Source organism: Coffea arabica, chromosome 6e, assembly GCF_036785885.1.
Source record: "Coffea arabica cultivar ET-39 chromosome 6e, Coffea Arabica ET-39 HiFi, whole genome shotgun sequence".
Lineage (NCBI taxonomy): Eukaryota > Viridiplantae > Streptophyta > Magnoliopsida > Gentianales > Rubiaceae > Coffea > Coffea arabica.
The window spans coordinates 35,325,896-35,397,984 of NC_092321.1; the positions used below are offsets into that span (position 1 = coordinate 35,325,896).

The 72,089-nt window shown below is 38.2% G+C and overlaps 1 pseudogene; it reads left to right on the top strand.

The window, feature by feature from the left end:
* Positions 1 to 27,596: 27,596 nt before the first annotated feature.
* Positions 27,597 to 33,091, top strand: LOC113697463 (large ribosomal subunit protein uL4-like; annotated as a pseudogene).
* The last annotated feature ends 38,998 nt before the right edge of the window (positions 33,092 to 72,089 follow it).

Below are 72,089 nucleotides of genomic sequence, written 5' to 3' on the forward strand. Positions count from 1 at the left end.
CCCTAATTACACCAACCCGCCTAGAGCCCCTTTTCAAATATCTCAACCTAACTTCCAACAAGTTCGACCCCGACCTCCCTACAATCAACAATTTCCTCCACCAAATAGACCCACCTATAATTACCCTCAATCCATTGAATCCCAAAATCAAAATCGTTATCGCACATTTACTAATCTTGGCAGGCCTCTGGACCAATTGTATGAACAATTAAAAGCCGCTGGTAAAATCGGCGTAATTCCCCCTCCAGCTTACCCTCATGGCGTCCCTGGCGGATACAACCCACAGTACACTTGCGCTTATCATTCGGAAGCACCTGGCCACTCAACCGCCGATTGCAAAGCACTCAAACACAAAGTCCAAGACATGATCGAGGCAGGGGAAATAGTGCTAAGGAAAAAGGGTGAACAAGGGCCGAGCATAAGTACAAATCATTTTCCTGAACACAAGGACACCTTTGAGGCATCCACCTCCAACGAAGAAATTTGAAAATCTTGAAGGAGCTTTGCACAATTGGATTGCCGAGTATTTTCCCTCTCGAAGGGAATTTTGATAAATCTGGGGATTGTCATTTGTTAAAATTCCTGAAAATCGTCACTGTTTGCTTTTGTGTAAATTGTTTTATCATGTTCAATCAAGTTTTGGCTAAAACAATTTTAACATTATCAAGTTCCTATGTTGTTTTTTGAATCTTTCAAAAACATGCATAGTCACATCTTTTCATTATTTTGTTAATACCATTTTGTTTATATTAATTGTTTATTGGTTTTAATTTTACTCTAAGCTCTTTCAGATGGCCAAAACAAAAAAAGTAAAATTATTTGACCTTTGGATGTCACTGTTCTGGAATCCGATGATGGCAATCTCGATATCACTCAAGACTTTGAGATTATGGAATCCGAAATTCAAAACGAAAGTGGTAATGAGGAAGTATATGGTTCTTTTTTCAAAAGGTCTTGAACAATATGAAGAGAAATCCAAACCGAACCTAGAAGAGACAGAGATTGTTAACAATGGCACCGAGACTGAAGCCAAAGAAATAAAGATCAGTAGACGTTTGAATGAAAAGCAGGAAAAGGGAAGCTGTGTTGCTTGCCGAGATTGAAGTCCCTTCATTGCGTACTTTAATGGAAGCCAAGTTGGAAGAAGCTGATTGATCAAAGCAACATCATGAACAATTGGTTCTGATTGGTAAAAAATGTCTGAATGCTATGTCACGCCGAAACTACCAAAAACACATGACTCAAAGTCCACCGGCGATCTTTGAAGAAGGGAACAAAGTGCTAAAGTGAATTTGCTAATGCGAGATGAAGTCGAAGGCGAATTTGTTCTAAACTGGCAAGGCCCATTTGTCATTCAAAAGATGCTACTGGGCGGAGCACTTTTCCTAACAGAGATGGATGGACAGACATTCCCTCAACTTGTCAACTCAGACATATGTAATAAGTTCTTTATTTGATTATGCAAATTTCTTTTAGGAAGTCATGCAAGGGACGAGACAAAAGTCATGCCATCTTCCTTTCCAATCAAAACATTTCACCTCTAGTCATCCTCTTTGAGCTATCAGAACAATCATTTTCGTTTGGCAACCCCTGAGAATTGCAAACTCCACACTGGGGCAAATTTATTTTGAAAAGAGATGATCAGAAAGAAAAGAAAAACCCCACACTGGGGCAAATTTAGTTTTTAGAAAAATGTAAAAGTGAGGAAACTGTAATGAAGAAAATGCAAAAAGAGAAGAATTCAATCAAGCTGGGGCAAATTCTCCTCAGTTTCGCTCAAAAATTGGAGATGATCTCAAAATGATGCAATCTCAGGTTATTTCACACCTCTCATCAAAAATTTGTTTTCAAGCCTCAACTTTTCTTGAAAACACCCCACCTGACCTCATTAGAAAAACCCAAAGTCCTGGCTTTCGTCACTTGCTGTATTTCTATTAAGAAATTCGCTAATCAACTGGCAAGTGATGTCCATAATGCCTTAAACTTATAAGGGAAGCGCATTTTACTGATGCCAGCAATCTTCAACTCACATTCTTGAGTCAATTATGGCCGAGTTTTTCCATCGTTCTTTAAGTGAAAACCCGAAAGGGCACTTCAAAAAAATAAAAATAAAAAATAAAATGAGGAAAAGAAAAGAAAAACAAAACAAAAGAGGTGGGGGCAACCTTGGTGAAAACCCGAAAGGGCGTCAAGGTAGGTTTTGCAGTAAGCACGCATGAGGAGGAATAGTTGGTGACTTGGTTCATTTGGATTTCTCTTCGTTTTGTAATACTTCCGTCAATGTTGAATTCCAGAACAAAGATATCCGGAGATTCGAATATGACATCCGTTGGCCAAAAGCTGTGTTACTTTGTAAAAATATTCTTTTGCAAATACCTTTTTTTTATGGAACTCAATTTTCCTCGATTGCTTGTATTCATGGCATTTTGTAGATTTAAGCACAGTTGTTTGTGTTTGTGTGACGCCCCGAAAAGTATAAGTGTGAGAACCCGTACTTTTCCCATTTTCTAGGGTTTTATTTATTTAATGGCTTGTTTTCTGCGTTTTCTTTAGTAGGGAAATTTTCTAGATATTTTTAAGGAGCAGATATAGTTTTTGGATGATTTTTCTAGTATCAAATAGGTTTTGAGAAATTAAGAGTGTATACCGGATGTGGGACCCACTAGGGCGAAAAGTTCGGAAAAATTCGACCAATTAGGATAAGTTCCGGATACTGGGTGAAATTTATCAGGTGTTAACAGATAATTAGAGGAGGTGAAGTGATTGATGTGAGAGGGAAAAAGAAGGATAGGAATGCATTAATGAAGTGACAAGTGTCACCTTAAGAGTGGTGGTCACTTATTTGACTTTTTGACCTTTCTTTCCAATTGATTAGATATCTCAAAATTACCACAAAAATCACTTTTTTCTTCACCATTGTGGCCGGCCCTCTCTAGCTAAGAAGAAAGAAAAACTCTCCAAGATTCTTGCTTCCATCTTGCTTGAGTGTAATCATCCAACCATTTGATCTTGTTTCTACTCCATAAAATCTCTCCATTTGGTACTAGAAAGTGATTTGGTGAAGTGTTTAAGGAAGCTAAGGTGTCCAACAACTCTCCCTCTCTTGTTTACTAGGTGAGTGGTGATTGAACTTCCTCCTACACTTAATGAAGCTTAAGTTGTGCTTAATGGTAGCTAAAGTGATGAATTTGTGGTTTATTTCTTGGTTTGAGAGGAATTGGTGAAGTTTTCAATTTATTGATGAATTTTCTGGTTTAATTGTGATCATGATGTTGTGGTTATCTATGATGGTTGGAATTGATGGCTAATGACTATAGTAGGTGTACATGATTGGTAATTGTAACCAATTTTGGGTTTGGAAGGAATTTGAGAAAGTTAGGGTTTCATAACCCCCTTTCTGTCCGGTTTTGTATCATATGGTTATAGGCCGAATTGGCCTTGGCTCAAAACATGAAAGTTGTAGGTATTGATGTTTTAAGGGTGCCTGTAAAATTTCAGGTCAATTGGAGTAGTGTAGAATGAGATAAGACGAAATTACTATTGCTGTTCTGGGTTCATCAGGATGTTAGAACTGTGTCTGAAATGGGTTGTTTTAACTGGAATTTTTTTGGATTTGGGTGTTGAGGTCTTCTCATTAAATGTATCTTGATGTCCTAGCTACCATATGCCTTTGGAATTTCTTCATTTGGACCTGTTTAGACTGAGTTGTACTGATTACAGCATAGTGTACTTTGTAAACCTGCAAGTACGGTTCTGGTTTGTTATTTGGCATATTTGACTTAGTTGTGCTGGGATTTGGACTGAGTGACCTTCTACATTGTTGTAGCCCTGGTTCTTAGCTTCGAAACGGTGGGTCTTGGACCTCCATCCGATACTCGTAGTACCTTTGGTGCCATTACCGCAAAAGGGCGTCAAAACTGTTTTTCTGGTTTTGAGCTTAACTTTCATTTCCGGACTTTTCCCTAGTTTGACTTGTACTAGTACTACTTGGAACTTGCTGAATGACTATTGGATGAACTTGTTGTTGTGTGTGTACCTTTGGGGTTGGAATGAGGAAATAATGAAGCCAGGATGGCTGGAAAAGTTAGCAAATTCAGGGGAAGTGCTGTCCGAACTTTGAAGGGACTTGTTTGCATTGAGTTTGTGATCTAAGACTTGGATTTGAGCAAGGCAATGTTATATGATGGATGGTTTCTGAGCCATGGAGGTGAGTGACCCTAAACTATTTCCAAAGTACTTGTGAAATGTTTCTTACATTATTTACTTTTGAACTGTTTCCAAAGCTACTTTTGAACTGTTTTCTTGCATATCATGCGTGCTTATATGAAAGTGTTCCTTGTTTGATATATTTCCTTGACTTCATGACTTGTATTATTGATTGATAACGTGTTACGTGCTTTGAATGATTTCCAAAATGAGCTTTCTAGGTGAGTGTGTATTTTATCGCACTCGACCTAAATCAATGTGAAATTTTCATGATAAATGATTAAATGCTACTTGCGCATGAATGTAAGCCTTTTGGGCTGAACTGGCCATTGCCCCTTGTTACCGGTCGTCTCGAGTCAGAAACGGACTCGGTCGGGCGATTAGGGACCTGGGTGAACGTTTGGTATACTCGAGTATTACCTTTGTAGGTTGGTGGAGGTTGGTGGAAAATGATGCAATTTCAAATGAAAAAAAAAGAAATGACAGGAGAACGAACGTATCTTTTCATGAATGTTACTATCGCTTTCCATTGTACATGTTTCTTGAATTATTGATACTCCATATTTAATGTTTTGTAAATGTTGTAATTGTTTCTGGACTTATCATTTGATTTATGACATCATTGAAAAGAAATATTGTTAAACCGATTTGATTACTTATTTTCTGGTTACTCACTGAGCTTCTAGCTCACCCCAAAAATATTTTATTCCCCTCCACAGGGCTCAAAGCGAAGGAAGGCTTGTAGTACTTGTGCGCGTGATTGGATGGCCTTTATGTTGTACAGTTTGGATTTGGAATCATTTTATGTATAGTTGGGAATTGTTTCCGCTTCGCTTTTGACATGTAATTATTGGAGAATGTGATGTAATATTTGAGATTTATCTTGTAATCTGTTTGAGGAATGTAGTGAACGACTGAGTCCCGGCGAGAGCTGGGCAGGCGGCCCGCCGAACCCTCTGGTTCGCCTTAGGGGGAGGTGGGGCTGTCACAGTTTGCATTCTTTTGCCTATTCATTTCTACATGACATGTGAAATTACTTTTTCTTAATCATCGAATTTTGGTGAATAACAACCCCCATGGTTTATGCAAAGCATACTTGGGTTCAGTCATCTTTCGGAAATGGTTGAGATTCAGCAAAGCCGGCTACGCAAGTTTCACAATATCGTAAAGTGCATACCGGGTCAGTTTGGGAAAAATGTCACAGCAAAAAGTTGACGAAGGTCGCACAAAAACTCATGTTTACACGATTTCCGAAGGCGAGCGGATACAATGATGGTGGCAATTTCTTTATTTTTCTCTTTTGCAGGAAAATTTCGAATGAAAATAACAACACAACACACTGGCGCAAATCTTTGGATAAATTTTCAAGTAAGTCTTATACAGTTTCTTCATACAAACCAGCATTTCATTTGGCACTGCCACTAGCCGTGGGTCAGTCCCACTAGTGAGCATTTTGTTTCCATTGCCACTGAACGTGGGTTAGTCCCACCAGTGAGCATTTTATTTTCTTTGCCACTAAACATGGGTTAGTCCCACTAGTGTACATTTTGTTTTCATTGTCGCTAGACATGGATCAGTCCGACTAGCGTGTATTTTGTTTTCTTTGCCACTAAACATGGGTCAGTCCCACTAGCGTGCATTTCATTTACACTGCCACTAGCCGTTGGGTCAGTCCCACTAGTGAGCACTTCATTTGCATTGCCACTAAACATAGGTTAGTCCCACTAGTGCGCATTTCATTTTTCACTGCCACTGAACATGGGTTAGTCCCACCAGTGAACATTTCATTTTGCACGGCCACTAAACATGGGTTAGTCCCACTAGTGAGCATTTCATTTGCATTACCGCTAAACATGGGTCAGTCCCACTAGCGTGCATTTCATTTTCATTGCCGCTAAACATGGGTCAGTCCCACTAGCGTGCATTTCATTTTCTTTGCCGTTAAACATGGGTTAGTCCCACTAGCGTGCATTTCATTTTCATTGCCGCTAAACATGGGTCAGTCCCGCTAGCGTGCATTTCATTTTCATTGCCGCTAAACATGGGTCAGTCCCACTAGCGTGCATTTCATTTTCTTTGCCGTTAAACATGGGTTAGTCCCATTAGCGTGCATTTCATTTTCATTGCCGCTAAACATGGGTCAGTCCCACTAGCGTGCATTTCATTTTCATTGCCGCTAAACATGGGTCAGTCCCACTAGCGTGCATTTCATTTTCTTTGCCGTTAAACATGGGTTAGTCCCACTAGCGTGCATTTCATTTTTTACCGCCACTGAACATGGGTCAGTCCCAGCAGTAAGAATTTCATTTTCACCGCCACTAAATGTGGGTCAGTCCCACTAGTTAGCACTTTATTTACATTGTAATTAGACATGGGTCAGTCCCACTAACACTTCATTTCACTTCACTTCATCCCATTTTAAATTTCTTGTACGGGTCAGCCCCGTTTAAATTTTCTTGTTCGGGTCAGTCCCGTTTAAATTTCTTGTCCGGATCAGTCCCATTTTAAAATTTTTGTTCAAGGGGTCAATCCTCATTTCAAAAGTGTCAGTCGTTCGAGTCGTTCGCAGCCGAATAACACAGGTAAGCATTTGGTGTCTACTTCTTTGTCTCAAGTTTTTCCAAAACTCAGACAAAAAGGGGCAAACTGTAGACACTAAATTTTTTAATTTAGTTTATTTGCTATTATTTTTTTTGTTATGTTAGTTATTATTTATTTTAGTCTCTTTTATTTTTAAGACATTTTTAGCATGGAATTTATCGAAAAAAAGAGAAAATCATTCACAAAAATATGCTTTGTTTCTTTTTCAAATTTACTGTTTATTAATTGAAAAAAAAACAAAAATCTTAGCATTTTGTCTTTATCTTTTATTCCTACTTGTGTTCATTTTTGTTTACTTAAATTGTTATTTCGGTTATTTTTGTTTATTGTTTAATTAAATGATTCATTGAAAAAAAAAGGAAAAAAAAAAGAAGAAAAAGCAAGCTCACGCACCCCGGGCTACACACGATCCAAGCTTTTTCTCCATCAGAAACAAGGAACATGCGTGAGAGTACATAACTCAACGCAGCTCAATTCTAATCTGATTTCCATCATTTTTTCCGTCATTTTTTCTCCACCTTTGGATCATGCTAACCTGGCTTTCATCAAAGAAGCAAGAGGAATCTAGAACAAAGGAAACCATCGGATGGCTGAGGTAAGGAACGAGGAGCTGAGATTGAAAAGGACCATTGATATCAGGGTTTTGGGTTTTGGTCATTGGGTATAAAAAGAAAAGAAAGGAGTTCGGGTAAGGGGGAATCTGGTGTGACGGCTAGGTTTTAGAAAAAGAAAGCAAGGGGTAGGAGTTGACGGCGGAGAGAGGTTGTAGAAGAGAAACTGAGATTGAGAATAGGCTTCGGGTGGAGGAGAAAACTTTTGAGAGAAAAAGGCTAAAAAGAAAACTGAGAAAAAAAAACCGAAGGGAGCTTCGGAGGCCAACTCCGAAAACCAAGAGAGAGTGAGGAGAGTTTGAGGGAGAGAAAATCTGGAGTCAAGAGAGTTACGGGTTGAGAAAGAAAGTGAGAAGCCGAGAACAAGAAAGGAACTAGGGAAGAAAGGTCGCTGCTGAGAAGGGAGTTTAAAGGAAAAAGATCCTGCCTTTGCAATTCTCCATCAGAGTAGGCAATTCCCTTTTGGGTGGTCCTGCAGCGTTGTTCATCCAAGGGTGCTCACGGTGATTCGACTCCCAAGGCGTCAACAGAGGTAAGACTGAGTTCTCCTCTTGTACATTTCTCTCCCTGAGGTTCTTGTTTGTCTGCTGGGTTTGTAATCGTGATTATGCAGGCTGCGTTCTTTCTTAGCTTGATCAGGGTTGCACCCTAATAAGTCTAGATTTGGTCCGTTCTTTGTTGTTACAGAGTAAGGAGAGACAAAACACGCAAATAATTTGATTAGGGCTGCATTTCCTTTAGCTTTACATGGCGGCTGTCTCTGGTTTTTTTCCTCCCCCTTCGCCTGTTCCATTCTGTCCAAAGATTTGTTTTTTTTATCCGTGAGTGGAGAGCCCAGATGATGCTTGGAAATCTTGTTAGCAGACTGTATAGTTTTTGGGTTCTGTGCGTTTGCAAAAGTTTTAATCAAAAACTAAGAAGGAACTTGAGGTTTTGATGTTTTCCTTATTTTTCTACCCTTATATTCTGCTATACTTTCGGGTTGGGGTTCATTTTGATTCAAGTTGAAGATGCATGCCTTTGGTTTGTGATTTTGGATTTAGTGCTTAAATTACTTTGCTTCTAACAAAATAGATAACGCTGATTTTTCTGTGTTTGATTAAGAAACCGAGAAAGTTGCAGAAATTTTATTTCCAGTTTTGCATGCTTTCCCTTTCTGAATTTTGTGTTTCAGCTTAAGAATTTTATGTTGAAAACTAGGAAGAATGTTTGAGGAGCCTGTTTACCTGATCTTACCTGATCTTAGAATACTTTCGCGCTTAGAGTTGCCCATAAAAATCTGCTGCAACAAGTTTAAAGATCTCGGCTTGTTACAGCAGCGTGAACAAATGGATTCTGTTCCTTCTTTGGCTCGCTCAAGTGTGGGCTTGTTTGAAGCTTATAATTTTTAGGTTTTTGGTTGGTATGTCGTGTGCATGTTCATCTCTTCGTGCCTCTGCTGTGTTCTTACATCTCTTTGCATCGTAGAGCTGCTGGTGCTTGTAGTGTCTTCTTGATACATGAAACCTCTTGTGTTTCTTGCTGCATTGCTCCCCTTTCTCTTGCTTTGGGTCAACTCAAATGCTTTGCCTCAATCTTGCAACGAAAGTTCATGTTTCATTTTGTTGATAATTGATAGTTGAAACCTTGGTATTTGTTGAACTCGCTTGGCATGATGAAATGGGAAGAAGATTGCGGCTGAATTGGTGCAGAAAAGGAAGGCTCTTCTACATAGTTTGCATGCATGTTAAAAAGAAAAGTCGCACTTTAACCCTTTAAGTTTTGTCTAATTTCGCTATGGCCTAAAAATTGGAAAAGTTAATCAATTTTGTCCCTTCAAAAATGTTAATTTGCTTTGGTATGTCTTAACATGAACCTTGGACAGATTATTTGTGATTTTAGGATGAAATAGGGATAGTTGTGAAGAATTTATAGTTTTGATTTCCATTTGATTAATATTTTCGCTAATTTAGTAGTTTTGTCCTAATAAATAAGTTTCCATTCTTCTTTTGTGAAGTTTTAGTACTTGAATATGATAGATTCCATTTTTAAGCCATTGAATTTTAGTATTTCATTTTAAACTTTTAAAACTTTTTTACTTAGGATCTCGCTCGTCTCAATTTCTTACACATGGATGGTTTATTTCGTGTTTAATTCTCATGTTTTTGTTTCATGTGATTAATTGTTAATTAAAGTGATGCCTTGACCCTTTTTATTACTTTGGAGGGTAAATAAGTAAATTCGTGTCACTAGGGTCCCGACTCAAGGGAGGTACACTCTATCCCTTATTTTCGCTTTATTTGACCCTATGTGTATTATATGACTTTATGTGTTTAATTGCATGCCTTTTGAATGTTTTCATTTTATTTATTTATTAATTCGCTTTACTCGTCTTAATTTCGTATATTTATTTTAGTTCATTTTGATTATTTAAAAGGCATTTAAATGCCAAGTTGTAATAGTTAAGGTTTATTTTATTTATTTTCATTTCCCCCATTAGATTGTAGTAGGCTCCCCCCCAATGTAATAGTTAGGGCTTTATTTCTTTATTTGCCTTGCGTGATTTGCATGCTTATGTGCTATGTGTTACCGCTTTCTTAGGGCCTTGCATCTAGATATCATGATTATGTGTTATGTGTTTATGTGATATTATGTGTTTATATGCTTTTATTAAGCTTTATATGATTAATTTAGTTACAATTGATGTGTGACGTTACCACACTAGTCCAACGCTAGTTGTGGTTTCTTTGTTCGATTTCTGACTAGTCCAACGCTAGTGAGAAAGTAGAAATATGGGTTAGTCCAACGCTAGACCCTTAGGAGCCTTTCGAGCGTTAGATCATGATTGTGTGATAAAATCACTTCATCTCATGCATATTTTTCACTTTGTAGGGTCTTTTATCATTTTGTATGATATTCCCCTTATACGTATATCCCTTATCCCTAATTTCCCTATATATATACCCCTATGTATGATACATAACATTAGAATTGCATTTCATTTTAGAATTAGGATTAGGGTAGTGCATTTGCTTGATTAGATTAGGGATAACCCTTTTGGATATGGGATATGGACGAGTTTGGCTTTTCTAGCCTTAGCACGCTTGTATTCCCTCTATTAAAGGGAAAATTGAGTCACGAACATTAGTCCCCCGTACCCGACATGATGCACTCCTTTAAGACATGTATATTTGTATAATTATTTTATTCCTTTTCTTTTCTTAGAGTCTCATATTTTTGCATTATTCGTGACTTCTTCGAAGAGTCTTCATTGGGCGTCACAATTAATGTGATTGGTACCAAGTAAGCTTTGAAGATACATTTCGACCCCCCGACACCCTCCTAGGTCTAGGGTTCGCATTCATATAGTACGTCCAAATGTGATAAATTTTTAGGTTAAAATAAGAAAATCTTTGACTAAATCACGCAACTAGCCTTGGCTAGGTCGAAAGGGTGCCTCGAATTTTTATCCTTGCCTTCCCTTTCTTCAAATGTGACTCCCGAACCTTTTTCTTTGATTTACGTAGACTAGGAGTCGTTTAAAAGGGGTTTTTCTACTTTTTCTTTTTAAAAATTCATTTTTAGGTGACTTGGTACACCTCAACTCTATACCAAGTGGCGACTCCATTTTTCATTCAAAAACCCTTTTTAAACTATATTTTGGGTCAAATCGTCATATTTTCAAGTCACATTTAGACCCATATTTTTCTTCATTTTCTTTGTAAATCAAAATTCATTTTCCAAATAAAAATTGAATCAAAAGCCATTTTTCCTAAACTCGTCTTTTATTTTTCTTATAAAAAAATGGGGCGCGACAGCACTCTAACTTTTGCAATTTAGCCCTATATGTAATACACAAATTTCATTATTTGTACTATGGCACCCTATGGTGTTGCAATTTAGCGCTATTTTTTATTAGCAAACTATATAAGGTATCTTAATAAACTATATATGTATACATATTTTATAATTTTCCCAAATTTAGGTAATAATTTGTTATAAATGTAAAAAAATTCATACATTCCCCATTTATCCAAATGACAACATGGTGGAAAATTAATAATTTGGATAATCTAAAAATAGAGGTAGTCAATAATAGAATTTAACAGTAAAACTTAACACGAAATTAAGTCTAATCCTAACATTTGTGTGACAGCCCCACTTTCCCCTAAGGCGAACCAAAGGGGTTAGCGGACCGCCTGCCCAGCTCTCGCCGGGACTCAGTCGTTCACTACAATCCTCAATTGAATTTCAAGATAAAACTTCAAATATTACATCAAATTCTCCAAAAATTACATGTCACAAATGCAGCGGAAACAATTCCTAACTATACATAAAATGATTCCAAATCAAAACTGTACAAAACATAGGCCATCCAATCACGTGCACAAGTACTATAAGTCCTTCCTTCGCCTTGAGCCCTGTGGAGGGGAATAAAATATTTTTGGGGTGAGCTAGAAGCTCAGCGAGTAACCAGCAAAATCATTAAGCAAATATATTTCACAATGTTGCATTTCGATGATTTCGATGATGTCATGATTCAGAGATCAAATGTCCGTTTAGTGCTCTCGTGAGCCAGTGAAATCATTGCACTAGAACACCCAACGCTCAAATAGATCATAACACACGAACAGAGAGAGGAAGCCCCTTTTTGAGCTCCAGATAACCATGAACATGAACCACAAACAGAATGGAGACGTTGGTGTCCAGCACAAGACTTTCCCAGAACTCATTGAAGCCAAAATCATATCATGAATTCACATGCAAGCACGCATGAGATGCAATCGAATAAATAATGCAAGAAACATTTCACAAATAACTTTGGAAATAGTTTAGGGTCACTCACCTCCACGGCTCCGAAACCATCCATCATGTATCATTGCCTTGCTCAAATCCAAGTCTTAAATCACAAACTCAATGCAAACAAATCCCTTCAAAGTTCGGACAGCACTTCCCCTAAATTTCTTTACTTTTCCAGCCATCAAGGCTTCATTATTTCCTCAGCCAGTCCCAAAGGTACACACACAACAACAAGTTCATCTAATAGTCATTCAGCAAGCTCCAAGAAGTACAAAGACAAGTCAAGCTAGGGAAAAGTCCGGAAATGAAAGTTAAGCTCAAAACCAGAAAAACAGTTTTGACGTCATTTTGCTGTAATGGTATCAAAGGCGCTACGATTGTCGGATGGAGGTCCAAGACCTACCGTTTCGAAGCTAAGAACCAGGGCTACAACAATGTAGAAGGTCACTCAGTCCAAATCCCAGCACAACTAAGTCAAATATGCCAAATAACAAACCAGAACCGTAATTGCAGGTTTACAAATTACACTATGCTGTAATCAGTACAACTCAGTCTAAACAGGTCCAAATGCAGAATTTCCAAAGGCATATGGTAGCTAGGACATCAAGCTACATTTCATCAGAAGACCTCAACACCCAAATCCAAAAAAATTCCAGTCAAAACAACCCATTACAGGCACAGTTCTTACATCCTGATGAACCCAGAACAGCAACAGTAAATTCGGCTTATCTCATTCTACACTACTCCAATTGACCTGAAATTTTACAGGCACACTTAAAACATCAATACCTACAACTTTCATGTTTTGAGCCAAGGCCAATTCGGCCTCTATCTATGACCTAAAAATTCGGACAGAATGTTCATCACAAAACCCTCACTTTTTCAATTTTTGGTCCAAAACAGAAATTGGTTGCAATTAATCACTTTTTCCACCTCCTAGAGTCATTAAACATCATTTCCAATCATCATACATGACCCCATAATCATATTCATATGAAAACAGAAAAATCCCCAATAATTATAAAACTTCACCAATTCAACCAAAATCAAGATTTAATCCATAAAAGTGCATCTTATACCACCACCAATCATGAATTGAACATCATTAGAGGAAGGAGAGTGGTTCTTCACAACTCACCTTGAACACAAGAGAGAGAGAGCTATTGGTCACCTTAACTTTCCAAACAACTCCACCAAACAACTCACAAACACTAAGTGAAGAGGTTTTATGGAGTAAAACTAAAATTAAACGGTTAAAAGTGAAGATTAAGCAAGCTTGGAGCAAAGAAATTGGAGAGCTTTTCTTCCCTTATTGCTTTAAGGTGGTCGGCCATATGAAGCTTAGAAATGAAGATATTTTGGGTCATTTTTGGTTATTTAAGTCAATGGTAAGAAAGGTCTTAAGGTAAGCCCAATCAAATGGTGACACTTGTCACCTTTAGGTTTAAAACTTATCTTTTTGTCTCTCCAATACAAATATCTTAACACTTTGTAAAATAAAATCACTTAATACAAAAATCCAACAAGTTGTCAAAAATATAATGCATTTACCGCACTTGCGGGTCCCACGTCCAAAATACGCTTTTAATTTCTCAAAAACTAACCGATACTAGAAAAATCATTTAAAAACTATTTTTGCTCATAAACTTTATCTGGGGAATTTTTCTAATCAAGAAAATGTAGAAAAGGCGGGCGTTTAAAAAAATAAACCCTAGAAAATTAGAAAATTTCCGGGTTCTCAAACTCATTTTTTTTTCGGGGCGTCACAATCTCCCCTCCTTAAAAGAATGTCGTCCTCGACATTCCATCTTGTACCAAATCAAGTCGAGACATCCCTCAAAAATCACTAATATTTCAGACCAAACCCACAGTCCGGCATCCTAAACTTCAAGCCTAGGATACACTACAGAGATCTGAAGCCTAAGCTCTGATACCAACTGTGACAGCCCCACTTTACCCTAAGGCGAACCAAAGGGGTTAGCGGACCGCCTGCCCAACTCTCGCCGGGACTCAGTCGTTCACTACAATCCTCAATTGAATTTCAAGATAAAACTTCAAATATTACATCAAATTCTCCAAAAATTACATGTCACAAATGCAGCGGAAACAATTCCTAACTATACATAAAATGATTCCAAATCAAAACTGTACAAAACATAGGCCATCCAATCACGTGCACAAGTACTATAAGTCCTTCCTTCGCCTTGAGCCCTGTGGAGGGGAATAAAATATTTTTGGGGTGAGCTAGAAGCTCAGCGAGTAACTAGCAAAATCATTAAGCAAATATATTTCACAATGTTGCATTTCGATGATTTCGATGATGTCATGATTCAGAGATCAAATGTCCGTTTAGTGCTCTCGTGAGCCAGTGAAATCATTGCACTAGAACACCCAACGCTCAAATAGATCATAACACACGAACAGAGAGAGGAAGCCCCTTTTTGAGCTCCAGATAACCATGAACATGAACCACAAACAGAATGGAGACGTTGGTGTCCAGCACAAGACTTTCCCAGAACTCATTGAAGCCAAAATCATATCATGAATTCACATGCAAGCACGCATGAGATGCAATCGAATAAATAATGCAAGAAACATTTCACAAATAACTTTGGAAATAGTTTAGGGTCACTCACCTCCACGGCTCCGAAACCATCCATCATGTATCATTGCCTTGCTCAAATCCAAGTCTTGAATCACAAACTCAATGCAAACAAATCCCTTCAAAGTTCGGACAGCACTTCCCCTAAATTTCTTTACTTTTCCAGCCATCAAGGCTTCATTATTTCCTCAGCCAGTCCCAAAGGTACACACACAACAACAAGTTCATCTAATAGTCATTCAGCAAGCTCCAAGAAGTACAAAGACAAGTCAAGCTAGGGAAAAGTCCGGAAATGAAAGTTAAGCTCAAAACCAGAAAAACAGTTTTGACGTCATTTTGCGGTAATGGTATCAAAGGCGCTATGATTGTCGGATGGAGGTCCAAGACCTACCGTTTCGAAGCTAAGAACCAGGGCTACAACAATGTAGAAGGTCACTCAGTCCAAATCCCAGCACAACAAAGTCAAATATGCCAAATAACAAACCAGAACCGTAATTGCAGGTTTACAAATTACACTATGCTGTAATCAGTACAACTCAGTCTAAACAGGTCCAAATGCAGAAATTCCAAAGGCATATGGTAGCTAGGACATCAATCTACATTTCATCAGAAGACCTCAACACCCAAATCCAAAACAATTCCAGTCAAAACAACCCATTACAGGCGCAGTTCTTACATCCTGATGAACCCAGAACAGCAACAGTAAATTCGGCTTATCTCATTCTACACTACTCCAATTGACCTGAAATTTTACAGGCACCCTTAAAACATTAATACCTACAACTTTCATGTTTTGAGCCAAGGCCAATTCGGCCTCTATCTATGACCTAAAAATTCGGACAGAATGTTCATCACAAAACCCTCACTTTTTCAATTTTTGGTCCAAAACAGAAATTGGTTGCAATTAATCACTTTTTCCACCTCCTAGAGTCATTAAACATCATTTCCAATCATCATACATGACCCCATAATCATATTCATATGAAAACAGAAAAATCCCCAATAATTATAAAACTTCACCAATTCAACCAAAATCAAGATTTAATCCATAAAAGTGCATCTTATACCACCACCAATCATGAATTGAACATCATTAGAGGAAGGAGAGTGGTTCTTCACAACTCAGCTTGAACACAAGAGAGAGAGAGCTATTGGTCACCTTAACTTTCCAAACAACTCCACCAAACAACTCACAAACACTAAGTGAAGAGGTTTTATGGAGTAAAACTAAAATTAAACGGTTAAAAGTGAAGATTAAGCAAGCTTGGAGCAAAGAAATTGGAGAGCTTTTCTTCCCTTATTGCTTGAAGGTGGTCGGCCATATGAAGCTTAGAAATGAAGATATTTTGGGTCATTTTTGGTTATTTAAGTCAATGGTAAGAAAGGTCTTAAGGTAAGCCCAATCAAATGGTGACACTTGTCACCTTTAGGTTTAAAACTTATCTTTTTGTCTCTCCAATACAAATATCTTAACACTTTGTAAAATAAAATCACTTAATACGAAAATCCAACAAGTTGTCAAAAATATAATGCATTTACCGCACTTGCGGGTCCCACGTCCAAAATACGCTTTTAATTTCTCAAAAACTAACCGATACTAGAAAAATCATTTAAAAACTATTTTTGCTCATAAACTTTATCTGGGGAATTTTTCTAATCAAGAAAATGTAGAAAAGGCGGGCGTTTAAAAAAATAAACCCTAGAAAATTAGAAAATTTCCGGGTTCTCAAACTCATTTTTTTTTCGGGGCGTCACAATCTCCCCTCCTTAAAAGAATGTCGTCCTCAACATTCCATCTTGTACCAAATCAAGTCGAGACATCCCTAAAAAATCACTAATATTTCAGACCAGACCCACAGTCCGGCATCCTAAACTTCAAGCCTAGGACACACTACAGAGATCTGAAGCCTAAGCTCTGATACCAACTGTGACAGCCCCACTTTCCCCTAAGGCGAACCAAAGGGGTTAGCGGACCGCCTGCCCAGCTCTCGCCGGGACTCAGTCGTTCACTACAATCCTCAATTGAATTTCAAGATAAAACTTCAAATATTACATCAAATTCTCCAAAAATTACATGTCACAAATGCAGCGGAAACAATTCCTAACTATACATAAAATGATCCCAAATCAAAACTGTACAAAACATAGGCCATCCAATCACGTGCACAAGTACTATAAGTCCTTCCTTCGCCTTGAGCCCTGTGGAGGGGAATAAAATATTTTTGGGGTGAGCTAGAAGCTCAGCGAGTAACCAGCAAAATCATTAAGCAAATATATTTCACAATGTTGCATTTCGATGATTTCGATGATGTCATGATTCAGAGATCAAATGTCCGTTTAGTGCTCTCGTGAGCCAGTGAAATCATTGCACTAGAACACCCAACGCTCAAATAGATCATAACACACGAACAGAGAGAGGAAGCCCCTTTTTGAGCTCCAGATAACCATGAACATGAACCTCAAACAGAATGGAGACGTTGGTGTCCAGCACAAGACTTTCCCAGAACTCATTGAAGCCAAAATCATATCATGAATTCACATGCAAGCACGCATGAGATGCAATCGAATAAATAATGCAAGAAACATTTCACAAATAACTTTGGAAATAGTTTAGGGTCACTCACCTCCACGGCTCCGAAACCATCCATCATGTATCATTGCCTTGCTCAAATCCAAGTCTTAAATCACAAACTCAATGCAAACAAATCCCTTCAAAGTTCGGACAGCACTTCCCCTAAATTTCTTTACTTTTCCAGCCATCAAGGCTTCATTATTTCCTCAGCCAGTCCCAAAGGTACACACACAACAACAAGTTCATCTAATAGTCATTCAGCAAGCTCCAAGAAGTACAAAGACAAGTCAAGCTAGGGAAAAGTCCGGAAATGAAAGTTAAGCTCAAAACCAGAAAAATAGTTTTGACGTCATTTTGCGGTAATGGTTTCAAAGGCGCTACGATTGTCGGATGGAGGTCCAAGACCTACCGTTTCGAAGCTAAGAACCAGGGCTACAACAATGTAGAAGGTCACTCAGTCCAAATCCCAGCACAACTAAGTCAAATATGCCAAATAACAAACCAGAACCGTAATTGCAGGTTTACAAATTACACTATGCTGTAATCAGTACAACTCAGTCTAAACAGGTCCAAATGCAGAAATTCCAAAGGCATATGGTACCTAGGACATCAAGCTACATTTCATCAGAAGACCTCAACACCCAAATCCAAAACAATTCCAGTCAAAACAACCCATTACAGGCGCAGTTCTTACATCCTGATGAACCCAGAACAGCAACAGTAAATTCGGCTTATCTCATTCTACACTACTCCAATTGACCTGAAATTTTACAGGCACCCTTAAAACATCAATACCTACAACTTTCATGTTTTGAGTCAAGGCCAATTCGGCCTCTATCTATAACCTAAAAATTCGGACAGAATGTTCATCACAAAACCCTCACTTTTTCAATTTTTGGTCCAAAACAGAAATTGGTTGCAATTAATCACTTTTTCCACTTCCTAGAGTCATTAAACATCATTTCCAATCATCATACATGACCCCATAATCATATTCATGTGAAAACAGAAAAATCCCCAATAATTATAAAACTTCACCAATTCAACCAAAATCAAGATTTAATCCATAAAAGTGCATCTTATACCACCACCAATCATGAATTGAACATCATTAGAGGAAGGAGAGTGGTTCTTCACAACTCAGCTTGAACACAAGAGAGAGAGAGCTATTGGTCACCTTAACTTTCCAAACAACTCCACCAAACAACTCACAAACACTAAGTGAAGAGGTTTTATGGAGTAAAACTAAAATTAAACGGTTAAAAGTGAAGATTAAGCAAGCTTGGAGCAAAGAAATTGGAGAGCTTTTCTTCCCTTATTGCTTGAAGGTGGTCGGCCATATGAAGCTTAGAAATGAAGATATTTTGGGTCATTTTTGGTTATTTAAGTCAATGGTAAGAAAGGTCTTAAGGTAAGCCCAATCAAATGGTGACACTTGTCACCTTTAGGTTTAAAACTTATCTTTTTGTCTCTCCAATACAAATATCTTAACACTTTGTAAAATAAAATCACTTAATACAAAAATCCAACAAGTTGTCAAAAATATAATGCATTTACCGCACTTGCGGGTCCCACGTCCAAAATACGCTTTTAATTTCTCAAAAACTAACCGATACTAGAAAAATCATTTAAAAACTATTTTTGCTCATAAACTTTATCTGGGGAATTTTTCTAATCAAGAAAATGTAGAAAAGGCGGGTGTTTAAAAAAATAAACCCTAGAAAATTAGAAAATTTCCGGGTTCTCAAACTCATTTTTTTTTCGGGGCGTCACAATCTCCCCTCCTTAAAAGAATGTCGTCCTCGACATTCCATCTTGTACCAAATCAAGTCGAGACATCCCTCAAAAATCACTAATATTTCAGACCAGACCCACAGTCCGGCATCCTAAACTTCAAGCCTAGGAGACACTACAGAGATCTGAAGCCTAAGCTCTGATACCAACTGTGACAGCCCCACTTTCCCCTAAGGCGAACCAAAGGGGTTAGCGGACCGCCTGCCCAGCTCTCGCCGGGACTCAGTCGTTCACTACAATCCTCAATTGAATTTCAAGATAAAACTTCAAATATTACATCAAATTCTCCAAAAATTACATGTCACAAATGCAGCGGAAACAATTCCTAACTATACATAAAATGATTCCAAATCAAAACTGTACAAAACATAGGCCATCCAATCACGTGCACAAGTACTATAAGTCCTTCCTTCGCCTTGAGCCCTGTGGAGGGGAATAAAATATTTTTGGGGTGAGCTAGAAGCTCAGCGAGTAACCAGCAAAATTATTAAGCAAATATATTTCACAATGTTGCATTTCGATGATTTCGATGATGTCATGATTCTGAGATCAAATGTCCGTTTAGTGCTCTCGTGAGCCAGTGAAATCATTGCACTAGAACACCCAACGCTCAAATAGATCATAACACACGAACAGAGAGAGGAAGCCCCTTTTTGAGCTCCAGATAACCATGAACATGAACCACAAACAGAATGGAGACGTTGGTGTCCAGCACAAGACTTTCCCAGAACTCATTGAAGCCAAAATCATATCATGAATTCACATGCAAGCACGCATGAGATGCAATCGAATAAATAATGCAAGAAACATTTCACAAATAACTTTGGAAATAGTTTAGGGTCACTCACCTCCACGGCTCCGAAACCATCCATCATGTATCATTGCCTTGCTCAAATCCAAGTCTTAAATCACAAACTCAATGCAAACAAATCCCTTCAAAGTTCGGACAGCACTTCCCCTAAATTTCTTTACTTTTCCAGCCATCAAGGCTTCATTATTTCCTCAGCCAGTCCCAAAGGTACACACACAACAACAAGTTCATCTAATAGTCATTCAGCAAGCTCCAAGAAGTACAAAGACAAGTCAAGCTAGGGAAAAGTCCGGAAATGAAAGTTAAGCTCAAAACCAGAAAAACAGTTTTGACGTCATTTTGCGGTAATGGTATCAAAGGCGCTACGATTGTCGGATGGAGGTCCAAGACCTACCGTTTCGAAGCTAGGAACCAGGGCTACAACAATGTAGAAGGTCACTCAGTCCAAATCCCAGCACAACTAAGTCAAACAAGCCAAATAACAAACCAGAACCGTAATTGCAGGTTTACAAATTACACTATGCTGTAATCAGTACAACTCAGTCTAAACAGGTCCAAATGCAGAAATTCCAAAGGCATATGGTACCTAGGACATCAAGCTACATTTCATCAGAAGACCTCAACACCCAAATCCAAAACAATTCCAGTCAAAACAACCCATTACAGGCGCAGTTCTTACATCCTGATGAACCCAGAACAGCAACAGTAAATTCGGCTTATCTCATTCTACACTACTCCAATTGACCTGAAATGTTACAGGCACCCTTAAAACATCAATACCTACAACTTTCATGTTTTGAGCCAAGGCCAATTCGGCCTCTATCTGTGACCTAAAAATTCGGACATAATGTTCATCACAAAACCCTCACTTTTTCAATTTTTGGTCCAAAACAGAAATTGGTTGCAATTAATCACTTTTTCCACTTCCTAGAGTCATTAAACATCATTTCCAATCATCATACATGACCCCATAATCATATTCATATGAAAACAGAAAAATCCCCAATAATTATAAAACTTCACCAATTCAACCAAAATCAAGATTTAATCCATAAAAGTGCATCTTATACCACCACCAATCATGAATTGAACATCATTAGAGGAAGGAGAGTGGTTCTTCACAACTCAGCTTGAACACAAGAGAGAGAGAGCTATTGGTCACCTTAACTTTCCAAACAACTCCACCAAACAACTCACAAACACTAAGTGAAGAGGTTTTATGGAGTAAAACTAAAATTAAACGGTTAAAAGTGAAGATTAAGCAAGCTTGGAGCAAAGAAATTGGAGAGCTTTTCTTCCCTTATTGCTTGAAGGTGGTCGGCCATATGAAGCTTAGAAATGAAGATATTTTGGGTCATTTTTGGTTATTTAAGTCAATGGTAAGAAAGGTCTTAAGGTAAGCCCAATCAAATGGTGACACTTGTCACCTTTAGGTTTAAAACTTATCTTTTTGTCTCTCCAATACAAATATCTTAACACTTTGTAAAATAAAATCACTTAATACAAAAATCCAACAAGTTGTCAAAAATATAATGCATTTACCGCACTTGCGGGTCCCACGTCCAAAATACGCTTTTAATTTCTCAAAAACTAACCGATACTAGAAAAATCATTTAAAAACTATTTTTGCTCATAAACTTTATCTGGGGAATTTTTCTAATCAAGAAAATGTAGAAAAGGCGGGCGTTTAAAAAAATAAACCCTAGAAAATTAGAAAATTTCCGGGTTCTCAAACTCATTTTTTTTTCGGGGCGTCACAATCTCCCCTCCTTAAAAGAATGTCGTCCTCGACATTCCATCTTGTACCAAATCAAGTCGAGACATCCCTCAAAAATCACTAATATTTCAGACCAAACCCACAGTCTGGCATCCTAAACTTCAAGCCTAGGATACACTACAGAGATCTGAAGCCTAAGCTCTGATACCAATTGTGACAGCCCCACTTTACCCTAAGGCGAACCAAAGGGGTTAGCGGACCGCCTGCCCAGCTCTCGCCGGGACTCAGTCGTTCACTACAATCCTCAATTGAATTTCAAGATAAAACTTCAAATATTACATCAAATTCTCCAAAAATTACATGTCACAAATGCAGCGGAAACAATTCCTAACTATACATAAAATGATTCCAAATCAAAACTGTACAAAACATAGGCCATCCAATCACGTGCACAAGTACTATAAGTCCTTCCTTCGCCTTGAGCCCTGTGGAGGGGAATAAAATATTTTTGGGGTGAGCTAGAAGCTCAGCGAGTAACCAGCAAAATCATTAAGCAAATATATTTCACAATGTTGCATTTCGATGATTTCGATGATGTCATGATTTAGAGATCAAATGTCCGTTTAGTGCTCTCGTGAGCCAGTGAAATCATTGCACTAGAACACCCAACGCTCAAATAGATCATAACACACGAACAGAGAGAGGAAGCCCCTTTTTGAGCTCCAGATAACCATGAACATGAACCACAAACAGAATGGAGACGTTGGTGTCCAGCACAAGACTTTCCCAGAACTCATTGAAGCCAAAATCATATCATGAATTCACATGCAGGCACGCATGAGATGCAATCGAATAAATAATGCAAGAAACATTTCACAAATAACTTTGGAAATAGTTTAGGGTCACTCACCTCCACGGCTCCGAAACCATCCATCATGTATCATTGCCTTGCTCAAATCCAAGTCTTGAATCACAAACTCAATGCAAACAAATCCCTTCAAAGTTCGGACAGCACTTCCCCTAAATTTCTTTACTTTTCCAGCCATCAAGGCTTCATTATTTCCTCAGCCAGTCCCAAAGGTACACACACAACAACAAGTTCATCTAATAGTCATTCAGCAAGCTCCAAGAAGTACAAAGACAAGTCAAGCTAGGGAAAAGTCCGGAAATGAAAGTTAAGCTCAAAACCAGAAAAACAGTTTTGACGTCATTTTGCGGTAATGGTATCAAAGGCGCTACGATTGTCGGATGGAGGTCCAAGACCTACCGTTTCGAAGCTAAGAACCAGGGCTACAACAATGTAGAAGGTCACTCAGTCCAAATCCCAGCACAACTAAGTCAAATATGCCAAATAACAAACCAGAACCGTAATTGCAGGTTTACAAATTACACTATGCTGTAATCAGTACAACTCAGTCTAAACAGGTCCAAATGCAGAAATTCCAAAGGCATATGGTACCTAGGACATCAAGCTACATTTCATCAGAAGACCTCAACACCCAAATCCAAAACAATTCCAGTCAAAACAACCCATTACAGGCGCAGTTCTTACATCCTGATGAACCCAGAACAGCAACAGTAAATTCGGCTTATCTCATTCTACACTACTCCAATTGACCTGAAATTTTACAGGCACCCTTAAAACATCAATACCTACAACTTTCATGTTTTGAGCCAAGGCCAATTAGGCCTCTATCTATGACCTAAAAATTCGGACAGAATGTTCATCACAAAACCCTCACTTTTTCAATTTTTGGTCCAAAACAGAAATTGGTTGCAATTAATCACTTTTTCCACCTCCTAGAGTCATTAAACATCATTTCCAATCATCATACATGACCCCATAATCATATTCATATGAAAACAGAAAAATCCCCAATAATTATAAAACTTCACCAATTCAACCAAAATCAAGATTTAATCCATAAAAGTGCATCTTATACCACCACCAATCATGAATTGAACATCATTAGAGGAAGGAGAGTGGTTCTTCACAACTCAGCTTGAACACAAGAGAGAGAGAGCTATTGGTCACCTTAACTTTCCAAACAACTCCACCAAACAACTCACAAACACTAAGTGAAGAGGTTTTATGGAGTAAAACTAAAATTAAACGGTTAAAAGTGAAGATTAAGCAAGCTTGGAGCAAAGAAATTGGAGAGCTTTTCTTCCCTTATTGCTTGAAGGTGGTCGGCCATATGAAGCTTAGAAATGAAGATATTTTGGGTCATTTTTGGTTATTTAAGTCAATGGTAAGAAAGGTCTTAAGGTAAGCCCAATCAAATGGTGACACTTGTCACCTTTAGGTTTAAAACTTATCTTTTTGTCTCTCCAATACAAATATCTTAACACTTTGTAAAATAAAATCACTTAATACGAAAATCCAACAAGTTGTCAAAAATATAATGCATTTACCGCACTTGCGGGTCCCACGTCCAAAATACGCTTTTAATTTCTCAAAAACTAACCGATACTAGAAAAATCATTTAAAAACTATTTTTGCTCATAAACTTTATCTGGGGAATTTTTCTAATCAAGAAAATGTAGAAAAGGCGGGCGTTTAAAAAAATAAACCCTAGAAAATTAGAAAATTTCCGGGTTCTCAAACTCATTTTTTTTTCGGGGCGTCACAATCTCCCCTCCTTAAAAGAATGTCGTCCTCGACATTCCATCTTGTACCAAATCAAGTCGAGACATCCCTCAAAAATCACTAATATTTCAGACCAAACCCACAGTCTGGCATCCTAAACTTCAAGCCTAGGATACACTACAGAGATCTGAAGCCTAAGCTCTGATACCAACTGTGACAGCCCCACTTTACCCTAAGGCGAACCAAAGGGGTTAGCGGACCGCCTGCCCAGCTCTCGCCGGGACTCAGTCGTTCACTACAATCCTCAATTGAATTTCAAGATAAAACTTCAAATATTACATCAAATTCTCCAAAAATTACATGTCACAAATGCAGCGGAAACAATTCCTAACTATACATAAAATGATTCCAAATCAAAACTGTACAAAACATAGGCCATCCAATCACGTGCACAAGTACTATAAGTCCTTCCTTCGCCTTGAGCCCTGTGGAGGGGAATAAAATATTTTTGGGGTGAGCTAGAATCTCAGCGAGTAACCAGCAAAATCATTAAGCAAATATATTTCACAATGTTGCATTTCGATGATTTCGATGATGTCATGATTCAGAGATCAAATGTCCGTTTAGTGCTCTCGTGAGCCAGTGAAATCATTGCACTAGAACACCCAACGCTCAAATAGATCATAACACACGAACAGAGAGAGGAAGCCCCTTTTTGAGCTCCAGATAACCATGAACATGAACCACAAACAGAATGGAGACGTTGGTGTCCAGCACAAGACTTTCCCAGAACTCATTGAAGCCAAAATCATATCATGAATTCACATGCAAGCACGCATGAGATGCAATCGAATAAATAATGCAAGAAACATTTCACAAATAACTTTGGAAATAGTTTAGGGTCACTCACCTCCACGGCTCCGAAACCATCCATCATGTATCATTGCCTTGCTCAAATCCAAGTCTTGAATCACAAACTCAATGCAAACAAATCCCTTCAAAGTTCGGACAGCACTTCCCCTAAATTTCTTTACTTTTCCAGCCATCAAGGCTTCATTATTTCCTCAGCCAGTCCCAAAGGTACACACACAATAACAAGTTCATCTAATAGTCATTCAGCAAGCTCCAAGAAGTACAAAGACAAGTCAAGCTAGGGAAAAGTCCGGAAATGAAAGTTAAGCTCAAAACCAGAAAAACAGTTTTGACGTCATTTTGCGGTAATGGTATCAAAGGCGCTACGATTGTCGGATGGAGGTCCAAGACCTACCGTTTCGAAGCTAAGAACCAGGGCTACAACAATGTAGAAGGTCACTCAGTCCAAATCCCAGCACAACTAAGTCAAATATGCCAAATAACAAACCAGAACCGTAATTGCAGGTTTACAAATTACACTATGCTGTAATCAGTACAACTCAGTCTAAACAGGTCCAAATGCAGAAATTCCAAAGGCATATGGTACCTAGGACATCAAGCTACATTTCATCAGAAGACCTCAACACCCAAATCCAAAACAATTCCAGTCAAAACAACCCATTACAGGCGCAGTTCTTACATCCTGATGAACCCAGAACAGCAACAGTAAATTCGGCTTATCTCATTCTACACTACTCCAATTGACCTGAAATTTTACAGGCACCCTTAAAACATCAATACCTACAACTTTCATGTTTTGAGCCAAGGCCAATTAGGCCTCTATCTATGACCTAAAAATTCGGACAGAATGTTCATCACAAAACCCTCACTTTTTCAATTTTTGGTCCAAAACAGAAATTGGTTGCAATTAATCACTTTTTCCACCTCCTAGAGTCATTAAACATCATTTCCAATCATCATACATGACCCCATAATCATATTCATATGAAAACAGAAAAATCCCCAATAATTATAAAACTTCACCAATTCAACCAAAATCAAGATTTAATCCATAAAAGTGCATCTTATACCACCACCAATCATGAATTGAACATCATTAGAGGAAGGAGAGTGGTTCTTCACAACTCAGCTTGAACACAAGAGAGAGAGAGCTATTGGTCACCTTAACTTTCCAAACAACTCCACCAAACAACTCACAAACACTAAGTGAAGAGGTTTTATGGAGTAAAACTAAAATTAAACGGTTAAAAGTGAAGATTAAGCAAGCTTGGAGCAAAGAAATTGGAGAGCTTTTCTTCCCTTATTGCTTGAAGGTGGTCGGCCATATGAAGCTTAGAAATGAAGATATTTTGGGTCATTTTTGGTTATTTAAGTCAATGGTAAGAAAGGTCTTAAGGTAAGCCCAATCAAATGGTGACACTTGTCACCTTTAGGTTTAAAACTTATCTTTTTGTCTCTCCAATACAAATATCTTAACACTTTGTAAAATAAAATCACTTAATACAAAAATCCAACAAGTTGTCAAAAATATAATGCATTTACCGCACTTGCGGGTCCCACGTCCAAAATACGCTTTTAATTTCTCAAAAACTAACCGATACTAGAAAAATCATTTAAAAACTATTTTTGCTCATAAACTTTATCTGGGGAATTTTTCTAATCAAGAAAATGTAGAAAAGGCGGGCGTTTAAAAAAATAAACTCTAGAAAATTAGAAAATTTCCGGGTTCTCAAACTCATTTTTTTTTCGGGGCGTCACAATTTGCATGATCAAAAGGTTGTTATTAATTATAGAAGCCATATTTATCATTTATGAATTGGTACATATACCAAATAAATAGATTTAGCATTTCGTACATGTATTTGCAAACTATTTTGATTGTTCAATCAACTAATTCAATTGTCAGGTCTTTGAGACTGCAAGTCATACATAATTGATAACACCACAAACTGAGTACCAAAAAGATTTTAATTAAAAAGTGTTTTTTTTTTTAATCGTAAACATATTTCTAACAACATTTTTATTTTTTGAACTATTTTATTGTATAATAAATTAGAAAAGTCCTATATTAGTTAAAATTGGTAAAAAAAAAAATCTACCCAAATACACTAAATTGTCATATTCTATTATTTTAACACAACCTGAGAGTAAAAAAAATAATAAAACTCAAAACAATAGAAAAACTTAATTACATAATGATGAGAAAAAGAAAAAGAGAGAGATAGGTGAAAGGACAAAGAAAGCGTGCACTTCTAGGAAAAGGCGTGCTTTTTATATATACGGAACTAAGAGCGGCAAACTAAAAATTTAAGTGGCGTGGCGGGCTGAAGGGACTTTAGGGAAACGACACCATTTGATTCTATATCCTAATAACTTAGCCAAAATTTAAGATATCTAAAACGCAGTATACCAATTCACAAACTGCTCACCCCCATCAGAAATGGCTTCCGCCGCTGCTCTCCCTGTAGTTACCGTTATCCCTCTTGAGAATGAAATGGAGGCCGATACCAACTCCCTCCCTCTGCCTGACGTCATGAAAGCCCCAATCCGGCCCGACATCCTCCAAGATGTTCATCGTGACATCTCCAAGAACTCTCGCCAACCCTACACTGTCTCTAGGTCCGCCGGCCACCAGACCTCCGCCGAGTCCTGGGGTACTGGTCGCGCTGTTTCCCGTATCTCTCGTGTTCCTGACAGTGGCACTCACCGTGCCGGCCAGGGTGCCCATGGCAACATGTGCCGCAGTGGCCACATGTTTGCTCCGACCAAGATCTGGCACCGTTGGCACCGCAAGTCCCAGTCAACAAGAAATGATATGTCGTGGTTCTGCCATCGTCGCCTCTGCAGTACCTTCCCTTGTCATGGCCCGTGGCCACCGCATCGAGTCTATCCTGCAAATCCCCTGTGTGATCTCCGATTCTACTGAGGCCATGGAGAAAACCTCCAACGCTATCAGTCTTCTCAAGAAAATTGGGGCTTACCCTGATGCTGAGAAGGCTAAGGACAGCCAGGATATCTGCCCAGGAAAGGGTAAGATGTGTAACCGCCGCTACATCTGCAGGAAAGTCCTCTAGTTGTGTACGGTACTGAGGGGCTAAGCTCGTGAAGGCCTTTCGCAACATTCCTGGAGTCGATGTGGCCTACGTGGACCGTTTGAATTTGTTGAAACTTTCCCCGGGAGGCCACGTTGGGAGGTTTATTGTTTGGACGAAATCAGCATTTGAGAAATTGGATAAGATTTATTGGTCATTTGATAGAGGATTAAAGCAGTCATCTGGTAAACTTGAGATATTAAAGCATTTCTATAATCTTAAGATATTAATTGTATTTGTCTGGCTGCTATTTGAGCTACAATTTTCTTTTGCATCTGTTACATAGAAACTTTCTTCAAGTGAAGAACATTTAACTATTGAACTTTGATAAAGATATGAGTAGGGTAAGGGCGAATATATGCATCAACACTTTAAGGTAACTGGTGCAGTTCTTTGAGCATGGTGCCTGAGGGATCTTGAAAAACATTTTGACCATTTAAGGAGCTCCATGATATTAATTATGATGTATTAGATTATAGAGCTGTCCTATCCTTCTACAGTCCTTCATTTTGTTACTGATATTACGCAGGAGAAATTCTAATAACAAAAGAGTTACTATCATACCCATCTTCGTTTCCTGACAAGCAATGCTGCTAAGAAACTAGATTCGTTTGGACCTTCCCTTAGTTGAGAAGTTAAAAGAAAGGCATGGGCAGAATTGGTATTTCCACTACTTTTGAAGGCAAAGAAGATTTTTCGAAGTGTTACTGTACTTCCTTCCACTCTTTTTGCCCCCATTTGAGGGCTTTTAGTTGAAATTGTTGTGGCTCAATATGCTTAGTTGTATGGTAATCTTTCTATGTGAAAGTAGAAGACCAACTACTAGTTAATTGACTTAAATGCTCTTATTTTCACAAAAGGTGAAAGCAATGATGGAATCAACAATAATATAACTCAGAGAGTATCCAGATATTGCTGCTAATGGTTATCTGGGTGTCTTTGTTCTTAAGCAAGTGGTGAATTCGATGTCCTTGTTTGGTATTGATTATTGACCTGCAAATTTATGTTGAAGTGCATGTGCATTCTTCTACTTGTTTATCTTACCAAAATATGATGTGCCTGTGTGTTTCCATGGGAGGAAATAGTTTTGATTGCAGGCTTTGGAGTTGAACTTATTATATGCTGTGTTTTCTCAGCATTCTATTCATAGAATAAGTAAGAAAATGGTCTTCTTGCTTTCGTTTGCTCCTACCTAACAACTAACCTGTTGAAATTGGAAATTTACACTAAGCTCTAAGTTCCCCTGCCTTGCTTTGTTAGTGTTCATAAGTTCCCTTACGACGTCGATGCTGCAATATTTGATCGCTAAGTTCCCCTGCCTTGCTTTTTTGATGTCTATAAGTCCCCTTACGATGTCGATGCTGCAATATTTGATGAAGTTTGATATTGCAGATCATGCGAGAAACCTTGATAACTTATCGCATCTGGATCATGAAGACACTGAAAAGCAGGTATTCATTGCATGCAGTCATCTGGAATCTTAATTTCCATGCCTTGATTGTTAAAATAGTTTGGTTTTACTCTTCCTGCGTTGTTATTAAGATAATTTGGTTTTACTCTTCTTGTGTTGTTGTTAAGTGGTTAAGTTTATGGCAATCTAGAGATTTTTCTGTTATATCTATTACAAATTGTGAGAACCCGAAATTTTCTTATTTTCTAGGCTTTATTTTATTTATTTGCATGCCTATTCTCTATTTTCTTTATTAGGAAAATTTTCTAGATGATTTTTATGAGTGAATGTAGTTTTTAAATCATTTTTCTAGTATAAGTTAGTTCATGAGATTTTAGGAGTATACATTGGACGTGGGACCCGCTAGTGCGTTAAGTGCGAATTATTCGGCCAATTAGGTTAAGTTTTGTATAAATGGATTAAATTACTAGGTGTTAGGAGATAATTAGAGGTTACCTAGATGGATTAATTTTGGAGAGACAAAAAGAATAGGTTTAAACCCAAAATGTGACATGTGTCACCTTCTTACTCAAGGTTCGACTTTGACCACTATTCACTAACTTTACTAAATGCCAAAAATCATCTTCATCTTCATCCTTTTGGCCGAGCGTCATAGAGAGAAAAGAAAGGAAAGCCTTCAACTTATTTCTTCCAAATCTTGCTCAATCTTGTGATCCAACCATAGAACTTCAAATTTACTCCATAAAAATCTTTTGTTAAAGAAGGTGGTGGAGTAGTTTGGAAAAAGGAGGTGCTAAGTTGCTATTTTTCTTGAGTTTACAAGGTGAGTTGCTAAGAAATCTTCCTTTGTTCTTGATAATGTTAAATTAGTGCCTTGTAGTGGCTAAAAATGTTATTTTGTGGAACACTTTATGGTTTTAAGTGGAGTTTGTGAAATTTCTGGTTTTATTCATGATTTTTCTGATTTGATATGATAAGTGCTGATTGGCCATGGATGATGTCTTGATATGGTCTAAAGTGGATCTTTGGTGTGTTAATTGTAGTTATTTACGGAAAATTTCAGCTTTGTGCGGAAATTTCAGATTTAGGGTTTCAATTTGGGGCTTTTCTAGGGTTGTTGTGGAACACTTGATTTGGCTTTGTTTAAAGGGCATTGTAACCCTAATAAGATGTATTGAATGGCTTATGACTTGTAATTGTAATTGTGGTTGTGTTGGAGGAATATAAATGATTGTTTGTAGGATGGAAAATCTGAAATTTTAGGGGAAATGCTGTCCAAATTTTAAGTCCATATGATTTCTTGGAATTGGGTTGCTTTGAGTGTTAATGAGTGACTTTGGGGTTGTCTAAACCTTTAGCACCAAGTGTTCCTTATTTTTACTTTCAAGTTCTTTTGGCTTTGCATTAGTAGCATGTGGATTAGGTTTATGACTCGTGTTCGAGTCTCATTGTGTTTTCTTGAATGTTTTAGGGTGTGCCGGTGACCCAAGGCACTCGTTGGGCGGAAATTTGTGAAATCTCTTTGTTTGATTGGTGAGTGTACTACTCACATGATTGTTACTTCATGGCTTTGTTACACTTGAAATCTATGATTGGAATGCTTGTGATTACTGATGATATTGGTGGAGACGAGGATGTACTTTATCACTCTCGTACTCTATGGCTTATTTGACTGTTTACTGTAGCACTTGAAATTCTCTTGATTATACTTGAATTGGTGTCGTTTGGACGTGTATCCAACGACTTTTACTGTGGACTCTGAGCTCAACTCCATTGGTGGTCAATTGAATCGAGCCAGCAAAGGCATGGTCGAGGAAATTGACAAGCCATGGGGACTATTTCTGTGGAATCATTGGGTATGAGACTCTTGATTCTGGTATACTCGAGTATTACCATCTTTGATCTGGTTGGAGTTCGGTCCCGGTAAGGGGTATGTGAGGTGGACGGAAATTGGAGAAAAGTAGAGTCTACGGTATTGGTTACTCTTTAAGCGTTGACGGAGAGTCAACGATGTGAGATCAAGTTTGGCTAAAGAGAAAAAGGGCTCTTGAGAGCCGTCCGTATCCTTTTAATCTTTGTTGAAATGTGGTGTTAGTTCGGCTCACTTGTTGAACGTATTTGGATTGAGTAACTTTGTGCTTATGTGAACTTTGTTTACTTGCGTGATAGTACCTCATTGGGCGAAAGCTCACTCCGTTGCCTTTGTTTTCCTTTTGGAGACTATGATGTTTTGAAGTACGAGTTGAGCTAGTTTTAATATTCTTTTGTATAGCTCCTCGATGGTTGGAGAAACCTTAAATGTATCTTGATCCAACATTTCCTTTTGAGTTGTAAATTTGCAACCCTACGTATATAAAAGTGGGTACTCATGTTCATGTGTTATATTTGATTTGTAAATGTCTATTTTCAAGGACTATATGCAGTTAATTGTATTCGGTTGGGTTTCGATTTTTGTTTTCCATTTCGCTATTTTTGAATCGTTTAAGCGCGCTAATATCCTCCAGAACGTTTTAGATTGTATATAACTGTCTTAGTAGTCCTGGCGAGAGTTTGGCAGGTAGTCCGCTAACCCTTTTGGTACGCCTTAGGGGAAGGTGGGACTGTCACACAAATCCCCGTGTTGACCACTCTTTGCAGAAAAGATAGTTTCCATGAAAGTACAAGTTGTGTGCTTCGACTCTTTAGAGGATTGATTGGGACTTGAAATTAATGGACATGATGTGTATTAGCGTTCTGCATATGCAACAGTGCTCCTAAGCTATTTTATTACTTTGAATATGATACAATTGGCTGCCAATTATGCTCCTAAATGGCATTCTGTTAGCTCGTATCCATTATGTGTAACATTCTTCTGCAATTTGTGGTGGCTGCCTATGGTTCTCATCAATTTTGTTGGCCTGGGTTATAAATGAATGATGGGGCTCAAATCTTTCCTTGTCGAAACCGCTATAGTTATTATGATTTTCTTCTATATTTGTTGAAGGAGTTAACATGTAAAATTTTAAAAAAAAGGGTGTTGACATGTATGAAGAATCTTGTTAACAGATGCTGAGGAAGTTAAGTAAGCAGCTGAATGGTGAGGATTGGACGTGGAACAACCTAAATACCTTGTGCTAGGCAATAGGATCTATATCAGGATCAATGATGGAGGAATAGGTGTATTGCTTTATGCTGTATATTTTTCCTGTTTTTTAGTCTTTCTTCGCTGAGTGACTATTTTCTGGCTTCTTTCTACTCAGAATGAGACCTAGTGTTTGGATTACTTTCAGTTTTGTGGTTCTTTTTCTTTTTCACCATTTTCTTACTTTTATTTTTTTGCATCAATTGTGACAGGAAAACAGATTTCTTGTGATGGTGATACGTGATTTGTTAAACCTTTGTGAGATTACAAAAGGCAAAGACAACAAAGTAGTTATTGCAAGTAATATAATGTGAGATGTTAAACTGCATTTTCATTCTGATAGAGTAGGTAGCATTAACTAGGTATTCTTATGTGATAACTTTATCTCAGTTTTTAACTATTTACAAATGAAATTTATTCAAGGCAAATGACCGTGAACTCCAGTTTTCCATGGTTGTGGTGATTTCAAGAAGTTTGAAAGAAATAGTCTGCCAAATCTGGTAAAAGGTAAATTCTGGTGTAACATATTTTGCATCTCCTTCCTGGTGATGTGTGTTTCTGAGGATGATTAAAGACTCAAGTATATGAATGAAAGTGAAACTGATGCCTTGATATGATTGTTAGAAGATGAAAAAAAAAGAGCTCTATCCAGGCAACCAGTTTTACTCCAAGCTGATTAAGAACTTGCAGAAGCAGCAACTTGAAACAAGAGGGCTATATGAGAATTTGATTGCCCAAATGAAACAGTTACTTAAGACAGTTTGTGATACCCCAACTTTTAGGATACTATTGTTGTTTAGTTTCAAAAGAAAAAAATATATTATGCTTCCTTTAGTTTATTTTTATTTTAAGATATTGTTTTGTTTTAAAGACTAGAAACCCTACAGTCTAATCAAAACCCTAGTTTTTACTTGTGACTAACCCTTTTCTCAAATTTCTCATATTTTAACCGAAACCCTAAATTCAATTTACGGAATTGTAAAACCCCTCACGTTTTCTTAAAAATGCCCTTTTTATTGGAAATTATGATTTTATAATATCCCTACCACCCAATCACCACACAATAAGTGCAAATGAACATGAAAGTAAAGGTTTTCACTTTTCGTTTTCAAGTTGGAGCAAGTTAGGGTTTTCACATTATTCCGTAGGGTGATTCTTCGGTTTGAAGTAAGGATCAAATTTGGTACTTAAGAGTGACTTTTAGGTGAGAAATAATATGTGATTAGAAGCAATGATAAAAAGTTAGTGAATAGGAAGTAAAAACCCTAGTACGTGTGATTTAAGGAAAAACGGTGCGAACCGACGTGTACCGTGCACTACCGATTGAACACCCCACTTGACTACCATTTCCTTACCAGCACATAACCTTGATATTGGTGGAAAATATCCCCCCCTCATAGCTATCCTCTTGGCCGAAATATTGGACTCAAAATGCAAGGAAATAAAAAAAAAATTTGGATGGTTTTGGTAGTGCCAAGTGTTGGCAATTTGTGGCTTTGACTAAACTTAAATTTCTTACCTTCTTATCTTGCAAATTAGCTCATTCTTCCTCATTTTTTTCTGGTTTGGCTGAGACAAGGGAGAGAGAAAGAGAGAGCAAGAGAAACAACCTTCTTTCATCTTGATTTGCACCATTTGAGTGAAAGAAACAAGATTCTAAACCGATTAACTTGTGAGTTGTGAACTTGGGAAGCTAAGGGAACCAAAAATTTCAAGAGGAGGTGAAGTATTACTCTTGCAAGCCCTTTTGTTGAGGTATAAGGTCTGACCCATGGCTTTGGTTCTTTTATTTTTGTTTAAGTTGTTATATAACTCATGTTTTGGTTAGATTAGTAGCTATACAAGTTGTTGTGATGATTTTGGGGTGATGTATGTAAGCTAGGGTGTGACTGATTTCCTTCTTATACTTGTTGTAGGAGTGGTATATGACGTATATAGGCTTGTATAAGAGGTTGTGGTAGTGATTGAATCAAGAAAATGAAGAGATTGCCCTTGAAATCCCAAAATTCCAGATTTCTGGAATTATATGCTTAAGTTCTGTCCGGTTTCAGTGCCCTATGTTAGAGACCTAATTAGGCTTGGCACAAAACATGAAATTTTTATAGAATGATATTTTATATATCCCTACAAAATTTCAGGCCAATCGGAGTAACGTAGCCTGTGAAAAGGCCAAAATACCCTCACTGCCCTAGGATGCATCCAGTGATCCGTTTTAGACAGTTGATCCAGTTGACCGTGTCTATTCACTATGATCCGTGCTGATTTAGCCATTTTCCAAAACATGAAAGTTTTATTGCTCTGTCTTAGCTTTCCAACACCTTCAAGAACGCCTTAAACGGACTTTGGTAGCCTGAGATATGGCCATTTAAATGTAGTACGGTTAACTAGCCGGTTAGTTGGAAGTTGGTTCTGTAAATTGGGAATTTGACTGGGTTACATTGGAAATTTGACTAAGTGATCTTCATGAAAGCTGTAGAACCTCATCTTAGCTTCGAAACGGTATAAGTTTCACCCCAATCCGATAAGCCTAGCTTTGGTTGTGTCCGTTACGCAAAACTCTATCAAATCTGTCTCTTGTTAAACTTCATTTCCGCACTTGTTGTTAGCTTGATTTTGTTCTTATATTGTCTTGAGCCTATTGAACGGCTATTGAAATTAGATTGTTGTGTGTGTACCTTTGGGTTTGAATGAGGAAAATAATGAAGCCATAAATGGCTGGAAAATTAGGTAAATACAAAGGGCATGCTGCCCAAATTTACGCTCGAGGACTAGAGAAATATACTTGCAACTTGAGTAAGGGTTAAGAGTCATTACCACTTGAACTATCTAGGATATTTGTGTCTTCTTTTACCGAGATATATAAGTAAGGATTGGGCCGAACTTGTTCCCTTGAGAAATACAACTATGACTACTAGGAATACGTTTTCCTTATACTTTCGACTCAAATGGCATTTCCAAGTATAAATGTTATAAAGTTATATTGTTTGAAAAGCGAGCGAGTGTTTCACGAATATTCTCTAAGTGAATTTCCATGTCTTGATTCTTATTGAACGAAACGTCTACGTTTCAAACCTTAGTTGATTTTTAAAGTTCTGAAACAAAGTTTTATCGCAGATTTGGACTCCGACCCCGGAGTATAAACCCGACGTGATTACTAGGGGCATTTCATTTTGGTGAGTGCTTCCAAATACCTGATTGAACTGGACACTTGTTTCCAATACTTGATCAATATGATTAAATGATATATGATTGACTTGATCGGGCAGGAGTGTACTTTATCGCACTTGCCCTTATTTGATATATACTTGTTTATTATTGAAATTGAATTGATATACTTGTTTATGTTGTGCGCACTTCCTGGAATTCCAGAAACCCTGCGGCAAGTTACTCGGGTCAAGCCGGCAAGGGCTTGGTCGATTGGGTAACGAACCCTGGGTCTCTTGATTGTCGAGTGGAGTGATATCTCCTCGACTAATCGGTATACTCCAGTATTACCACCCGTGTTTATTGAGGATTTTGGGCCCAGTAGGGGGTTTGAATGGTGGACGGAGAGTAGTGTAAGTGGTGCTCTACTGCATTGGTTCCTTTACTTGAAAGTTGACGGAGTGTCAACTATTACGTGATCAAGCTCCTGATGATGAAATGGGAAGTTGGCTCCTGAGAGCCATCCATATCCTTATGCTTTGGAATGATTATTGCTTATTGGATTATTGTTTATTCTGAAAAACTTTTACACTCGCTCATTTTGAGATTGCTACTTGACGTGTTATTGCTCACTTTTATGAACTCTTCATGCTCGTTACTTTGCTATATCAAAAACTTGTACTTATAAATAATGGTCAATTTGCTATTTGGAACCTCACTGGGCTTTTAGCTCATTCCACTCCATTTGTTTTCCTTACAGGGGTACGAGCGAGGCGTGAGATATGTAAAGACTAGCGTAGACTAGTTGTTTTTGACTTTTGACTTGTACTCGCGCCATCACTTGATTAGGATGATTGCACTTGGATTGTATACACTTTGAACCCGTTTGGGTATATAGAGGCTTTGTATTTTGAATATGCATCGATGTAAATTGTAAGTGTGAATTGCGATGTTATTTATTGTCGACGGTTGTGTGCACGTGATACGAGTGAGTGAGTCCTGGCGAGAGCTGAGCAGGCGGTCCGCTAAACCCTAGGGTAGGCCCAGGGGGAGGTGGGGCCGTCACAAATGGTATCAGAGCTCCTATTGAGCTCGTGTCGGGAGAGGGTTCTTGGACTGTGGGGATTGACTTGTTAAATGTGGAACAATTGTCTATTGTTGGGGACCTTAGATATGTATGTTGGGTAGGAATCTCTAATACGGGTGATTTGCTCTTGAGCCTGGCCAGCTTGAGTGGTGAATTATTATATTTTCGGATTCTTGTCCCCGAGTACCAAAGAGTGATACCTTTACGATAAGTTGAGATCTCGCGTAATATTATGATAAGTTTGGATGGCGAAAGCAAAGAGTGATACCTTTACGATAAGTTGAGATCTCGCGTAATATTATGATAAGTTTGGATGGCGAAAGCAAAGGCACGGGGGATGCAAATAGTCTGGACTTGAAATATATTGAAGAGACTCGTGGGATTTAGGATCCTTATGATTCACGTGCTTCGAGTTTTGATTAAGTGTAGTGCCTGAGCAATACCTAGGGTTAATGTCCTATAGGTTATGTGACTTGTTTGCTATGTATATAAAGAACCTGTTTATTATACGTTTTATTGCCTCTGTTTATCCTTTTGAAATGTGCTACATGAGCCATAGATTACCTTGTTTACATGTTTATAGTTGGTTAAACCCAAAACATGGAGGGTAGAAGAAGTCAAGCCAGGGGAACTAACCGAGGACGCGGTCCTAGTCGTGGCCGTAGGGGTAGACAAGCACAGGAACCGGTGCAAGAACCGAGACAGGAGAGAGAGGCAACGATTGAGCCACAACCTGGACCCCAGGCTGTAGGGAGAGATCAAGTGGCAACTGCAATCCAACGAATGACTAATATTCTGGCCCGTTTAGTGGAACAACAGGGTCAAGCCCCTGTAAATCAACCTAGGGACCCCGATATGGGGCAGGATAGGGCTCTTGAGAGATTCCAGAAGTTCTCTCCACCTAAGTTCTTGGGAGGACCAGACCCGGAGGGAGTCGAGAGATGGCTAGAGGCCATGATCAATATCTTTGCCGCTTTGAACTATGCGGAGGATAGACAAGTGCACTTTGCCATTTTTCAATTTGAAGGTCCGACCAGGGCTTGGTGGAATGTGGTTCAAGCTAAGTGGGAGAGAGAGGGGACCGCATGGACGTGGGTGAATTTCATGCGAGAGTTTAACGAAAAATACCTCCCACCTATTGTCCAGGAGAAAAGAGAAGATGATTTTACTAAGCTTCGGCAGGGAACTTTGAGTATAGCTGAGTATGAAGCCCAATTTACGAAGTTGTCTAAATTTGCTCCTGAACTGATAGCTACGGAGCAAAGAAGAGACAGGAGGTTTGTGCAAGGGCTCAATGTGGAGATACAAGAGGCCTTAGCGGCGGCCCAGATTAATACATTTACAGAGGTCTTGGAGAAGGCCCAATGAATAGAAATTGCTGGGCACAAGTGAGAGCTTTTCATGCAAAAAGGACAGGTGCGCCTGGTGGAAGTCAAAGGCAAGGACAAGGTGATTTAGACATGCCACCCTCTAAGATGGGTCGAGGAGATGGTGGTGAGAAAATTTCAGGGACATCTAAGGAAATTACTCCAGGAGGAGCCTCGCGTGGCCGGGAGCAAGCAAGAGGTGCCTCACAAGGAGGTCAAACTCGAGTATCTTGTGAGTACTGTGGGAAGGCCAATCATACGGAGAATGATTGTTGGCGAAAGGCAGGAAAATGTTTATGGTGTGGTAGTGCCGAGCACCAGCTTGCAACTTGTCCCCGTAGGTCACACCTAAACCCTGAACAAGCAAATGTAGGAGGGACTAAGCCAAGAGTGCCAGCTAGAGTGTACGCCTTGGACCAACAGGCATTACCTGAACCATCGGAGATAGTAGAAGGTACGATTCGTGATTTATATTGTTTAACTAAGTTTTGGCTATAGTGAGACCTGAGAGCTAGAAATGGATATACAAGAAAATACCCTACGCTATTTAGGAGTGCATAGATGAATTTCGAGGACGAAATTCTTTTAAGAAGGGGAGATTGTGACACCCCAACTTTTTGGATACTATTGTTGTTTAGTTTCAAAAGAAAAAAAAATATTATGCTTCCTTTAGTTTATTTTTATTTTAAGATATTGTTTTGTTTTAAAGACTAGAAACCCTAAAGTCTAATCAAAACCCTAGTTTTTACTTGTGACTAACCCTTTTCTCAAATTTTTCATATTTTAACCGAAACCCTAAATTCAATTTATGGAATTGTAAAACCCCTCACATTTTCTTAAAAATGCCCTTTTTATTGGAAATTATGATTTTATAATAGCCCTACCACCCAATCACCCCACAATAAGTGCAAATGAACATGAAAGTAAAGGTTTTCACTTTTCGTTTTCAAGTTGGAGCAAGTTAGGGTTTTCACGTTTTTTCGTAGGGTGATTCTTCAGTATGGAGTAAGGATCAAATTTGGTACTTAAGAGTGACTTTTAGGTGAGAAATAATATGTGATTAGAAGCAATGATAAAAAGTTAGTGAATAGGAAGTAAAAACCCTAGTACGTGTGATTTAAGGAAAAACGGTGCGAACCGACGTGTACCATGCACTACCGATTGAACACCCCACTTGACTACCATTTCCTTACCAGCACATAACCTTGATATTGGTGGAAAATATCCCCCCCTCATAGCTATCCTCTTGGCCGAAATATTGGACTCAAAATGCAAGGAAATAAAAAAAAAATTTGGATGGTTTTGGTAGTGCCAAGTGTTGGCAATTTGTGGCTTTGACTAAACTTAAATTTCTTACCTTCTTATCTTGCAAATTAGCTCATTCTTCCTCATTTTTTTCTGGTTTGGCTGAGACAAGGGAGAGAGAAAGAGAGAGCAAGAGAAACAACCTTCTTTCATCTTGATTTGCACCATTTGAGTGAAAGAAACAAGATTCTAAACCGATTAACTTGTGAGTTGTGAACTTGGGAAGCTAAGGGAACCAAAAATTTCAAGAGGAGGTGAAGTATTACTCTTGCAAGCCCTTTTGTTGAGGTATAAGGTCTGACCCATGGCTTTGGTTCTTTTATTTTTGTTTAAGTTGTTATATAACTCATGTTTTGGTTAGATTAGTAGCTATACAAGTTGTTGTGATGATTTTGGGGTGATGTATGTAAGCTAGGGTGTGACTGATTTCCTTCTTATACTTGTTGTAGGAGTGGTATATGACGTATATAGGCTTGTATAAGAGGTTGTGGTAGTGATTGAATCAAGAAAATGAAGAGATTGCCCTTGAAATCCCAAAATTCCAGATTTCTGGAATTATATGCTTAAGTTCTGTCCGGTTTCAGTGCCCTATGTTAGAGACCTAATTAGGCTTGGCACAAAACATGAAATTTTTATAGAATGATATTTTATATATCCCTACAAAATTTCAGGCCAATCGGAGTAACGTAGCCTGTGAAAAGGCCAAAATACCCTCACTGCCCTAGGATGCATCCAGTGATCCGTTTTAGACAGTTGATCCAGTTGACCGTGTCTATTCACTATGATCCGTGCTGATTTAGCCATTTTCCAAAACATAAAAGTTTTAGTAATCTTTCTTAGCTTTCCAACACCTCCAAGAACGCCTTAAACGGACTTTGGTAGCCTGAGATATGGCCATTTAAATGTAGTACAGTTAACTAGCCGGTTAGTTCGAAGTTGGTTCTGTGAATTGGGAATTTGACTGGGTTACACTGAAAATTTGACTAAGTGATCTTCATGAAAGTTGTAGACCCTCATCTTAGCTTCGTAAAGGTATAATTTTTACTCCAATCCGATAAGCGTAGCTTCGGTTGTGTCCGTTACGTAAAACTCTATCAAATCTGTCTCTTGTTAAACTTCATTCCCGCACTTGTTGTTAGCTTGATTTTGTTCTTATATTGTCTTGAGCCTATTGAACGGCTATTGAAATTAGATTGTTTTGTGTGTACCTTTGGGTTTGAATGAGGAAAATAATGAAGCCATAAACGGGTGAAAAATTAGGTAAATACAAAGGGCATGCTGCCCAAATTTACGCTCGAGGACTAGAGAAATATACTTGCAACTTGAGTAAGGGTTAAAAGTGATTACCACTTGAACTATCTAGGATATTTGTGTCTTCTTTTACCGAGGTATATAAGTAAGGATTGGGCCGAACTTGTACCCTTGAGAAATACAACTATGACTACTAGGAATACGTTTTCCTTATACTTTCGACTCAAATGGCATTTTCAAGTATAAATGTTATAAAGTTGTATTGTTTGAAAAGCGAGCGAGTGTTTCACGAATATTCTCTAAGTGAATTTCCATGTCTTGATTCTTATTGAACGAAACGTCTACGTTTCGAACCTTAGTTGATTTTTAAAGTTCTGAAACAGAGTTTTATCGCAGATTTGGACTCCGAACCCGGAGTATAAACCAGACGTGATTACTAGGGGCACTTCATTTTGGTGAGTGCTTCCAAATACCTGGTTGAACTGGACACTTGTTTCCAATACTTGATCAATATGATTGAATGATATATGATTGACTTGATCGGGCAGGAGTGTACTTTATCGCACTTGCCCTTATTTGATATATACTTGTTTATTGTTGAAATTGAATTGATATACTTGTTTATGTTGTGCGCACTTCCTAGAATTCCAGAAACCTTGCGGCAAGTTACTCAGGTTGAGCCGACAAGGGCTTGGTCGATTGGGTAACGAACCCTGGGTCTCTTGATTGTCGAGTGGAGTGATATCTCCTCGACTAATCGGTATACTCGAGTATTACCACCCGTGTTTATTGAGGATTTTGGGTCCAGTAGGGGGTTTTAATGGTGGACGGAGAGTAGTGTAAGTGGTGCTCTACTGGATTGGTTCCTTTGCTTGAAAGTTGACGGAGTGTCAACTATTACGTGATCAAGCTCCTGATGATGAAATGGGAAGTTGGCTCCTGAGAGCCATCCGTATCCTTATGCTTTGGAATGATTATTGCTTATTGGATTATTATTTATTCTGAAAAACTTTTACACTCGCTCATTTTGAGATTGCTACTTGACGTGTTATTACTCACTTTTATGAACTCTTCATGCTCGTTACTTTGCTATATCAAAAACTTGTACTTATAAATAATGGTCAATTTGCTATTTGGAACCTCACTGGGCTTTTAGATCATTCCACTCCATTTGTTTTCCTTACAGGGGTACGAGCGAGGCGTGAGATATGTAAAGATTAGCGTAGACTAGTTGTTTTTGACTTTTGACTTGTACTCGCGCCACCACTTGATTAGGATGATTGTACTTGGATTGTATACACTTTGAACCCATTTGGGTATATAGAGGCTTTGTATTTTGAATATGCATCGATGTAAATTGTAAGTGTGAATTGCGATGTTATTTATTATCGACGGTTGTGTGCACGTGATACGAGTGAGTGAGTCTTGGCGAGAGTTGGGCAAGCGGTCCGCTAAACCTTAGGGTACGCCCAGGGAGAGGTGGGGCCGTCACACCGTTTATGCTATCGATTATATTCCGAATTCGCTGGCTATGCAAATATGTCTAACAAATAAGCTATTGGAAGTAATTGATGATATTCTCTTTATTTTGGCTGAAACTCTATGTTGACTGATTCTTTTACTTCTTATCAAGTTGACAGTAGTTGGAGTCTTGTTGTGTATGATTATTCATTCAATTTAGTTGTGTAAGGTTGTAATAGCATATTTTCTGAATAAAGTCTATTCTAATGCACATAATGCTTTATTTTCGATGCAGTCTAATTTGATATTGATCATGAGGAGGCTGTTGGATATGATGATAGAGATGGTTGAAGTCTAACATTGGTGGTGCAATCTATGCTTTAGTTTAGAAATCTAGTACTCTATTTTTTTGGGAAGGATATGTATTGACCATTAGTGCCTGAACTAATTATGTGGGATTTGGGACCCAATATTTTTGGTTGACTTTTATTTTGATGAATTTACATATGTTTGTAGCCGTATATATTAATTTGTGACTTCATTCTACATTAATTTTGCCTTTTATCAAATTGAATGTTCTACTATAATTTGTTGGAAATGCTGTGAGAACCCGTACTTTTCTTAATTGCTAAAATTAATTACACGTTTTTCCACATTTTATTTATTCAAAAATTGTGAAAATAATTTTTATGAGTAAATATAGTTTTTAGATGAGTTTTCTAGTATCGGTTAGATTTTTAGGAAATAAGAATGTATATCGGACGTGGGACCCACTAGTGCGGAAAGTTCGGTAAAATTCGGCCAACTAGGTTAAGATTTGGATACTGGGTTTAATGTATCGGTTGTTATGAGATATTTAGAGGTTAGCAAGTGGTTGGTGTGAGAGAGAGAAAAAAGTTAGGCAAGTAATTAATGAAAGTGACATGTGTCACTTAGAGATTCATTCCTACATTTGACTTACTATTCATCCTTTTACCATTTCCTAAATAAACCCAAAAATTGACCAAAAATCTTCCATTCTTTCCAAGCTTGTGGCCGAACCTGTCTACAAGGAAGAAAGAAAGAAAAGCTCTCCAAGTTTTGCTTCAATCTTGCTCCAATCTACCAAATCAACCATTGAATCTTGTTTTTGCTCCATAGAAAACCTTAAGTGAGTGATAGTGAGGTGTTTTGTGGAGTTGTTTGGCAAGCTAAGGTGACTAGTTGCTCTCTCTCTTGTGTTGTTAAGGTAAGTTGTGAAGGACCCCTCTCCTCCCTCTAAGGATGTTTAATTCATGATTGGTGGTAGTATAAGATGCACTTTTATGGATTATATCTTGATTTTTGGTTGAATTGGTGAAGTTTTGTAATTATTGGGGATTTTTCTGTTTTCATATGAATATGATTATGTGGTCATGTATGATGATTGGAAATGGTATTTAAGGAATCTAGAAGGTGGAAAAAGTGGTTAATTGCAAGCAATTTCTGTTTTGGAAAGAAAATTGAAAAGTTAGGGTTTTAATGTTCTACATTCTGCCCGGTTTTGTAGCTCATATTTAGAGGCCGAATTGGCCTTGGGTTAAAACATTAAAGTTGTAGGGAATGATATTTTAGAGGTTCCTACAAAATTTCAGGTCAATCGGAGTAGCGTAGCTTGAGAAAAGACGGAATTACCCTTGCTGCCCTGGTTTTACCTGAATTTGGGAATTGCTTCGGTAATTGGTTATTTTGGTTGGAACTGCTTCCGAATTGGTTGTTGAGGTCTTCTGATGAAATGTAGCCCTGTTTCTTAGATTTCATATGGCTTTGGAATTTCTGGATTTGGACTTAGGTAGGCTGATTTATGATGTTTGTACTAGAATGCATTCTGTGAATCTGTTTTTACGGTTCTGGTGTAGTAGATTGCATTTTTGACCTGGTTACACTCAAAACTGGGCTGAGTGACCTTCTGTAATATTGTAGCCCTATATCTTAGCTTCAAAATCGTGGGTCTTTCACATTCATCCGATAATCGTAGTGCCATTGGTACCAAAACCGCAAAATGATGTCAAAAACTGTTTTTTTCCGGGTTAACACTTACTCCATTTCTGGATTTTTCTGGTTTCCTCTATTGCTTGTGTGTGCTTATGGAACCCTATTTTGGGAATATTTGGCATTGGTTTATGACTTGTAATCGAGTCTTATCGTGCTTATTTGAATATCTTAGGGCTTGACTTTCATTTCCGGACTTTTCCCTAGCTTGCATTGTACTTGTACTACTTGGAGCTTACTGAACGGCTATTGAATGCACTTATTTTGTGTGTGACTTTGGGACTGGCTGAGGAAAATAATGAAGCCATGACGGCTGGAAAAGTAAGCAAATTTAGGGGAAGTGCTGTCCAATTTTCTAGGCCGTTTGGTTCCTTTAAGTTTAAATTGCCTTTTTGTAGAAATGAAGGGCTTTTGGGTTGTTTGAGCCTAGGTCTTCATGTTACCTTTTCGTTTCCAAAAATCCTGTTCTGCACCCTTGCATTAGTAATTATTTGGCGAGGCATACGACTGGTAGTCGCGCCTCACATGTGCATTCTGTATACGCGAGTTTTGAAAGTGGAACCTTCAATTGTTTTACTTTGATTCTTTTAGGGTTTCTTGGTGATTAAAGCTCTCTTTTGGGCAAAAAACTTTTGAGGTATCTGTACTGACACCGGTGAGTGTTCCACTACCTGCTACCCGTTATGTGAAAAATCTGAATATCTGAAATACTTGATTTATGACTGTTAGAGCCAACTACTAATTTGAGAAAAGGGAGGCGAGGGTGTACTTTATCACACTCGTTCTCTTGTCTGTTCATATGCCAATTTTGAGTGCGTATCTGAATCTGCTATCTGTATCTGTATCTGTTATCTGTATCGGGATCTGTATCTGTTCTGACGTCGTTTGGAAGCTTGTATCCAACGACCTTTCTGTGACCTCTAAGCTCAACACCTGTGGCCAGTTACTCGAGTCGGGCCGGCAAGGGCCTGGTCGATTAGATAACGAACCACGGTAGTCTGTTTTGGGATCTTTGGGTATTGAGACCCTTGATTCCGGTATACTCGAGTATTACCATTTCTGATCTGATTGGATTTCGGGCCCGGTGGGGGTATGTGAGGTGGAAGGAGTCGAAGAAAGTGGAGTCTACGGTATTGGTTACTTCTGTAGCGTTGACGGAGTGTCAACTATTATTTCGATCAAGCTTCGGTGACGCAAATGGGAATTTGGCTCCTGAGAGCCACCTGTATCCTTCCTATTTGAATCATTGGTTCCTTTCCTTTACATCTGGCATGTGTACCTGATTTGTTAAATGTGAAATGCCATGATTTTACTGCTATATGTCTGGTACCTCATTGAGCGCAAGCTCACCCCTTTCTGTTCCTTTTGTTTTCCTTACAGGAAAATAAATCCTTTTGGACTGGATTTGATAGTTGGTTGCCGAATTGAGCTAGATGGACATATCTTTTGTATAGCTCATTGATTGAAACCCTAAATGTACTTTTGGGTCCGTTTCTCTTTTGATTTGGCAAACCGTATATGTATTAACTTTTGAATACTTTTGTATACCACTTTGGATTGTATATGCTTAGTTTCAAGATGTATATATATTTGATTGATGCTTGGTTGGATTTTGACGTGTCGGTTACTCCTCATGGCCAACTCAGTTTTTATTTTTTTTATTTTGTGATTTTGACTTGCATACGCGCGTTTGTATGTTCCGGAACGTATTAGATCGTTCTAAACTGAACCGACTGAGTCCCGGCGAGAGCTGGGCAGGCGGCCCGCCGAACCCTTTAGTTCGCCTTAGGGTGAGGTGGGGCTGTCACAAATGCTATATTCGTAATGGTCAATTTCAGCCCTTCAAAACAAAGTTGATTTGCAAGTTCACTAAGTGATGACTATTTTTGTCACTGAATAATGGGACTGATAGTGACAAGCTTAGGTCGTCACTGTAAATTGAAAATTTGTGACAACTTTTGCTACATTTATGACAAAAATATAGGTGAAATAGTGACAAGAAAAGTCATCACACAATGATATCCTTTAGTGACGACTTTTTCCTCATCATTGAAAAACAAGATTCTGTGACGACTTTCAAAAGGTGGTTACATGGACTCATTTGTGACGTAGAATTTGTGACAACAATGTGACAAAAGGAAAAGTTGTCACTATATCCATATAATGACGACTTTGTGGCTTTTAGTGACGACTTTTTGTTGTCACAAAAGGCCAATTTTCTTGTAGTGATACTTGCTCCTTATATTTGTTTTTAGAGTAGTTATGAATTGGGACAAAAGCATATCATCTTCCAATGATATTGTTCTCTCACTTTACTTTGATTAATCGCTTCATCCAGCCAATTCAAACATCTCCACAAATCAAAGAAGTCTCATTTTTCCTTACTCACTCATCTAATATATCATTTTCATCAAAATTATGATCTAAATCAATTGGCTCATAATAATCGTCGCTGTCAGCGTTGCACATCAAAATTTTCATCCTTAGGTGCATGATGTAATGTACAAACACAAATTGTACAACTTTTCAATTGCCAATCGATTGCAGAGCTTTATATGTATCGAAAGACCATTTACTCCATTTTCTCTCATAACCAGATGATATACAAGTTAACTCAAAACTTTAACTGTAATTTTTCTTAAATTAGGTGTTTCTTCAGTATACATGCTTCACCATTCAACAGTTACAACATATAATACAAAAACCTAGTAAATATGATGAGTATGCACTAGTTGTCCTTGAAAAATATAATGAATAAGAATGTAACTCAAGGAACAAAATTATAATAATGGACTTGGTAATGTTGTAGATACTTCTTTAACCCGAAGTGCACTTCCATACTCTCCAATTTTATTCACAAATGTGCTTAGCTAAGGACATCATAAAGTTGGATTATTAACAATTTAAAAGAAAAAATGAATAAGTCATGAGATAAAGCAAGATTATCTTTTTACCTCAATCATTGTTTTTGCTTGCACTTCTAAATTTTGTTCAAGCTTTTTAATTACCTCCTTCAGTCCATTTGAACTTCACTCGTATCAAACTCATATGTGCCAGAATATTAAAGTGCTAGATTTAAGAAATAGGCTATACCAATAACATAGAAAGGAAAATGTAAAGAAATTTTCATACACTAACTTTTTAAAACAAAATTATTTATCTATACTTATAAACATACTTGCCTACTGCATGCAAGTGTTGGTGTAATTGCTTATACCATCTAACATCAATAATGTGCCAGCACTTTTGTCGGTTTCTTGTGACGACCCCACCTCCCCCTAGGGCGTACCCAAGGGCTTGGCAGATCGCTTGCCCAGATTTTGCCAGGACTCACTCACTAACGTTCTTGAAAGAGCCGTTCAAGCCTCAAAATTAACATAAAAGTTTCATTTCCAACTAACAATTCAAACTTAATTTACAATCCAAAAGTAAAACATAGGATTACATTTCTAAATATTCCAAATACATCTCATCTACAAAAGTATAAGTACGAGAGATTATATATACTAGTTTACGGCTATATGCTCCAGCCTCCACCCCTGTAAGGAAAACAAACTAATGGGATGAGTTAGAAGCTCAGTGAGGTTCCCAAACAAGCAATCAAGCAGGCCTACACGGAAACATTTACATTTAGCACTTCGCACACTTGGCACGGAAATAAGCAGTCATTCAAGAATTAATCATTCATTCATTGAAAGGATACATGCTTACTTAGAGCCATTCATTCGTTCATTTACCAACCATTTTCCTTATCCCTCCAACATTAGAAAACATTTGCAAGTGAAAACTCATACAGTGTTCGTGTCATTTATTCATTGATTTCATTGCTTTGAATTCACTGGCTAGTTCTCCACCAGACTTCGTGGTAATACTCGAGTATACTAAACATTGTCCCAAGGTCACCAGCCACCCGACCGAGTCCACTTCTGGCTCAAGTCGACTGGCAACGAAGGGCAAGGGCCCAGTTTAGCCAAAAGGCTTACATTCATGCACAAGTAGCATTCAATCATTGAAAATTCACTTTTGCATGGGTCGAGTGCAATAAAGTACACACTCGCCCATCGAAAATCCATTTAGCAATCATTGGAAAGCATTTAACATTCCGACAACATTCACAACATTCCACATAGTCATTTAAAGCATACACTTGCAAGGAACACTCACCTTTTAAAGTAGACCAAAGCTAAACGTTTGACTCCGGATCGTGCTCATTCCCACTGTTAAACCCTAAAAATAACCAAGACAAGATGTAATGGTCTGATCATTCAAAACTTAGGTTAATAAGGTGCTCACTTTAGCCTTAATCATAAGCCATACACCTATCTAAAATCGGTCTCTCAAAACACAAAACTCAAAGACAAATTTGAAAGCCAATCAAAGAATGTCCAAGTACATTCTAGGGCTATGAAGTACACTTGTTTAAGGCCACAAAACCATCCAAAATCACACCAATTAAAGTTTAAGACCTAGAAAAGTTTTCTCAAAGTTTTCCAAGTTCCACTCAATTCATTTGACAAAATTTCCAGCTTTGGCGACATTCTTTGAAAAAGTATAACTTGAGTTCCGTAGGTCGAAAAATCACAAAACTTACACCATTAGAAAATAGACTCGAAGTACTAATAGACTTTAGAAGAATCTTCATGAAATTCAACTGATAGGTTAGTCAAATTTTCAGTTCAAAATCACAGCTATCTTTTGTGCAAAACAGAACAGTCATGGTTTTTCAAGAAATTTTGTAAATTTACTGGTATTTATAGGAGTTGAATCAACCCTGATTTTTACGTGGTTAAAAGAGCTATGAGTCTAGTTTCAAATGCAACAAACGGAACTCAATTTGGATTTTTCTACACCAAGATATAATAGATTTTCCAAGACTGCTCAAAGTCTACTGCAGGGAAAATTTTCAGCCATTTCAAGGCTTCATTCTCACCACAAGACAGCCCCAAATCAAGTTCACAAGGTATAGGATACATAGAGTACTTATTTAGCCACAAAACTAGCTATAATCAACATATACCTAAGCTGGAAAATTCTATACCAAGGCTGGAAATTCTTATTTGGAAACTAAAAGTTCACAATAAAGCTACAAATCTTCATACAAGTCCATAACAAAGCTAGATACCATCATACCATAGCTGAAAAATAAGAAACAAGACTGGAAAAATGAAACCCAAGGCTAAAACTTCACCAATCTTCATCAATCTAGGTTGTCATCCATAAAACTTCTAATTTCAAGTCATCTTCTCCATAAATTGCAAAAATAAGAAAGAGTATCAAATGGTCTAAGTGATCAAGCACCTATCCCTTGAGAAAGTGAAGAACCAAGCTTTCATCTCCAAAAACTCTCCACTACAAGCTTCCTTGTTTCCTTGGAGTAACTTTGCTCGGTTTAGTTTTATGATTCCAGCTTAAACAAGGCAAGAATCAAGATGAACTTGGTGGTTTTTCGTCTCTCTTTTCCTCTCCAAACTCACGGCCAAGAAGATGAAGAATGAAGGAAAATTGTGGCTAGAGGAAAGATAAGAAGGAAGAAAGTTTCTTAGTCAAAGGTTGCATGGATGGCCAACACTTGGCAAGCCACCAATTTTCCTCTTATTTTTTTTCTTTTCCTCTTGTTTTTGGTCAAGAATTTCGGCTAGGCTTAGGGTTAAATTAAGGTAGGATGAATGATAGGAAAATAAGAAGATTATTGCAATGAGCTCAGTAGCAAATCTTGTTATGTAAGGTCACAATAACTCACTATTATTTGTATATGTCTTCATTATATTTACCACTTGGTCGCTGTTGTATGTGAAACTGGTAATTTTTGTGACGACTGGAAAATTTCCTTATATTTTTCTTAAAATTCCCTTTTATTTGGAAATTATTACTTTATATTAGCCTTACTACCTAATCACCCTACAAAAAAGTGCAAATGAACATAGAATTAAGGGTTTTCCCTTTGGTTTTCAAGTTATCGTAAAGTAGGGTTTTTACGCCTTTTCGTAGTGTGACTAATCGGCACGGAGTGTGGATCAAATTTGGTGATTAAGAGTGAGTTTTAGATGATATAAAGTGTGTGATTAGAAGTGATAATAATAAGTTAGTGAATTATAAGTTAAAACTCTAGTATACGCGATTTAAGGAAAATTGGCTTGAACCGACGGGTATCGTTCACTACCAATTGAACACACCACTTGACCACTACTTTCTTACCATAAAATATCATTGATATTAGTGAAAAATATCAGCCCCTTACTCAGCTCATCTTGGCCGAAATTATTGACTAGAAAATGCCAAGGAAAAGAAAAAAAATTGAGAGTTAATCTCATGGCGACAAGTGGCGGTCATCCAAAGGTTGTTGACCAACCAATTTCTTCCATATTTATCACCCAAAATCACTCAAATTGCTCTTCATTTTCATCCATTCCAGCCGTGAGTCTTGAGGGAAAAACAAGAGGAAGAAAACTTCAATTCCATCTTGAGCTTAGCTTGATTGAGTGAGAAATCAAGAAAACTAAACCGATTAACTTCTAATTTGAGAGCTTAGGAAGCTTGGGGAGCTCAAATTTTCCAAGGAGAGGTGAAGGATATCCCTTGCAAGCCTTTTATTGAGGTATTATGACTGTCCATCTTCTCCCTTTCCCTTGGTCTTGTTTAAGTTATGGAGCAACTTGTATTCTTGCCTTGTGATACCTAATTTAAGTGATTTTAATGATTGTGGTGATGGAATTTTGAGTTAGGGTTTTGAATTGTTCACTCATATTTCTTGTTGTTTGGATGGTATATGGTGTATATAATCTTGTATAGGGAGTTGTAGTAGTGGTTTAAGCTAGAAATGTGAAGTTTACACTTTGAATTCACTAAATTCCAGATTCGAGTTTTTATGTTACCCTGTTCTGATCGGTTCTATTTGGCCATGATGAAGGCCGAATTAGGCTTAGCTCAAAACAAGAAAGTTGTAGGAAATGATATTTTATATCTTCCTGTAAAATTTTAGCTCAATCAGATTACTGTATCATGTAAAAAGACAAAATTACCCTTGCTGCCATAGGTATAGTTTTGGGGACAGTTTTGACATTTCCTCATTTTGGCTGCATTTTTTTTCACCTTGATCCGTATCAAATTAGCCTTTGACCAAAACATGAAACTTTTAGCCCTATGTTTCAGCTTTCTAACGCATCCAAAAACACCTCAAACGGAATTGTGTAGACTGAGTTATTGTCATTTGACTTCAGTACTGACAACCGTACTGACAATGACATTCTGGTTCTGTAATCTGTACTTTTGACCTAGATAAATTGTGAACCGGATTGAGTGGTCACCATGAAAGTTGTAGCCCTTTGTCTTATCTTTGGAGAGGTATAAAATTCAATGCAATCCGATAAGCGTAGCTTCTGTTGTGACCAATACGCTAAAAACGTCAAACCTGTCATTTTATTTTTTGCCTTAAACCTTATTTCCGCTCACTTTTCTAATTGAATGACTTTTAGCCTATTGAATGACTATTGTAATGAGATTATTTGTGTGTAATTTTGGGGGCTGATTGAGGAAAATAATGAAGCCATAAATGGCTAGAAATAGGTAAATATAAGGGGCGTGCTGCCCAAATTTGCACTCGAGGGATAGGTAGATATACTCGCGACTTAAATAGGGATTTGAGGTCAAGTTGGACTTGGATCGCCTATGGTATTCAATTTTTCTTTAGTCAGGGTATATAAGCTAAAATTTTGCCGGAACTCGTACCCTTGAAAAGTGAAAGTAGCGACCCTTTCAAAATACGATTTTTCCTGGTTTTTGATACCAAGTGTAACTTCTAAAGTCGAAACCACTTCTTGATCATAACTAAACGAGCGAGCATGAATTTTTCAGACTTTAATAAGTATCTTGAATACTACTTAAACGAGTTACATTTACTTGATTTTCTTGAAGCGAAACTCCTATGTTTCGAACTCTAGAGAGTTTTACATTTGTAAATGATATTTCATCGCAGATTTGGACTCCAACCAAGGAGTTGGACCTAAACGTGACTTTTGAGAGGCACTAGACCTTTGGTGAGTGCTTCCACATACCTGGTTGAACTGGACACTTGTTTTCAATACTTGACCCATGTGATTTAATGATATGTAATTTGTTGGATCGGGCAAGAATGTACTTTATCGCACTTGCCCTAATATGATCTATACTTGTTTATTGTTGCAATTGACTTGATATACTTGTACTTAACTTGTAAGTGCTGAGCGGCAGCATGTACCACACTCAATGTGAGTGGGAGGTGCCTCTCATTCCCGTCTCCGTACTTTTATTTTGATTCAGTTGATTGGAGATGTTATCTCATCGACTTCTTGGGGATCCAAACCCCACTGGCTAGTTAATCGAGTCGAGCCGGCAAGGGCTTGGTCGATTAGATAACGAACCATGGGTATCTAGTGTTGTCGAGTGGAGTGTTATCTTCTCGACTAATCGATATACTCGAGTATTACCACCAGTGTTTGGTTGGTGTTCGGGCCCGATAAGGGGGTTGAATGGTGAACGGATTGGAGTTAAACGAAGTACTACTGGACTGGTTACTTTACTTGAAAGTTGACGGAGTGTCAACTAATACTTGATCAAGCTCTGGTGAAGCAATGGAAATTTGGCTCCTGAGAGCCATCGGTATCCTTACACCTGGATTGTTATTCGTAGTGTTATTGTTTCTTTTAGAAAAGAATTTTTCACTCGTTCATTTTGAAATTTGCTACTTGAAGTGTATTGTTCACTTTTATGAACTTGTTATGCTCGCTCTTTTGCTACATTGATACTTATACTTTTAAATAATGGTCAACTTGCTATTTGGAACCTCACTGGGCTTTTACCTCATTCCACTCCATTTGTTTTCCTTACAGGGCGTACGAGCGAGGCGTGAGACTTGTACAAACTAGCGTAGTCTAGTTTTTTAGATTTTGCTATTGTACTCGCACTAATACCCGACTAGGGTTGATTTTACTTGGGTTGTAAATACTTTTACGTTTTGGGTGTGTATAAAATTTATAGCTGGATTCGAACATCAATGTATTTGTTAAGTTTGAGATTGTTGTTTCATTTCTTCTCTATGAACGTGGTATCTTTCTCGAGTTACGCGTGAGTGAGTCCTGGCGAGAGTTGGGCAGGCGGTCCGCTAAACCCTGGTGTACGTCCCGGGGGGAGGTGGGGTCATCACAGATGGTATCAGAGCTCCTATCGAGCTTGTGCCGGGAGAGGGTTCTCGGGCTGTGGGGGTTGGCTTATTAAGTGTGAAACAAAGGTCTATTGTTGGGGACCTTAGATATGTATGTTGGGTAGGATTCTCTAATACGGGTGATTTACTCTTGGGACCGGCCGGCTCGAGTTGTGAAATACCTTATTGTGGATTCTTGTACCTGAATCCCAGTAGTGAAACTGCTAGAATAAAGGCCTGTATCCTGACTGCACTTGAGGTGAGTTTTGATGGCGAAGGTAAAGGCATAAAAGATCCTAACATTTGGTCTAGTAAATAGACTGATAGAGGGGATTGGATCTAGGAGTGTTATCATGGACGAATCGAGTAATAGTCTGGCTAGGGTTCCTATAGAGAATGATTAGGTTGTAGTATATGTCAAGAAATTCGCACCGAAGACCTATTTCTTTCTTCTATAAACGTGAGGACTAGAAAAGTGTTTACTTGATTCGAGACGGTCTGACTGCCACGATATAGGTATCTATACCTCACTTTGAATATTTGATACCTGTAACTTGGTTCTCGACGAACTACCCTTGTTTATGCTTCCTTGATACTTATTTACTGCTGTCAACATATGAACTTGGTTTGATTATTATTATACCGAGAGTGAAAGCTTTGGAGCTAGGTAGAGAGATTGTTAAAACACGGATGTGGCATAAGGTTTGAAACTTTTGATGTGTGAAGTATGCTTTATGGTTTGTTATATACATACGTGATACGTGGCATAGTATCTTAAGATATTGCCCTAATTATGTTCTACTTTCCCGTCCGTTTCATTTGATATTTCGTGGTTGAATTGGGAGTTAAGGAACTTAATAGTTATATGGTTAGATTGCCACTTGTACTTGGTTACTTACTCTGCTCCATTGATCTGCCTGGCAGGCTATCACTTGAGTCCCAATGAATCCGTGAGATGGCACATTTGGATGATATATATAAGGAAATCGAGATCATTCGAAATGAAATAGAGGTCCAAAAGAGACTAGCCGAGTATTGGGAAGGGCAATGGAAACACGAATATTCAGAGAAAATTGAGCTATTGCATGAGAACATAGAACTGAAAAGGCAATACGAAGGGATTCCCAAAGAGGTTTTAGCAATGGCACAAATTAATACTTTTACGAAGGATCCGAAGAAAGCCCAAAGGATAGAAACTGCAAGGGCACAAGTGAAGGGCTTCCATGCAAAGAAAAGGGGGCACCTAGTGGAAGTCAAAGTCAAGAACAAGGTGATCGAGGTAGGCCACTCTTTAAGGTAGGTCGAGGAGCTAGTGATGTGAAAATTTTGGGGACATCTAAAGAAGATACTCCGAGAGGAGCCCCAGGTGGAGAAGGACAACTAAAAGCTGTCCCACAAGGAGATCAAACCTCAATCCTCCACTTATCCTGTAGCTATTGTGGAAAAATCAACCATACTAAGGAGCGTTGTTGGAAAAGAGGGGGAGAATGCCTGCGATGTGGGAGCGCCAAGCATTGGATTGCTAATTATCCAGCCCTATTACGGGAAGGGAAAGGGACTCGGCAATCGACCAAGACCAACCCTGGACCGTCAAAAGGGGAAGAGAACATAGAAGGTATGATCTGCCAATTAACTTAGGGTTTTATCGATCTTGGTGGTAAGAAAATTTCGAGGACGAAATTTCTTTAAGGGGGAGAGAGTGTGACGACTGGAAAATTTCCGTATATTTGTCTTAAAATTCCCTTTTATTTGGAAATTATTACTTTATATTAGCCTTACTACCCAATCACACTACAAAAAAGTGCAAATGAACATAGAATTAAGGGTTTTCCTTTTCGTTTTCAGGTTATCGTAAATTAGGGTTTTTACGCCTTTTCGTAGTGTGACTAATCGGTACGGAGTGTGGATCAAATTTGGTGATTAAGAGTGAGTTTTAGATGATATTAAGTGTGTGATTAGAAGTGATAATAATAAGTTAGTGAATTATAAGTTAAAACTCTAGTATACGCGATTTAAGAAAAATCGGGTTAAACCGACGAGTATCGTTCACTACCGATTGAACACACCACTTGACCACTACTTTCTTACCATAACATATCATTGATATTAGTGCAAAATATCAGCCCCTTACTGTCGCGCCCCATTTTTGAAATAAGAAAAAAAAATAACGAGTTTAGAAAAATGGCTTTTGATTCAATTTTTTGATTAAAAATGAATTTTTGATTTAAAAAGAAAATGAAAAACATAGGTCTAAATGGGACTTGAAAATGCGACGATTTGACCCAAAATATAGTTTAAAAAGGGTTTTTTGAATGAAAAATGGAGTCGCCACTTGGTATAGAGTTAAGGTGTACCAAGTCACCTAAAAATGAATTTTCAAAGAAACAAGTAGGAAACCCTTTTTGAACGACCCCAAGTCTACGAAAATCAGAGAAAAAGATTCGGGAGTCACATTTGAAGAAAGGGAAGGCAAGGATAAGAATCCAAGGCACCCTTTCAACCTAGCCAAGGCTAGTTGCGCGATTTAGTCAAAGATTTTCTTATTTTAACTTAAAGATTTATCACATTTGGATGTACTATATGAATGCAAACCCTAGACCTAGGGGGCATCGGGGGGCAAAATTTCTCTTCAAAGCTTGAATGGTGCCAATCACATTAATTGTGACGCCCAATAGTGACTCTACGAAGAAGTCACGAGTAATGCAAAAATATGAGACTCTAAGAAAAGGAATAATTATACAAATATACATGTCTTAAAGGGGTGTATCATGTCGGGTATGGGGGACTAATGTTCGTGACTCAATTTTTTCTTTAATAGAGGGAATACGAGCGTGCTAAGGCTAGAAGAGCCAAACTCGTCCATATCCCATATCCAAGGGGCTTTCCTAATCTAGCATGCAAATAATTTAATCTAGTTTCTATTTCTTAAATGAAATGCAAGTCTAATGTTATGTTTTCCATACAAAGGGGTAGGGGATATATATAAGGGAAAATACGGAATAAGGGATATAAGTAGAAGGAAATATGGGATAAAGGATGTACATATACAGGAAAGTGTCATGCAACATGGTAAAATCCTAAAAAGTGAAAACATGCATGAGATGAAGTGATTTCATCACACAACCATGATCTAACGCTCGAGGGGCTCCCAAGGGTCTAGCGTTGGACTAGCCCATGTCTACAATTTTCCACTAGCATTGGACAAGTGAGAAAAGTCGGAACAGAGGGCCACAACTAGCGTTGGACTAGTGTGGATTCGAGAAAATGACCAAAACTAGCATTGGACTAGTGTGGTGACGTCACACATCGGTTACAATCAAATAAATCATATAAGACCTAATAAAAGCATGTAAACACATGAATCACATATAACACATAACACATAAGCATGATATCTAGATGCAAGACCCTAAGAAAGCGGTAACACATAGCACATAGACATGCAAAACACACATAAGGCAAATAAGCGAATAAAGCCCTAACTATTACACTCGGGGGAAGCCTACTACAATCTAAGAGGGGAAACAGAATAAAATAAATAAAATAATAACCTAACTATTACAATTTGGCATTCAAGTACCTTTCAAATGATCGAAATGGAAAATAACTATACAAAACTAAAACAAATAAAGTGGGTAAATAAATAAAATAAAAACATTCAAAAGGCATGCAATCAAGCACATAAATCACATAGACACATAGAGTCAAATAAAGTGAAAATAAGGGATAGAGTGTACCTCCCTTGCAATGGTAATCAAATGAAGGAAAAATAGCTTCAAAACAATAAAAGGGTCAAGGCACCAATTAAATAGTAAAGTATAAACAAAATCACCAAATCCCTCCCAATTGCAATTTAAATGAAATCAAATAATGCATAATTTCCAAGAAAAGTAAATTATTGATCAAATTTCTAAAATAGAAAAACTACCCAAGGACCCAATTGCAAATATTAACCAATCACCCAAGCCCAATTAACACATTTTTTGGGAAATTCACGGGTCCAAGCAAAGAAGGGGTCAAGTACTGGTTCAAATTGCAATTACTCTAGGACTTAATTGCAAGAAAATAGAACATAATTGGGCCTTTGTAGCATAGATGGGAGCTAAGGGGAGTGAAGTGCAATTTTGAAAACTACTTTTCCTTTGCATGCAAGTTCCATGCAATTACGTTGAAGCTTGAGCTTCTTCAACAACTTGCTGCATTTTCTAACACAAATTTTTGGACTTAAGCACACAGCCTTTAATCAAAGCTTTTCAACCGAAAATCATAATTCCAAGCTAAGCAATGAAGCACCTAACTACCACAATCCAAACAAACAAGAAAACTTATAAGGAGACCAAACATTCTTCCCCCTCTTCGGAACACAAAATCCAGAAAAACAAGAACATTCAAATGCTAAAAAAAATCCAGCAACTTTGGTTTGCTCTCCTAGTTCATGTTTTATGGAATAACTAAGGAAAAAGATTGAAACTACATGCCATGTTGACTGCATAAATGAAACATCAAAACTTGAATTGAGCTACCCAACTCTGGCCAACAAGATTTCTGAAAACAAGAGCTTTAAGCAGGAGAAAATACAAGTATTGAGAAAAAGAAACATCTTGACATTTGCAAAGAAACATTTCAACGTTTACCCATTATCCAGGATCGAAACCAAAACGCGAAAACAGTGTTACACCCTAAGCTATTGCTTATGAACCTCAATTTCTGCAAATCAAATCTTGCGGCCAAATGAAATTTCAAACAGAGTTGGAGTAGCTAAAACTACAAGACAATGCCATTATTGCAGCCGGGTATTATGCCATACGTTCCTGCTTTTAAATGGCAGCAGACATAACTCACAATTCAATAGCAAAACAGACCTCAAACAACCAATTCAGGCCAAACCAACCTCAAACAAACTTTAGAGCAATCAACAAGACTCCACTGAAACACAAGAAAACAGCTACTTGAGCAAATAAACAAACAGGAGAAAGGAGAATGGAAACGGTATAACAAACAACAGGCATAAAATGCAGCAAGCAACGTGAGGACTTGCCGCAATTTCGTTCGACCAGAACTTCCTCAATAGCATTGTTAGCAACACAAATGCACATACTTACTCCCAACAAATCCAATAATGCTACTACATACGGAAAAAATCAGCACAGATACAAAGCAATAACTTAACAACAAAGCAATGACCATCGCTGCAATGAGCCGAAAGCTTCAAGCTCATTGCAGCAGACTTTTATGCACAATATCTCAACCCAACGTAATCTGACCCTTGGAAACAAGATCATCAAACAAGGCTATACAAAAAAAAAACTGGTAAACAACGAAAAGAGATCATCTTTGGCCTATGAAATGCACGAAAACGTAAGGAAATAGCAGAAATAAACTACCTCACTCGACCCTTGGCTACACTCATGGATTCACACATGGTAGCAAATATGACAAGAAGCATCACAGAGCAATTTCAACCTTCTGATACAGATCTAACAGCATATACGTAGAAAAAAAAAACACAAAGAAACTACCTTTTTTTCCAGATATTTCCTCCCTTCCCTTCTTGCTTTGATTCCTTTCCAGCGGCCATTCCTCTTTCTTGCTACTGCCTGAAACTCTTTGCTCCTCCGTGGGTTTTTTCTCTTCCGTCCGTTGCTCTTCTTTCTCTCTGGTTTCCTCAGAAACTGTAGCCTTTCCTTTTGCTTTCGTTCACTTCCCTTTTCTCCGTCCTTGTTTCTTTTATTTCTGTTCAGCCCGTCCACCGCCCCCTTTACTTTCTCTTCTATTCTCTTGTTCTCTCACAATCTTCAGCCGCCCCCTCTAGCCGTTGTTTCTCTCTCTCTCACTCAGCGCTGCCCCTTCTTTTCCAGCCGTAAACAACCCCCAGCCCGTTACTCCTAGCTCTCTCTACTGGTGGTTCTCTCTTTTTTCTCTCGAAGTTCTCCTCTCCTTTGGTTTTTCTCTCAGCTATCTCGCCGTCCTCTTTCTCCCCGTCTGTCAAAACCTAGCTCTCTCTGGTTTTTCTTACCTTCAGCCATCAACTTCCCCGTCGTTGTTTTTCTTTCTCTCTCTTGCCTCTCTTGTTTCCTCACTCAACCAGCCGCCAACTCTCTTGCTTCATCAGCCCTCCAGACCCTCTGCTCCCAGCCACCAGTCTCTATTCCTTGTTGTTACCCAGCAAATCCAATTTATCAACATTATTTCACAGATTGTAGAGCTTTCTTTCTCCTTACCTAGATAAAGTTCTGGCGTGCTCTTCCGATGGCGGTTATTGGCGATGCTGGTGGATTGTAGTGCGGTGGTGGCGGTCGTTGGCCCCTCTACTCCTCAGCCTTGCCTCCTCCGAAGCTCGGTTTCCTCTCCTTCCTTTCGCCTCTCTTTTACCCTTTCCTCAGTTGCCAAACTACTTATGCTTTCTATTCCTTCCGCTGTTCCTGAAACCCTCAGTTCTTCCCTTTTCTTTTCCAGTCACTCTGTGAGGACTCGCAAATTTCTCATATTTTTTTTCTCAAAAATGCCCTTTTATTTGGAAATTATTATTTATTAAAGCCCTACTACCCAATTATTCCACAATAAGTGTAAATAAACCTAGAAAGTAGGGTTTCACTTTTGGTTTCAAGATTGGAGCAAAATTAGGGTTTTCGCGATTTATCGCCGGATGAATTTTCGGTACTGAGCAAGGATCAAATTTGGTGATTAAAAGTGACTTTTAAGTGAGAAATAATATGTGATTAGGAGCAATGATATAGAGTTGGTGAATAGGAAGTAAAAACCCTAGTACGTGTGTTTTTAAGAAAAACGGCGCGAACCGACGGGTACCGCGCACTACCGATTGAACGCACCACTTGACCACCACTTTCTTACCATACAAGCTTATTGATATTTGAGCAAAATATCTTCTTAATTGTCAGCTGCCTTTGACCGAAAATTGAGGCTAAAATAACAAGGAAAAGGAAAGAGAAAAATGAAAGGTGGTGGTGGCGACAAGTGTCGCCACCCTAGAGTTTCTTGACCAAGAGTTGGTCTTTCTTCTTATTTCCAAATTTTGCACTTTCCTCTTCATTTTTTCTGCTGCTGGCCGACCAAAAGAGAGAGAGAAAGGGAGAGCAAAAGAAAACTTCTTTCTTCTTGAATCTTAGCCAAATCAAGTGAGAAAATAGATTTCCAAACCGATTAAAGTGTTAATTGTGAGTTGGGAAGCTAGAGGAACTAGAAATTTTCAAAGGAGGTGGATTATCACTCATCCAAGCTTGTCTTTGAGGTATTAAATCTGATCATGGTCCTTGATCTTTTAAATCTTGCGTTAAGATGTTATTTAGCTTAAGTTTTGGCTTGATTTCAAGATGTGCAAGTGATTGTGATGATTATTGGATGAAATAAACAAGTTAGGGTTTTGGGGATTTGCTGCCAAACTTGATGTATGATTCATATAGGTTGTATTTAAGGTTATATAAGGGGTTTTGGTAGTGTTGGAAGAAAGAAATCAAGGAAGGTTGCATTGAAAACTGAAAATTCCAGATTTCTGGAAAATTTCCCCTCTTTCTGCCAGGTTTTGTTTCTGAATGTTAGAGGCCGAATTGGCCTTAGGTTAAAACATTAAAGTTGTATAGAATAGTATTTTGTAGGTACCTACAAAATTTCAGCTCAATCGGAGTAACGTAGACCGTGAAAAGACCAAAATACCCTCACTGTTTTAAGGTTTTTCCCAGTAGTCCGTTTGGTCAGTTTATCCAGTTTATCACGTTTATTCACTAGGATCCGTACTGATTTAGCTTTTTGCCAAAACATGAAAGTTTTATTATTCTGACTTAGCTTTTAAATGCCTCCAAGAACACCTTAATCGGACCTTGGTAACCTGAGATATGATCATTCCAGTGCAGAGCGGTTAAATAGCCGACTAGTTAGATTTTGGTTCTGTAAATTGAGGATTTGACTAGGTTTCATTGGAAAATGGACTAAGTGATCTTCATGAACATTGTAGTCCTGTGTCTTAGCTTCGAAAATGGTATAAGTTCCGCCTCAATCCGATAAGCGTAGCCTCGGATGTGTTATTTCCACAACCACACGTCAAATCTGTCTTTTGCTAGATTGTATTTCCGCACTTGTTATTACTTTGATTCTTATTCTTATGATGTTATGAGCCTAGGGAATGGCTATTAACTTGCATTTATGATATATATGACTTTGGGATTGGCTGAGGAAAAATAATGAAGCCAAAATGGCTGGAAAATTAGGTAAACACAAAGGGCGTGCTGCCCAAATTTTCGCTCGAGGGCTAGGTTTCTATTTGAACTTGTATACTTTTGTTTGGCCAATACCATGACCGGCTTTTCATTTTAAAACATAATTTTTCATCCTTGGGTTCAAACAACCCTCTTCTTACTTGAAAGTCATCTTTACACGTTTTACTCCTAATTAGTCGGGTTTCTTTGTTTCCCTTAAATGTTTTGCTCGATAAACTGTAATATGTTCTCTTGTTCAACCTTAGGTTTCATTGGTGACTAAGGGTAATATCCGGAAGGATATTTTGCACGTTATTTTGCATAACTAGGTGAGTGTTCCTTGTTTGCTATATTTCCTTGACTTATTGGCTTGTTATTATTGATTGATAATGTGTTAAGTGCTTTTAATGATTGTTAAAACGAGTTTTCTAGGCGAGGGTGTACTTTATCGCACTCGACCTAAATAAATGTGAAATTTTCAATGATTAAGGATTAAATGTTACTTGTGCATGAATGTAAGCCTTTTGGCTGAACTGGCCACTGCCCTTCGTTACCGATCGACTCGAGCCAGAAGCGGACTCGGTCAGGCGATATGGTGACCCTGGGTGAATTTGGTATACTCGAGTATTACCTTGTAGTCCGGCTACGTCCGGATGGGTGGAGTCCGGTCAACGTCCGGATGGGTGGAGTCCAGTCAATGTCCGGAAATGGATGAATTAACGAACGAAGGCACGAGGGTTTTATTTCTCAAAAAGGAAATTTCAAATAATTGGAGGTGTCGCGCCCCACTTTTTGAATGATGAACGTGTGGTGTGTGTGGTGTGAGATGTGAGTGGTGTAATGGAATGTGAACGTGTGTAAATGAAAAGTAAAAGGCCATGGGACTTGATAATGCGACGGTTTGGCCATATAAAGTTCAAAAAGGGTTTTTTGTATCAAAAATGGAGTCGCCACTTGGTATAGGGTTAGGGTGTACCAAGTCACCCAAAAAATGGTTTTTTGTTTTTGAATAAAAAAAAGTAAATAAACCCTTTTAAAGAACTTTTGGGTCTACGTAACCAAAAGAGGGATCGGGGGTCACATTTGACGAAGGGGAAGGCAAGGATAAAAATCCAAGGCACCCCTTCGACCTAGCCAAGGCTAGTTGCGTGACTTAAACCAATTTTTCCTAATTTTTCTACCCAAGGTATGTATCGCGTGTTGGATATGTCTATATGAATGCAAAAAAAAAGAAAAAATGCAAACCTAAATTCTAAAATGTCTCTTGTAAGGTTTTTGGTCCCAACCACATGAATTGTGGCGGCCAACAAAAGAAACCTTATAGAGGTCGATTAATGCAAATGATGGCTAAAGTGCAAGTGTGCAAGTGTATAAAAAGGTGCTCGTGTGAAATTGTATGAAAAATCCAAGTGTTTGTGTGCAAGTGTATGAAAAGGTGCTCGTGTGCAAGTGAAGGGATATGAAGGTGCATGTGTGAAAATAGGAGGAGAAAATAAAAGTGTAATGAGGGTGTAGAATGATAGAGCGAATTTAGAATGCATGAGCCTAGGGAATGCAAGCAAGACGGGTACGGGGAGACCTAAATTGTGACTCAATTTTCCCTTTTGTAGAGGGAATATAAGCGTGCTAAGGCTTAGAAAAGCCACACTCGTCTATATCCCATATTTAAGGGGACTCTCAGGCAAATGTACACTATACTAGTATGAGGTGCAAAAGCCTAAAGTGAGGGGAAAGGGGAATCGAGGAGCATGCCAGATGATAAAACTAAGGAAAAATGCATGATATGTAGTGAGCAGGCAAATAATGCATTAATGGCAAAACAAAGAAAAAATCCTATTGGGTCTAGCATTGGACTAGCCCTTTCTATGAATTTCTAATGAAATAATGAGCCACAACTAGCATTGGACTAGTGTGGTGACGTACATTCATCCATCACATTCATTCATGCTATAGAAAGCAAGTAGACATGCCAAACACTTAAAAACACATAGCACATAACATTTAGCATGCTCGACTAGATGCAAGAGCCTAATAAAACGAGTAACACTTAACACGTAGGCATGCAACCAAGCTAATGAACCTATTACATTCACTAACTAAAACAAAAGGGGGAGGGGAAATGGACCAAATTGCTCGCCAAGCCCTATCTATTACAAGCCAAGAGGTGTACACATACCCCATAATAAAACTTAAATAAAAGGCAAAAGCAAATGAAATAAATGAAAGTAATTAAAGAAAGGCAAGGAAAGCAACGTAGACATGCAATTCACACTTAGCACGTTGGATCACATAGGAGAAACGAAAATCAAAGAGATAGAGGTTACCTCCCTTGAATTGGGCCCCAATGAAGTGAAATCACTTATTTATCCTCCAAAATAAAAGAAATGGTCAAGGTACCAATTTATTTGGGAAAATTAAAGAAAATAGGCAATCACAAGCTCACTTGATCTAAAATCCCTAAAGTCATGACTTAAACGCAATTGAAACAAAGCATGGTAGTTAATTGAAGCAAACAAGCAATGAAATGGTAGAATTAAAATTGCCAAGGACCAAATTGATGAAGTTATTCAATTGATTGGGTCCTAGTAGAACAAGGGGAGACTTGAGGGATCAAAGTGCAATTTTCAGCAATTGTTTCATGCAAAACTCATGCAAGCTACGTAGACAAGAAAACTTCTGCAATTTACTTTCTATTCAAACTTCTATCAACCGAGAAAGGAAACTGCTGCACTTCTCATTTCCATTTCCAAGCTTTGATCAAAACATTTCATCTAAGCATAACCATTCCATCATTTGCAAGATTAAGGCAGCTACTCTTATTGCAAGATTAAAACAAGAAGTGAAGCTGGCCATCAAGGGTGAAAAACTAAACAGCAAGACAGCAATAAAAGGAAAACATGTCGCAGGTTTTCTGCAACAGAAAATTCGGCAGCTTGCCAAACTTTCTTCAACCAAGAAGACATCATCCCATGCTCCACTCTTATGCGCAAAAAACATTAACTAAACACACAATGCCGTTGCACATATGAAGTTGGAGCTGACCATCAAGAAAGTAAAAAAACTAAACAGCAAAGAAGAAAGAGTGCAGCAAAGTTTTTCTGCAATTTGTTTCCTAAGCTTTGAAGCCTCGACAACCAAGAATAGATTAGAAAACTTCTTAATCAATCTTCCAAGCTTTGAACTAACTAATAACTGCACAACTACCATAATCCAAGCAAGCAAAATCATACAAGGAAACTATGTTAACTCATAAAGGAGTTCATGCAAGGCAACGAAGAAACATTCTGCAATCAAAGCTTGCTGCTATTTTCCAGGTTTGGTTCATTATCATGGCAGGAAATGCAATTCTCAACAGAAAAAATGTAACTCGCAGCTAACATGTCCAGGATGTGCTTAGCCAAAGATCAAAGACATCATGAACTCCAAACTTAAACCAGCGAAAGACAAAGACCACAGAAATTGACCCATGCCGCTGCAACAAACCAAAGGCTTTTAGCTTGTTGCAGCCAGCTTCATGTAAGTTATGGAAGAAGTAAACTTTCTGCAATCAAATCTGTCCGCAAACTCCAGAATTTTCTGAAGTTTCCAGCTCTCAAACAGGAGGAAAACAGCCGTGAAACATGGATTCAAATGGAAATGCAAAACATGGATTCAGCCACTATTTTCTTTTCATAATCTAACAATGGAATTCAAGACATATGCAGCCCACAAAACTCAAGAAAACAGCCATCTTTTTGAAACAAAAGCCATGAACATACGTCCTACCCTCCAACCCAGCCATAAATTATGCATCTCCCATAATTTTTCAACCCAGATTGCGCATAAAGACCACCAAGAGAAACAGCTATGGACATTAACAAAACAAGCATAGCTAACGCAAACCCCTTTTTCTTCAAACTCAAACCAGATTCATAGATAGAACTTGTATGGAGGACACAATCAAGTGTAAAGACCAAGACTTTCAGCATTCAAACATGATTCAGCAACTTATAAACCAGTCCAAAGTAAAAAATGTTACCTTTAATCCTTGACCGAAGCTTGATGTATTCCAAAAGATGAAATCTTTGTCTCTCTGGCTCTCTTGCAGCTGCACCTCCTGATTCTTTTCCTTTGCTACAACGAACCAGAAACCTTTTCTTCCTTCCTTGCTATTCAGATCCTCAGCCGTCAGCTCTCTCTTGTTTCAGATTCCCTTCTCCTTTGTTCAGCTTTTTCTCTCTTCCTTTCCACAGCCGAAGCCCTTCCTCCACTTTTGTTTCCGCCGTTACCCTCCAAAACCTCCCTGTTTTCTATCTCTCAAAAAAATGGTTCCCTTCTGTCTCTCGTTTTCCTTTCCGTTCACTCAATAAGTCTCCCGTAGCTTTTGCTTTTCTACAGCCGGACCCTTAATCTCTCTTTTGCTCTCCCTGTTTCGTTTTTGCCTTCCCCTCCAATCTCTCCTATCTTCCGCTGTCTTTTTTTCTATTTTCTTTCCCCCGTTGGTTCCCCCTTTGCGGCTGTCTTGCGGCTTTCCTTTTATATCTAGGAACCACAACCCTAAAACCCTCAAACATCTTTCCTATATTTGCAGCCAAGGGCTGCCCGAACATTTCTTTGCAAGCTGCGAGAAACGCAGCTTGCTGCCGCGTATCACTTCTTTTTTTTTTTTTTTTTTTGAACACTTAAAATTTAAGTAATAAAATTAAGCAATAAACAAAAGATAATTAAGTAATATAAACAACAAGATGATTAAGTAAAAATATCAAACAAAAACAAACGAACGAAGTTGCAATTTTTCTTTTTCCCATTCTTCATTTTTATTTTTCCTTTTTTCCTTTCAATAATGAAATTAAATCCTAAACAACTAAAACATATTTTTTTTGAACACTTTTCTTTTTCCTTTGAGAAATTCTAGCTAAAATGGATAAAATAACTAAAACTAAAAGTAAATAAAAATAAAAATAGAACAAATAAAAATGAATAGTAAATAAATAAATAAATAATAAAACACCAAAATTTTGGTGTCTACAGTTTGCCCCTCTTTGTCTGAGTTTTGAAAAAACTTGAGACAAAGAAGTAGACACCAAATACTTACCTGTGTTATTCGGCTGCAAATTACTCAAACGATGGGGACTGACCCCTGACAGGAAATTTAAACGGGACTGACCCGAACAGAATTTAAATGGGATAGACCCACGGGATAGACCCGGACAGAAATGTAAATGGGATAGACCCACGGGATAGACCCGGACTGAAATGTAAATGGGATAGACCCACGGGGATAGACCCGGACTGAAATTTAAAATTGGGATAGACCCACGGGATAGACCCGAACAGAAATTTAAAATTGGGATAGACCCACGGGATAGACCCGGACAGAAATTTAAATGGGATAGACCCACGGGATAGACCCGGACAGAAATTTAAATGGGATAGACCCACGGGATAGACCCGGACAGAAATGTAAATGGGATAGACCCGTGCCCAACGAGAATGAAAACGGTCAGCGGGATAAAACCCAAGCCTGCCGAGATTGGCGGGATGAAACCCGGTCCCAATTTGATAAAAAGCGGTCAGCGGGATTATACCCGGTCCTGCCGTGATTGGCGGGATGAAACCCGGTCCCAATTTGATAAAAAGCGGTCAGCGGGATTATACCCGGTCCTGCCGAGATTGGCGGGATGAAATCCGGTCCCAATTTGATAAAAACGGTCAGCGGGATTATACCCGGTCCTGCCGAGATTGGCGGGATGAAACCCGGTCCCAATGTGAGATAAGCGGTCAGCGGGATTAAACCCGGTCCTGCCGAGATTGGCGGGATAAAACCCGGTCCCAAATTGATAACAACGGTCAGCGGGATTATACCCAGTCCTGCCGAGATTGGCGGGATAAAACCCGGTCCCAACGTGATAAAGTGATGTTGGCGGCACCAAGTCCAGGCCCAACGTGATGTTTGGGAAGTTGGCGGCACAAAATCCAGGCCCAACGGGATGTTTGAGATGTTGGCGGCATTAAATCCAGGCCCAACGTGATCTTTGAAATGTTGGCGGCATGAAATCCAGGCCCAACGTGATCTTTGGAATGTTGGCGGCACGAAATCCAGGCCCAACGTGACATTGTGAATGGTCAGTGGGATAAGACCCAATCCTGCCATCCAATTGGTCAAGAAATTGGATTTGATTTGTCAAGATCAAGAAATTTGATTTTCCAAGTAACAAAAATTTGAATTTTGATTTTTGATTTTTGACTTTTGAATTTTCTGATTTTTCGAGAGAATTTTTTTTCAAAAATAATTTGCCCCAGTGTAGGGCCTTCTCTTTCCCTTCTTTCTTCTCTTTCTTCGGCATCGCCCTTCCACAACTCAGAAGCTCTTTCGTCGATTTCGACTATGAATACCTGCACAAGGGGGCTTACATGCACTTCAAATTTTCATGAAAAGGGCAGCGTGATTGACTTGAAAAATACATTATTTGATTCTTGGACGAAATCCTCAATTGGATTACACAAATATTTGCCCCTGTGTGGGCTTATTTTGTGAAATCTCATAAACAAAAATTTGCCCCAGTATGGGCCCACTTGACTTCAAAAATTTTGCTTGGATGACGCTCCATTTGTTTGAACAAAGTATGCATAGCATGTGAAGAAAATTGAAATGTCTTGCTTAAACTCATATAGCAAAATTCATGATGAATATTTCCAAGATAACACCAAATTCAAGAAGATTTCTTCCTCACTTTTAGCATCGGTGCTTTGTGTAGTGGGTGACCCTTTCCAGTTGGCTCGTCTTTCAAGACCAATCAAGTGACTTTATTTTTGAAACGGCTAAAGAAAAATGGGAGGTCAAGATTTGCCTCATTTTGTGCCCAAATTGTGTGCAACCCTTTCTATACCACATCTTGGTGAAAGCAAAGAGTTTATCATCCTTATTTCTTAGGAAAACGTAGTCCACATATGAGCTTCATGGGCTTGCAAAATTTTGGGTAGAAATGATAGCTAAACATGTGAAATCTGGTTATACCCTTATGATCATGAGTGATCGATGGATTTTTATGAGCATAATCCACACTTTGGGTTGTCATGAAAGAATAAGTCAACGATGGACTTTATTAGCTTGTAATGTGGCTTGAAAACGATAGCTAAAGAATAAAACTTTCAAGGACATAGCACCGAAGATCGCATTTTCCCAAAATTGCCCCTATTTGAACTCAAAAGATTTCAGACTTTGTTTGGATTTTCTCATCATTCCCCAGGGACTTCAGCGTCAAGTCTTTTTGCATTTTCCTTGCATTTACTTTTCTTGCTTTGCTTTTTGCCTCTTTTCTTTTCCCTCGAGCTGATGGGTTTTCACATGAGTAGCGCCAACCTCATACTCAAGCAATTCAGCAATACAGCTAACATTTTCCGGCATCAGAAATTTTCTTGACAGGGCCATTGCAAAGAACAGAAGTCAGGTCTTTCGGCTTTTGTAATGGGGTCAGGTGGGGTGCTTAGAAAAGTTAAGGCTTGAAAGCGGATTTCAAAAGTGGTTTGAAGAATCTGAAATCGCATTGTTGCGTCAACCCTATTTTAGGGTTAGATCGGAATTTGCCCCAGTTTATGCTTAATTGGGGCTTTTTCACTTTTATTTTCTTTCTTTCTTGACTTTTCGGCCTTTTGACGTTCTTTTGAACTTTCACAAAATTTGCCCCAGTTTATTTTTGAACTGGGGTCTCTTTTCTTCTTTTCTTTTGGTTTTGTTGCTTTTCACTTTTCACTTCTTGAAATTTCCCTTTTCAACTCAAACTCGCCCCCAGTGTGGGGTTTACGATTCCCAGGGGTTGCCAAACGAAATAATCCATTCTGATGGCTCAAAAGGGATAACTAGGGATGCCCAAAGAATGTTCGATTGGAAAAGAAGATGGCCTGACTTGTATTCCGTTCCTTACAATAACTCTGAGAGGAAACTTTCGTTAATGCGAAATTTTTGGCATGTATCTGAATTAACTGACTGAGGAAGACCCTTGTCCATCCATATTTGTGAAACGTTGACGATCCACGCGGACACATCTCTTCCCCTTTTTTTGAATTGGAACCCAAGTGGAATCAATTTTTCCCCAATTTGCGGCTCCCTCCTTATTCCAGCATTTTTGCTTTTCTTCTTTTTTTCTTTTCTTTTTTTTTTAGAATTCCCCAATCTCCTTCCCCAATGTGGGGTGCGATCATATGTGCACTCGGAAAGAACCACCAATATTTTAGCTCAAATGAGGAGGCAAAGGATGATCAGTGTTTAGATTGTAGAAATGACGGCCAAAGTATCATTCTTATACCTCATGACAACCGAAGTAGCGAAATGGTCATTGAAAATCCATTCTTCTTTTGATATTTGAAAATTTTTCAATGAAGGGTAGTGATCATTAAGACCCTTATTTGAAACGAAATTAAAATGGGAGAGCAAATGATAAAAATCTGTATAGGTAATGAAACGAATGCTTGAAGTATCATTCCAAATTTCCCAAACAAATAAGAATAATGCACATTTTTGCTTTCACTTAGATGTGATTGAACCAGATTGGACACCTTGAACTTTTTCAAGCAAAAGTTGCCCCAACTTACAATTTATCAATCAATGTGACTGATTTTATTTTGGGGTTAAATGAAGAAGAAAAAGTATCTCATTAGGCCTTTTGAGTGACCGTTCACTCTCTTTCTTTCTGAGCACTCTTATTGTACAGGTTGGAACACCAATCGAGTGTAAGGATTTTAGGAAGTATACACTTGTGAAATTCAGGCTCTAGGCTGAAAAATCTCAAATTGGGTCTTATTTCTCAAAATTCATCATGAAATCTCCAATGAGTAAGAATAAAGAATGAAATGTACATAAATATACACAAAACAAAAATTATCCAAAAAAAAAATTTTATTGTTGAAAAAGTTTGAAACAAAATTTCTCAATCAATCATGATACAAACGAGAAGAGAGAAACTCGTAAAGAGCTCAACACATACACTTTTTGTCTCCTTTTCTTTTGGAACAAAATGTATTAACAAATCAAATAATAGAATTTCCCCTTTGGAAATAATTACAAAATCTCTCAGAGGCTTTAGCGTAGAGCTTCCAGTGTAATCTTCAAGCTTTATTGGATCAAAATTATCAGATATAGAAGAATATTCTCGCCTTATTGAAACATTTTTACAAATGCAGGGGGAGGGGAAAACAAAAAGAAAAATACCCAGAGTCAGTAAGTAAGAATAAAAAAATCGGTATGCATGTCCTATGGGGGAACCCTTTTTGTGCCAAGGGTAGGCCTAGAATGAGGATGCAATCCTCTGAAGTAGGCACTATACCATACCTGATGGATCCAATCAGCTCATGGAGTGAAAAAATAATTTTGAAAGAATTTGGTCCATTGGAATGAGAAGGGACGTTTGTCAAAATAAGGACCTCGTCCGCAGGGATTGATCACTTTTGATCGGTACAAGATTTTGCAAAAACGCACGGGTTTGACCTTGACGAACTTCCTATCAAAGAGATTGGAATTCGTTGATAACTTTTCTCAGTGAAGCACGGGTCAAAACTCCAACTGATCAAATGACTGGATGCAATGGATGCTTTTCTCAAAATCGACTAGGTTTTCCATTTTGAAATTCGACATTGAAATCCTTATTGGTCAAATGAAATTGACAATTTATTAAAAATCGACCGGATTACCCTAAAAGGGGAAATAGGTCAAATGAATGGAATGAAATTTAATTCGTCCAAAATTAATCAAATCACCCTAAAAAGGGTAAATTGATCAAATAGATTGAACGAAACTTGATTTAATCAAAATCGGCTCGGTTGCCCTAAAAATGGGTAAATTGGCCAAATGAACCTAAAAAGGGTAAAATGGTCAAATGAATTGACGATTTATTCAAAATTGACCGAATGACCCTAAAAAGGGTAAATTGGTCAAAAGATTTGATGATTTATTCAAAATCGACCGAATGACCCTAAAAAGGGTAAATTGGTCAAATGAATTGACGATTTATTCAAAAATCGACCAGGTGACCCTAAAAGGGTAAATTGGTCAAATTGATGATTTATTGAATGAATTGGCAAAATAGATTGGTTGAATTGTCCGGCTATTAGTGATTTCAGGAAATTAGTCTATGAGCCTTCTAAAATCAAGATTTGGCCTCCATATTTATCATCTCAACCATGAGGAATCGCTTGTGAATTTTCTTCAAATTAATGTCCTTTACGCAAGGGATTTTTACCAATTTTTGATAAAACGGCCAAAAAGTGATTATTAGATGCTCATATTCCAAGGATCACTCTATGAAAATGATCGGATCTTTACCT